Source organism: Artemia franciscana, unplaced genomic scaffold (genome assembly GCF_032884065.1).
Source record: "Artemia franciscana unplaced genomic scaffold, ASM3288406v1 Scaffold_1459, whole genome shotgun sequence".
In the NCBI taxonomy this organism is placed as follows: Eukaryota; Metazoa; Arthropoda; class Branchiopoda; order Anostraca; family Artemiidae; genus Artemia; species Artemia franciscana.
Window position 1 is genome coordinate 6,797 of NW_027062838.1, and position 72,089 is coordinate 78,885.

The 72,089-nt window shown below is 30.4% G+C and overlaps 1 long non-coding RNA gene across 1 annotated transcript; it reads right to left on the minus strand.

Moving 5' to 3' along the window:
* Positions 1-4,223: 4,223 nt before the first annotated feature.
* LOC136042550 (uncharacterized) lies at positions 4,224-42,592 on the minus strand. Its single transcript, XR_010621345.1, has 3 exons — positions 42,529-42,592; positions 20,537-20,737; positions 4,224-4,336 (listed from the first exon to the last, which is right to left on the minus strand). It is a non-coding gene; the product is annotated as an uncharacterized LOC136042550 (long non-coding RNA).
* Between the last annotated feature and the right edge of the window lie 29,497 nt (positions 42,593-72,089).

Consider the following 72,089-nt stretch of genomic DNA (forward strand, 5'->3'; position numbering starts at 1 on the left):
AGTCGTCCCCAAAGACATTTTCGTTCCCAAAGACAAAACCCCAAAGGTTTTTTCACTATGCTGAACAAAATGTCTATCTCAAAATTTTGATATGGTGACTTTAGGAAAAAATGAGAGTGGGAGAGGGCCTAGATGCCCTCCAATGTTTTTGGTCACTTAAAAAGGGAACTAGAGCTTTTAGTTTCCCTTAGAATGAGCCGTCTCGTGACATTTTAGGGCCACTGGGTCGATACGATCACCCCTAGGGAAAAAAGCAAAAAAAAAACAAATAACAAATAAACAAGCACCTGTGATCTGGCTTCTGGTACCAAATACAAAATTCATCATTTTTGTAGATAGGAGCTTGAAACTTCTACAATAGGGTTTTCTGACACACTGAATATGATTCTGTAATTTTCGTTAAGATTCTATGGCTTTTAGGAGGTATGTCCTCTTAGGAGTTATATATTTACTCTATAGCTTGATCACGCTAATATTAAGATTTCCAATTTATTTAAAAATGCTAATCTCTTTTCCTCTCTATTTTTCTTAGACACCTGCTTTTTCTCCCAATTTCTGTTTATCTCTACTCTGTTTACCATTTTGTCACTTCTGAGTATAATCGTCTTTGCAACTGTCAGTAATTTTCTGGTCCTCTGTTTAAAAAAAAACAGTATTTTACTGTAAAGGAATAAAAAAAAAGTATCTTGAGTTTTTACCTACTTTTTCTGCAGTTAAGAACCCTGTTTTTATAAAATGCTTATTTTTGAGTATGAAGCTTATGATTTATATCATTACCTATTTATTCTACAGTTTAAGAACAAGTTTTTATACAAATTATATTTTCTATTGTATTTCTTGCTCTATAAGATGTATAATGTTATTTTAAAAATATATCTTGAAAAATAAAGCGTTAAGCTTCCATTTTCTAATCTATTATTTAGACTATCTTTTTTAATTTTCTAAAATTACTTAGCAAAATCTGGGAAGAGTTAAAAAATGGTGAGCAAAACTGAACTTCTGTAGTATCAGGCATTCCTCCTTCCAGCTACACGATGAACCTCAAGCAAAAATACATGGCACACAAAGATTCATCCATGCATATTATATTATCAAAAATAACGGGAATCTACATATGCTGTTAAAATAACTTAAAAATTAATTTTGATTTTATTTGATCTCTTTTATTAACTGTAATTGTTGTAAACTGTATGATCTTTAAGTGCAAATACAAATTTGCACCTACTTTAAGACAAAAAAATAATTTAAACTTTTCTGAAAAGAAAGTATATCTGAAATGTTTTCACTTTGTAATAAATAAAGAAATTGTTAAAACTTTAAGGAACAAATATAGGCATATGTTTAGGACAATTCAGGGGTTATTAATGGGTTATTCTTAAGGAATCGGAACAAATTTCAAACTTTGGCGTAAAGAGCGAGGCATTGAAGAGGAGAAAAACGCCTCATATACATTATTATTCCTGTTCGTTTTAAGTTTTATTGTTACTCCTTACTTTTGTTAAAAGAAAAACGGTTTGGTTTGAAAATTAACATTTTTTATTTAACTTTTAATGTATTTCCTTTCACTCAATATTGATACTTTAGATATAATATGATACTCATAATACTTTAGAAACAGTGTTTTTAATCTATAGCATGACAAATTCAATATTAAGATTTCCACTTTATTTAAAAAATGCAAATTTCTTTTTCTCTCTATTTTTTTTTTTGACCCGAGCTCTCTTTCCCTATTTATCTTTATTTCTATTATCTGTACCTTTTTTTGCTTCTGACTATCATTTTCTTTGCAAATTTCTATAATTTTCTGGTCTTTTGTTAAAAAAAAATAATATTTTGTTGCACGAGGATATGAAAATGATACCTTCTGTTTTTACCTTTTTGACAGTTTTCTACAGTTTTGAGACCTGTTTTAATACAATGTATAATTTTGAAAATAAAAGTGATATCTTGAGATCGACCCAGTGGTCCGAAAATAATGCGAGAGGTCTTCATGAAACAGAAATTAAAGGTTTTAGTCCCATTTTAATGTGATAAAATTCTACATTTTAGGAACCTATATAATATGTTTTCTATAATATTTTTTTACTCTTTACGTTCTAAAATGCTATTTTTAATAATGTAACTTCCAAAACAAAATGTTAACCTTCCATTTTGGCATCTATTATTTGGGCACCTTTTTAATCTTCTAAAATAACGTCGTAAAATCTAGCAGAAGTTCAAAAATGGTGGGTAAAAATAAACTTCTTTAGTATTAGCCATTCCCTACCCCATCTAAACGATGAAAATCAAGACATAGTACTTGACAAAGGAAGATTCATTCCTGTATATTAAATTATCAAAAATCAAGGGGGTCTACTTAATTTTGATGATATTCGAGTTGTATTGTTAACTGTACTTCTTGTAAACTATGTGACTCTTTAAGTGCAAATCCAAATTTGCACCCTCTTTGAAAAAAATAACATAATTTGTTCTTTTCTAAAAAGAAAGCATAGTTGATATATTTTCACTTTTATGAGCTCATTCGATTTCAAATCATAAGCCCTAGTTTTATTGTGGAACAGCTAGAACCACCCCCCCCCCCAACCACGTCTCTATTTCTCCACCACCAAAAATCATCTTATAAAAATATTGGAATAGCCATTTTATTCAACGTAGTTGAAAGATCAATACAGCATGTTTTTGAAGATTACTTGACCCCCAATAGTTCACTGGGAGAAAGCATCGCCAGTTGGGACCCTCATGGCTTCTGAACAATAGACATAATTTGCACTTACCCCAATTCCTTCTAAAGACAGGTATTTAATTTGCACTTTTACGCTTTTACTCCAGAACCTTCCCAAAAAAAAACAGTCCACCAATGAATGGGACAAATAACATGGGAGATAACTTTGCAAGCCCCCTCCCTCATTTTCCCACAGATTGCCCAACAAATTCAGCCATCTTTAAGCACGAAGACTTGAAACAAGTCTCTCATTCCTTAGAAATACATATTTATAAAATTGAATAGTGGCCTGATACAGGGATGATTAGCTTTAATGCTTCAAAACATGTGATCTTTTTTTAACCCAATGAAAGGTGCCAAGTGAATACCAAAGTTTAATTTTCAAAAACGAAATTTGAACCTGAAAGGAGAGTCAACGAGATTTGTCTATTGGAGATTAATCATTCCATCGATCTTTCTTGGAACTACCCTTCTTTTTAGTTGTATTTTTTCTTAATAATGCACAAGAAGTTGTTTTACTCTATTGCCAGAAAACAGTAATATTGAGATTTGAACACTTACTTATTCTCTTTTTTAGAGCCCCCCCCCCCCCTTGTCTGCCATTCTACCTCTTTTTTGTCTGACTATTTTTGTTTCAATGCCATCTCTATATATTTCTTTACTTTTGAATAAACATGTCTTTGCAGCTTTCAATACTTTTTTGTCGTTCGTTGAAAAGCAGTATTTTGTCGTACATGGTTATAAAAGTGATATCTAGAGTATTTGACTAGTTGTTCTATAGCTTAGAAACCAGTTTTGTAATGTATATATTTTTGGATATGAATGTGATATCTTGAGTTCTGCTTCTTTGTTGTATTATATAAAAACCAGTTTTAATGTATATTATGCTTTATATATTAGTTTTTACTCTATAGGTTCTAAAAAATGATTTATAAGAATGTAAATTCCTATAAAAGTATCAATTTTTTTCTTGTGATCTATTGTTAATATACCTTTATACTTATTCAAAATGATGTTGCAGTATCAAAGGAAATTAAAAAAATTTGTGTAAAGATGATCTCTTTGAGGATCACTCGTCCCTTTCCAAACCTATAAAATGAACGACAAACCATAATAGTTGACGCTCAAACATTTTTTCTTATATATTTTATTAAAACAGAATCAAAAGAGTTTAATAACATACTAAGTAAATTACTAAATTAGTTACTGTAATTGTTTTTAATTTTGTTGATCTTTTTTACAAGCTAAATTTTGAAATAAACTTTGTGACTCTTTAAATTCAAATGCAAATTCAAACTCCCTTTGAAGACCTGAACATAATTTTTACTTTTATGAAGAAAACAAATATTTTTTTCCTATATTCAAGGCTTCAGGCACTTAATGGAATATGATACACCAGTATTCTATTCCCCGGTTTCAACATTTTGAGGTTTTAAATACCTGTTCTACATTCTTCTGAAGTAGTCAAAAAAAGAAAATTCTGGAAAAATACGTCCCCATAAACATCGTTCCAGATAGAAGTGCAACGCCGGATGCAGCTCTTCCCCAAGGTTCCTGGCATTCCTAGTTTATATAATTGAATCGATGTCTTTACCTTAGGGTCTGCCATGATGGCTGAATGAAAGAGAGAAAATGTGAGAGAGCACGTTTAAGGGAGGAAAATTCATTTAGTATTAGAAAAAAGTCATCGACACTACTAAAAACCTTTCACTTAGAGGGTAGAGTTAGTCTTGTGTAGAGGTGCTCTATCATTGGTGCTCAAAAAGGAATTTTTATTTCGATATTACAGTGAATAGCATATTGAAACATGTAAATTTCGGTTTTTACAGAATCTAACACGTAGTATTTTACGATATTATTTTAGCCAAGAAACAAAAGCATCTTAATAATTGATCAGAAAATTGAAGGTTAATACCTTTTTTTATAGGAATATTACATTATTGAAAACAAATTTGCAAGGAGTGACTATTGAGTAAAACCTGCTATAGAACATACATTATGTCTAAAAACAGGCTTATAAACTATAGAAAAAAAAGGTAAGGACTTCTGATATCTTGTTAATATTCAAAAATTTATATTGCATAAAAAAAGGTTTCAAACAGTATAGAACAAGTAGTAAAAATCCAATATGCCTCTTTTATTTCTGTGTTCGACGAAATGTACGAAAACAAAAAACGAGGAAATGTTGAAAAAACAATGAAGTAAAGTCATAAGTAATAGAGATGATAAAGACAGCAGGGCGAAAAAGAATTTTTACCTTTTTAAAGAGTTCTCAAAAACAATTTTTGGTGGGAATGATTCTTCTTTTCATGAAAATGCAAATTTTACATTTTTTACATTGGAGTTTGATTCCACTACAGCAAGTTTGCTGTAGTTTAGAGCAAGTTTGGAGTTTGATATATATATATATATATATATATAATATATATATATATATATATATATATATATATATATATATATATATATATATATATATATATATATATATATATATATATGTATATATATATATATATTATATATATATATATATATATATATATATATATATATATATATATATATATATATATATATATATATATATATGTATATATATATATATATATATATATATATATATATATATATATATATATATATATATATATATATATATATATATATATATATATATATATATATATATATATATATATATATATATATATATTTATCAGTAAAGTACAAATTATTTTCTGGTCTTAAGATGGAATCGTGGTAAGTACAAATTACAAATTATGTCTACAGTTTAGATGGCTTGAAGGTTGCCGGGCCTAATCATACTAATTTCTGCTTGTTTTTAGTTTAACTCGGTTTTTTATTCTAATAGCCTTTTGTTTTTGGTTTTATTTATTTATTGTGGGAATTTTTGGTAGTTTTACGCCTGGAAGATTGTATGACTTTTTTCCTGCTCGTCTTTGATTCAGTAGAGCTCTTTGCATTTCTTTCATGCAGCCAGAGTTTCTTTTTGTTAATTTGTTTTTTTTTTTCTTATTAACATAATCTTTATGACGAAGGTAAAATAAAAAAGTAAATAATATTTTATTCATTTTGGTTTATCAAACAATAAGTTGCATCAAACTGTATGCAAGTAGTGATACAGCTAAAAAGTAACCTTAAGTCCGAGTAAGATATTAACTGGAATCTCTGGGTCTTGATAATATTAGATACATCAAAAGAATTGAATGTTGATTCTTATTCAAAGTAGGTGAAATTCAAAAACTTTTATATTTTCTTTCAAAATGTGGGTATGAAAATTAATTACCATCAGAAGTTGGATGTGTTAATGTTACCTATAAAAAATCTACCCAATTTTTGAAAAAGGAAGATAACACCCCTAATAAATCAATTGATCCTAATAAAGAATTATCCATCTTATTCAGGATATACGAAAACTTTGTTGTAGTGGAATCAAACTCCTATGTAAAAAATGTAAAATTTGCATTTTCATCAAAAGAAGAATTATTCCCACCAAAAATTGTTTTCGGGAACTCTTTAAAAAGAAAAAAAATTTTTTATCCCTGCTGTCTGTATCATCTTTATTACTTATGACTTTACTCCATTATTTTTTCAACATTTCCTCGTTTTTGTTTTTGCACATTTCGTCGAACATAGAAATAAAAGAGACATAATGCATTTTTACAACTAGTTCTATACTGTTTGAAACCTGATTTTATGCAATATATATTTTTGAATATGAATAAGATATCAGGAGTCCTTATCTTTTTGTTCTATAGTTTATAAACCTGTTTTTAGACATAATGTATATTCTATAGCAGGTTTTACTCAAAGGTCACTCCCTGCAATGTTGTTTTCAATAATGTAATATTCCTATAAAAAAGAAGGTATTAAACTTCTATTTTCTGATCAATTATTCGGGTGCCTTTGTTACTTTGCTAAAATAATATCGTAAAATAATACGTGTTAGATTCTTTAAAATCCGAAACTTATATGTTTCAAAATACTATTCACTGTAATATCACGAAATAAATATTCATTTTCTATAAAAGCCGAAAATTAGTTAGCTTATAATCATAATAGCCATTGTCTTCAGAGTTATCATGTAACAACGTGACACTCTAATTATTCCAACGATAGAAACGTAGACAATTTTAAACCATGACTATTCTATTTTCTTAGAAATAATTTAAAAGTTTGTATGGTGTATTTCTATACCATACCCAGGTAGGTAAATTCAACCGTTCACACTTATCATTTTGACAGTTGTACCATAGAAATTCTCTAATTTGCTAGTCCTAAAATTTTTCAATATCAAAATTAAAATTCTCAATTTGAACTGCTTGTTATCTTTATAGCTTAAAGGGATGGAACGATCCACAAGTTTGATTATAATCATCTAAAATTGTGCAGTTCTTACATCCCATCAAACTCTAGACATTTTTGGCCCATTTTTTCACTATTGGCTCTTGTACTGATTGTTTCAAAGTAACATATATCTATAGATACATTCTTTTACTCTAGGTAACTCTTAAGAATATAGTCTATTGGCTCCCTTAGGAACACTGGAGTAATTGAAGCTCAAGAATTTCATCAAACCGAGCCTTTCTGCTTTCTTACTAGGGTTTATCAGGGATGTATCGTGGCTACTGAACTATTTAATTATGTCTAATAAATTATATGTTTTACTACGTTATGATGAAGACCGCGATTCAACAGAACATTTTTTTATGTTTTGTGACAGAATTTTAAGTGATGTTGAATTCGCTGAAGATTTAGCGCTCATGACCAACAACCTCGAAGAACTTCGAGCAGTGCTTGCAGTTATGAGAGAACAAGCTTGAAAGGTTGGATTCAATATCAACCTGAGCCAAACAAAAAGTAGTCATGAAGAATGTCAATTACATCCTTCCTGTAACTCGTCCTACGAAGATGGGCATATTTAAGGGATTGTTCGGATCAGTCTTACTCTATGGCAGAGAACCTTGACGAGTTATAACCAACTTTTTGAGCATGCTGGATTTAGTTCAAATCAAAGGACCAAAAAACAGCAGTAATACCTAAAGCAATAACAAACTATTTCATACAGGAGAGGTACTGCCACTTTCTAAATGACGCTAAAGTTTTTTAGCACTTTCAAAAGAGCTATTTACTCTAATTAAACAGCCTTTGTGACTCAGGGGTCATTCTTAAAGGACTTAAACAAATTTCGAAATTTAGCGTAGAGATCTAGGTATTAATGAAGGGGCAAACCACTCATTAACGTAATAATTTTGTTTACTTTAAGTTTTAATGTTGCTTATTAATTTCATATGAAAAAATAATTTTTACGTATTTAATTCATATTAAATGTTAGAGTAACTCATTTCACTCAATATTGTGTATTTTCAGTTGATACTTATTTATTTTTATATAATATTTTACAAGATGTATTTTTACTCTATTGCTTGACCACACCAATATTAAGACTTCCAAATTATTTAAAAATACTAATCTTCCTCTTCCTCTTTATTTTTTCTTAGACACCTATTCTTTCTCCCAATTTCTGTTTATCTCTACTCTCTTTACCATTATTGTCACTTCTGAGTATAATCGTCTTTGCAACTTTTATTAATTTTCTGGTCCTCTGTTTAAAAAAAAAAACAGTATTTTACCGTAAGTAGATAAAAAAATAGTATCTTGAGTTTTTACCTACTTTTTCTGCAGTTAAGAAACTTGTATTTACAAAATGGTTATTTTGAGCATGAAAAATATGTTTTATGTTTTTACCTATTTATTCTACAGTTTAAAAATGGGTTTCTATACAGATTATATTTTCTATTGTATTTCTTGCTCTATAAGATGAAAAATATTATTTAAAAAATATAACTTTAAAAAACAAAGTGTCAAGCTTCCATTTTCTGATCTATTATTTAGACTATCTTTTTTACTTTTCTAAAATTACGTTGTAAAATCTAAGAAGAGTTGAATAACGGTGAACAAAACTGAACTTCTTTAGGATCAGTCATTCCTTCTTCCAGCTACACGATGAACCTCAAGCCAAAATACATGGCACATAAAGATTCATCCATGTAAATTATATTATCAAAAATAAAGAGAATCTACTTATGTTGTTAAAATAACTTAAAAATCAATTTTGATTTTATTTGATCTCTTTTATTAACTGTAATTCTTGTAAACTGTGTGACTCTTTAAATGCAAATGCAAATTTACACTCCCTTTAAGACAAAAGCATAATTTGCACTTTTCTGAAAAAAAATATATCTGACATGTTTTCAATTTTGTTACTGTAATAAATAAACAAATTGTTAAATCTTTAAGGACCAAATATTACAATTTGTATAGGACAATTCAGGGGTTATTCAAGGGTTATTCTTAAGGAATTGGAACAAAACTCGAACTTTGGCGTAAAGTGTGAGGTATTGAAGAGGAGACAAACGCCTCATATACATTATAATTCCAGTTCATTTTAAGTTTTATTGTTGATCCTTACGTTTGTTGAAACAAAAACAGTTTGTTTTGAAAATTAACATTTTCTGTTTAATTGTTAATGTAACTCCTTTTACTCAATATTCATTTTTTAGATATAATATGATGCTCATAATACTTTAGAAGAAGTTTTTTTAATCTATAGCATAACAAAGTCTATATTAATATTTCTACTTTATTTAAAATACAAATTTCTTTCTTTCTCTATTGTTTCTTAAGACCCGAGCCCTCTTTCCCTATTTATTTTTATTTCTATTATCTGCACCTTTTTGTTACTTCTGACTCACATTGTCTTTGCAAGTTTCAAAGATTTTCGGTCATATGTTAAAAAAAAATATTTTGTTGCACGTGGCTATGAAAATAAAACTTTTTGTTTTTACCTACCTTTTCTATAGTTTAGAAACCTTTTTTAATACAATGTATAATTTTATATATGAAAGTGATATCTTGAGATCGACCCAGTGGTCCGAAAATAATGCCAGAGGTTCTCTTCGAACGGAAATTAAAAGTTTTAGTGTCCTTTTAATGTGATAAAATTCTACATTATAGGAACCTATATAAAATCTTTTCTATAACATGTTTTACTCTTTACGTTCTAAAATATTATTTTTAAGAATATAGCTTCCAAAACAAAATATAAAACTTCCATTATTGGATCTATTATTTGGGTATTATTATTGGGTATATTATTTTTCAAAAATAACGTTGTAAAATCTAAGATGAGTTCAAAAATGGTGGGTAAAAATGAACTTCTTTACTATTAGGCATCCCCTACCCCCACTAAACGATGAAAATAAAGACTATTATATATTATGTATATTATATATATTATGATATATATATATATATATATATATATATATATATATATATATATATATATATATATATATATATATATATATATATATATATATAAAATATATATATATATATATATATAAAATATATATATATATATATATATATATATATATATATATATATATATATATATATATATATATATATATATATATACATATATATATATATATACATATATATATATATATATATATATATATATATATATATATATATATATATATATATATATATATATATATATATATATATATATATATATATATATAAATATATAACTATTATATATATTATAATATCAAAAATCAAGGGGGTCTATACTTATAGTGTCAATATAACTTAAAAACCAATTTTGATGTTATTCTAGTTGTATTGTTAACTGTATTTCTTGTAAAGTATCAGACTCTTTAAATGCAAATGCAAATTTGCATCCTCTTTGAAGAAAATAACATAATTGTACTTTTCTAAAAACAAAGTATATTTGAAATATTTTCATTTCTATGAGTTCATTTGATTGTAAATCATAAGTCCTACTTTCCTTTTTAACTGATCAAATACACTGCGAAATAGCTAGATCCCCCCCCTCGACCACTTCTCTATTTTCCCACCACCAATAAACATCTTATAAAAATATTGGAATAGCCATTTTATTCAACATAGTTGAAAGGTCAATACACAATGTTTTTGAGGATTACTTGACCCCCAATAGTTCAATGGGAGAAGGTATCACCATTTGGGACTTTAAAGGTCTAGTGCAATCAAAATTACTTAAATTACTTTATAGACATATTTTTGTGGGGGGAGTGAGATTTTTCTTGGGGGAGGATAGGAAGAATGATTTTTACATTGAGGAATTTTCTTATAGGGGAAGAGAATTTTGTGTGGTTGGGAAGCCGGATAAAAAGTACTATTTTTCACTTTTCTATATATAGTATTTATTATTTGTTAATATATGACTGATGTTCAAGGGGGAGTTTCTATGGGCGGGTGGGGGAGATAATAACTCGGAAAAATGTCTTCAAGAAGGAAAAGGAGAATCTTGAGAGCATCTAAACAATGATCAGATATAAAATAAAAAGTATATGAAAGCAAAGAAAATTTTCTAGAGGTAATTGTCAAGAAGAGATTATTGCGTGGAGAGAATGGCCTGGAGAAAATTTCTAGAGGAGAAGAAAAATTAAGCTTGTGTGAACTTCTCGTGAGGAAATTGTTCACACAGAAGAAATTTTCAATGGGGGGGAATGTTCATGGAGATTAAAAGTGGTTATCCTGGCAGGATTGGCGATTGACAATTTTATATCAAATTACAATCTTAGCATTGATGTTTGCAAGCTGTAAAATAAAAAGAAAAATTAATTTTTACTAAAAGTGAAAAGCAGCATTGAAAATAAAAACGAACAGAAACTATTTTATACAGGGGGAAGGGGGGCTATTTTGCTGCCTCCCCTTTTTTAGCTGTAAATACCAGTGTCTGCCATTTAAGTCCAAATCTATACAAAAAAAAACAATCCTAAAACACATGAGCCAAGTATTTGTAATGAGAAGCTTATTCGAAGCACTTAAAAACAATAGTTTACAGAGAGAAAGTTAGGAAGGGGAAGTCTAAATCAGAGAGAAAATTCTCTTTTCATTTTAAATATTTTTCCTTACACTCAGTACTGCGTGTTTTTCGTTGATTTGAATTCTTTTTTATTACTTTGCCTCTTTTGTATTTGCCTCTGTATTGTCTCTTTGCTATCTTTTTTTTTTGTTAGTTCTAAATAACTTTGTCTTGGTGTTTTTCAATACCTTTTTGTCCTTTGTTAAAAAAACATTATTAGGTCATGCATTGATATAAAAGTGATATATACAGTTTTTAACTAATCATTCTATATGTTAGGATCCAGTATTTTACAATCTATATTTTTGAATTTGAAAGTAATATCTTGTGTTTTTACCAATTAGTTGTTTTATTCAGAAAACAGTTTAAATAAATAATATATATTCCATATTATGTTCTACAATAACGTTTCTAAGACAAGATTTAAAAGAATGTAACTTCCTATAAAAAGGATAAACCTTCCATCTTTTGATCTTTTATTCGGGTGTTTTGTTTAGTTTTTTCAAAATAATTTCGTAAAATCCACAAAGATTCAAAAAAAATAAATTAGTAGAAATTACTCCTGCCAAAGAAGGACTTTTTCAGAGTGACTTTTTGCTGCAAAAATCATTTTCCATTCATCCCAATTATTCCACTTTCAGAGTCCTGTATCAGAGAAGATAAAAATATCTTCTATATGTGTAATTCCCTAAGACACTCATAGTACAACTCTAAAAGATCCAGAATAGGGAAAACAAGGTGAGCTGCACCTCTAAAAATGACTAGCTCTACCCTCTGAATTAAAGGTTTGCAGTAGTGTCGATGACTTTTTTCTAATTCTAAATGAATTCTCCTCCCTCAAATGTGCTCACTCACATTTTCTTCCCTTTATTCAACCATCATGGCAGACACTAAGGTAAGGATATAAATCCAACTATCTAAGCGAGGAATGCCAAGAACCGAGTTATTGAGGAAGAGTTGTATCCAGCGTTGCACTTCTATCTGGAAAGATGTTTATGGGGACGTTTTTCCATAGTATTCTTTTTGAGACTACATCAAAAAAATGTAGAAAAGACATTTGAAACCTCAAATTGTCAAAACCGGGGAATAGAATACTGGTATATCAGATACTTTCAAGAGCCTGAAGCCTTCAATATAGAAATAAAATATTTACTTACTTCATAAAATTTAAAATTATGTTTGGGTCTTCAAAGGGAGTTTAAATTTGCATTTGCACTTGAAGAGTCACAAGGTTTATTAAAAATATAGCTAGTAAAACAGATCAATAAAATTGAAAAGAATGGCAGTATTTAAATTAGCAATTTACTTAGTATGTTATTAGATTCTATTGATTCTGTTTTAATATAATATATAAGAATAAATCTTTGAGCATCAAGTATTATGGCGTATGGTTCATTTCATTGGTTTGGTAAGGGACGAGTGATCCTTAAGGACATCATCTTTGCTCAAAATTTTTTAAATCTTCCTGGATGGTACAACATTCTTTTGAATAAGTAAAAAAGGTAAATGAACAATAGATCACAAGAATGAAAGTGGATACTTTTATAGGAATTTTCATTCTTTTAAATCAATTTTTAAGACCTATAGAGTAAAAACTAATATAGAAAACGTAATAAGCATTAAAACTGGTTCCTAAATAATACAACAAAGAGGCAGAGCTCAAGATATCACATTCATATCCAAATATATATATATATATATATATATATATATATATATATATATATATATATATATATATATATATATATATATATATATATATATATATATATATATATATATATATATATATATATATATATACATATATATATATATATATATATATATATATATATATATATATATATATATATATATTACAAAACTGGTTTATAAACTGTAGAACAACTATTCAAAAACTTTAGATATCACTTTTATATCCATATACGACAAAATACTACTTTTCAAGAAACGAAAAAAAGTATTGAAAGTCGCAAAGACAAGTTTATGCAAAAGTAAAGAAATACATAGAGATGGAATTGAAACCAAAAAAAGTCAGATGAAAAAAGAGGTAGGAAGATAGACAAGAGGGGGGGGGGCTAAAAAGAGAAAAAGTAAAAGTTCAAATCTTAATGTTACTGTTTTCAGGCAATAGTGTAAAACAACTTCTTGTACATTATTAAGAAAAAAAAACTAAATTAATTGGTAATTCCAAGAAAGATCGATTAACAAATTGATCCCTAATAGACAAATCTCGTTGACTCTTTTTTCAGGTTCATATTTCATTTTTGAAAATTAGACTTGGGTGTTCATTTGGCACCTTTCATCGGGTTAAAAAAAGATTACTTGTTTTGAATCATTAAAGCTAATCATCCTTGTATCAGACCACTATTCAATTTTATAAAGAGGTATCTCTAGGGAATGAGAGCCTTCTCTTGAGTCTTCGTGCTTAAAGATGGCTGAATTTGGTGTGCTATCTTCGGGAAAATGATGCGGGGGGATTGCAAAGTTATCTCCCATGTTGTTTTCCATTTTATTAGCGGACTGTTTTTTTTTTTTTGAAGGTTCTGGAGTAAAAGCGTAGAATTGCAAATAATATACCTATCTTTAGAAGTAATTAAGGTAAGTGCAAATTATGTCTATTGTTAAGAAGGCATGAGGGTTGACACCCCTAACCTTGTTAGTTTCTGCTAGGTTTGAGTTTAAGTCGATTATTTATTGTATTATCTGTTTGTATTAGATATTATTTATTCATTTTGATGACTTGTGGTAGTTTTACGCCAGGAAGATTATTTGATTTTATTGGGACCGCCAATAGGACAGCCTTGGTAGTAGAGCCTGATAAAGTGTACTATTTATCACTTTTTTAAATATAGTATATGTTATTTCGAAATTTATTTTTTTCATAGAATCTCTATGAAATTAAAGATAATTTCTTAGAGGGAATTGTCAAGGGAAATTTTTTTGTGAAGATGAAATGGTTCAGACAAAACTTTAAGAGGAGAAGAGGAATTTGAGTTAGGGTGAACTTTTTGTAGGGAATACATTCAAGCAAAAGGAATTATCAGGGAAAAGGGGGAAGAATTTTTACAAAGAAGGAAGGTTGGTATCCCAGAGTAATTTGAGAATAACGATTTTATATCCAGTTACAAATTGAGCTTTGATGTTTACAAGCAATAGAACATAAACAGCTGTATCAACTTATTAAAAAGAAAAAAAAATTCTACTGAAAGCAAAAAGAAACATAAGAATTAAAACGAACAAAAACTATTTTTATATAGGAGGGGTAATGCCTCTTCCTCAATCATAGCTGTATGAAGGTGAATCCTATATCAGACATAAAATTATTTTAATTCCTTTTAAATCATAATGATGCTCCTAAGACTCAATATTGCGTATTTTTCAGTTCATTTTTTTTACTAAATAGTTTAGTAAAAGTGTTTTTACTCTATTGAGCAAAAACGAAAATATTGAGATTTCAGCTTTATTTAAAAGTGCTAGTTTCGTTTTATCTCTTTTAGATTCCCCCAGTTTTATCTGCCTCTTTGTTTGTCTCTCTGGTATCTGCACCTTTTTCATTACTTTTGACTAACCTAGTCTTTGCTAAAGAATATAAATTTTTGGGTATAAAAGTGATATGTTGAGTTTTTATATTTTTGTCCAATTGTTGAAAAACCTGTTTTTATGCATAATATGTTTTCTATAACAGATTTTAACTATAGATTCAAAATTTTTTCCTAATGAATTTTACTTACTATACATAGTATTAACTTACAATATCCTGATTAATTATTTGGGTGCTTTTTTTGAGTTTTCTTAAACAATGTCGTTAAATTCATGAAAAGTTGAAAAGTGTCCGATGAACGGTAAGCCACAAGACTTGACTAACAAAGATTTATTCCTATATATTATAAAACAAAAATCTAGGGTATATATTTTAAAAGCTATTAAGACTTTTATTATAGCTCTTTTATTAACATTATTTCTGACAAACTTTATCGTTCTTTAAGAGCCAGTGCAAATTTGTTTCCTGTTTGGAGACCAGAACATAATTCATACTCTATGGAAAGTAAGCGCATTTTTTTTTCTTTAGTCACGGCTGAAAGTACTTAAAGGTTTTTTATATCCTGCTATTCAATTACCTTGTTTTTAAACCTCAAGGTCTTAAATTTCTGCTCAACCGTCTCTAAAATGTGTAAACTGAGGGGCTTGCTGCATTAAAGTAAGCAGAAAGATTGTTCCAGATAGAAGGGCAACGCTGCATGAAGTTTTTGCTCAAGTACTCAGTTAAGAGTGTGTCCTCCTTTAGATAATTTGATAAAACTTTGATCCTTCCTCATGTTGATCCAAAAATTGTCCCTTTGGCTATATAAAGGGGGATGAGTACAAGAGACCTTGTTTGAGGGTGATGAATTCATTCAGTTTTTAAAAACAGTCATCGACGGTGCATCAAGCCTTCCAATTAAATGATGGACCGACTCGTGTATAGATGAATAGCTATTCCCGTTTAACCTTCTATGTATTTTTAGGTGGTGTTATCAGTTTTATAGGATCAGCAGGATTTAGTGGGTATCCTGATTTAGCTGAGGATCTGATACACAACATTAAACCGAGGATAATTGAGCTGAATGGAAAAAAGATTCCTGCGGCAAAAGCTGTTCTGAGCTCACCCTGGTTCAAAGTGGTTATTCCAAGAAAAATTGGTGAAGAAATGAATACCTAGTAGATGAAACTCGTCCGCTCTCCTTGCAGTTTCATTGTTGAAAAAGAATTGGGGTGTGCAAATGGCACAGTTTTTTGGATTTTAAGCAACTTCTTTGTTTTTGATGCATTAAAGTTAATCTTTCATGTATCAGACTATTTTTCAATTTTGTAAGAATATTTGAAGCACGTTTTGTTTCATTCGGTTTCTGGATGGCTGAGTATGTCATGCTATTGTCAGAAAAGTGTTTCGAAGATTATGCAAGGTGGTCTCCCATGTAATTTTTATGGATAAAGTGACGTGTAGGTCCCAAAACACAGCCCTTGGGAGCCCCTGCTTTCCCTTAATTTTCATGGAAAATTAACCAGCTGAGGACATCCAACAGTGAACGATCGGAAAGAAAGCTATTCTTGAAATCAAGAAAGGAAATAATTAATAAAAAGAGAAAAATTATATAGGTGAGAAATGAGGATTTTGTCATCCAGTAGCAAAATAAGAAGACGAGATTCAAGTAAATATTTCGACAAGGACCTCCACCAAGTCATGTACGTGTTAAGGAATGGAATCTTTTTTCTCTTCGCTCTTGATGAAAGCCAACACTTAAATGCCTTTTGCTGTTCTAGCCTTCTTAAACTGGGGAATCACATAGGTCATTAAATAGGTAAGAAATGAGTATTTTGTCAGCCAGTAGCAAAATAAGAAGACGAGATTCAAGTAAATATTTCGACAAGGACCTCCACCAAGTCATGTACGTGTTAAAGAATGGAATCTTTTTTCTCTTCGCTCTTGATGAAAGCCAACACTTGCATGCGTTTTGCTTTTCTAGCCTTCTTAAACTGGGGAATCACATAGGTCATTAAATAGGTAAGAAATGAGTATTTTGTCAGCCAGTAGCAAAATAAGAAGACGAGATCCAAGCAAATATTTCGACAAGGACCTGCACCAAGTCGATCACAGTGCTCAAAAAGAGAAAGAGGAAAAATACAAAAAGCAAAACAAAATCTAGCCTTGTGAAGTGAACTCTGCAAGAGGAGAAAAGTCAAAGCTCTCTATCACTCTTACTGGTACTGACACATAGTAACCGGTTTTACAACAAGTATAACATCAATAGATTTGTGGAGAAATAAGTGGAATATTTTTGGAAAGATTCCGCAATGAAAGTATACCAGAAAACTAATGACAATTGTTCAGCTAAATCGGTGCTACATGATTTTAAGACAACATTTGGTGTGTTGTCAGGATCTATGGCTTTGGTCAAAGCAAGATGCCGTAATATAAGAAGGATATTGAGAGCAGAAAGTTTATCAAAATACAAGCCATTAACTGTTTGGTTCGAGAAATTTTGTACTTCCATACTGTCTTCATCCAGACTCTAGAATTTGGGAAATGCTTTAGAAAGAGCTTGCCCCCAACCACGCATTGCACCCCGGCCGAGGGCTGAGAATCAGGAGATCGGAACCTGCGCCACGCGAACCCTAATTGGTCTGCATGCGAAAGTTTGCTTTTGCTTTTGCATGGATCTTGTTCCACAATCGTGTTAATCAATAGAGGAGGAAACGAAGGCCCTGGATGACGGCGAAACCTCCTCTAAAAATCTCCACCAACTACTTCCCAAGTATATTGAGCCTTGGGGCAAATTTCTCCTCTTTCCAAGTCTGGGACATCTAATTCAAATTAACAGCATTCATGTACGTGTTAAAGAGTGGAATCTTTTTTCTCTTCGCTCTTGATAAATCCAACACTTGCATTCCTTTTGCTTTTCTAGCCTTCTTAAACTGGGGGAAGATTCATCGTTTTTCCTTTCTGAGTAGCTGGATCAAGTTCAAGGGATATATTTTTCAAAATAGTCAAATATGGCCTTCTGGTACTTGTTATCCACTTTCTCTGGGCCTTGAATGAGAAAGGCTCCCAACGGCTGAGAACAAAGAGTGTTACCCGAACCACCCCAATTAACCTCTTTTTGTATAGGCACATTGTCTACTGATCCTTTTTTAGAGGTGGAATACAAATGTTTCCACATACGATTATGGTAACATGATTGCCTGTGAAAACATTAGTAATTATGTTAAAGGAGTCAACACAATCTGTAATGAAGATGTTAAAAAAAGACGACCCCTTTTGGCTATAATACTTGTCAAGATTGACAAGTTTCTATACCGTATGAGAGTTGGAACATTCAATTATGACCCCTCCTTGTCAGTATTTTCGTGGCAAAGCCAAACGTTACAATGGAGGTTGAAGTTGCCCTAGAGGATAATAGAAGACAGCGTACATGCCCCAAATGTCGTCAAGGCAGCCGGTAATATTGCTGGTATGAGGATTAAACACTTTACTCAAAATCACAGACTTATTTGGGAGGATCACACTAACCCAAACAGCTTCTTTACCTACTGAATCTGGTATATTTTGGTATGATTGTGGTATATGGCTCAAAACAACCGTACCTCCTCCTCAGTAACCAAAGCTGTCAAGATTCACCCGTGGAGCTTGACCCCACTGCTCTGTATGTCAAAGCTAAGATTGGTGCCAGTTATGCAAATAATAGACGTTTTGCCTGAGTTTACTAACTATAGGAACTGATCAAACTTCGATTTGAAACCAGGTACAATGCAGAGAGCCGACGTAAACAGGTCTGGTTGGATGGTCGGTAGACGTGGTAAAGGTCTTATAGGTCTGTAGACATGGTCGGTAGACAAAGGTAACGGGGTTATAATATTCCTAATTACCACATCTTCAACATGGAGGTGGTTACTCATAATTGGTTGAGATTCGACAAAAGTGAATCCCATCCGGAAATCATCTGAATAAAAATCATTATTAAGACTTTTGAAGAACAAATATTATAATATATATATATATATATATATATATATATATATATATATATATATATATATATATATATATATATATATATATATATATATATATACTATATATGTATATACAAATATATATATATATATATATATATATATATATATATAGAAAGAGAAATCACCAATGCAACAGCACAAACACATTAAAAAAAAAGAAAAAAAAAGAAAGAGACAGAAGGAGAAAAAGAAGACTCTTTTCCTAAATTAGTGATTAATATAGACTCGCACTTGAATGAGGCTTTAACCTACTCATCCATAAAATCACATAGGTCAAACAGCATAGCCATACACAATCAACCATAAAGAATAATCCATGGACAGGAAGTCATGTCATCAATAAGTATAAGTCGTCATTTACCTAACATATGCATATATATATATATATATATATATATATATATATATATATATATATATATATATATATATATATATATATATATATATATATATATATATATATATATATATATATATATATATATATATATATATATATATATATATATATATATATATATATATATATATATATATACTGTGCTGGGTAGAGAATTTAGAGTGGCGAAACCCTATATAGGCCAGTGATTATCCTGATGAGCCCTTATGTTGGGTGTTGCCTCTGAATTATTTGTCTATATTATTTTTTCTATTGTTTGGTCATCACTCTGTCTTCAGAGTGATGATGTCAAAACCTGATTCTCTAATTATTCCAACGATTGAAGCGTAAACAATTTTAAACCATGACTATTCTAGTTTCTTAGAAATAAACTAAAAGTTCTTATAGTGTATTTCTATACCATACTCAGGTAGGTATATTCAACCGTTCACACTTATCATAGTAAATTTTAGGTGTTCTACCATAGAGTTGCTGAACCATTTCATCTTCATAGAAAATTTTCCCATGACGATTCCCTCTAAAAATTTTCTTTACTTTCAAATAGATTTTATTATATTTCTTATAGTTTCTGATATATTCCAAGGAGTCTCTTCATCCTTCTTGAAAATCAGTCATATATTTCAAAATAATAAATACTATATTTTAAAAAGTAATAAATAGTGCACCTTATCAGGTTGTACTACGAAGGCTGTCCTAACTGCAAACCCATTAAATTCAAATAATCTTCCAGGTGTAAAACTTTCAAAAGTCATCATAATAAATAGATAATATTTAAATCAAACAGATAATACAATAAATAATCGAGTTAAACTCAAAACTAGCAGAAACTAACAAGGTTAGGGCCGTCAATCCTCATGGCTTCTGAACAATAGATATAATTTGCACTTACCCCAATTCCTTCTAAAGACAGGTATATAATTTGCACTTTTACGCTTTTTCTCCAGAACCTTCCCAAAAAAACGGTCCATCAATGAATGGGACGAATAACGTGTTATATAACTTTGCAAGCCCCCTCCATCACTTTTCCACAGATTGCACAACAAATTCAGCCATATTTAAGCACGAAGACTCGAAACAAGTCTCTCATTCCCTAGAAATACATATTTATAAAATTAAATAGTGCCCTGATACAGGGATGATCAGCTTTAATGCTTCAAAACTTGTGATCTTTTTTTAACCCGATGAAAGGTGCCAAGTGAATACCCAAGTTTAATTTTCAAAACGAAATTTGAACCTGAAAGAAGAGTCAACGAGATTTGTCTATTGGGGATTAATTCTTCTATCGATCTTTGTTGGAACTACCTTTCTACCTCTATCTTTCTACCTCCTTTTTTTGTCTCACTATTTTTGTTTCAATGCCATCTCTATATATTTCTTTACTTTTGAATAAACATGCCTTTGCAACTTTCAATACTTTTTTGTCCTTCGTTGAAAGCAGTATTTTTGTCGTACATGGATATAAAAGTGATATCTAGAGTGTTTGACTAGAGTGTCCTATAGTTTAGAAACCAGTTTTGTATGTATATATTTTTGGATATGAATGTGATATCTTGAGTTCTGCTTCTTTGTTGTATTATTTAAAAACCAGTTTTAATGTATATTATGCTTTCTATATTAGTTTTTACTCTATAGGTTCTAAAAATGATTATAAGAATGTAAATTCCTATATAAGTATCAACTTTTTTCTTGTGATCTATTGTTAATATGCCCTTTATGCTTATTCAAAATGATTTTGCACTATCCAAGGAAATAAAAAAAATTTGAGGTAAAGATGATCTCCTTGAGGATCACTCGTCCCTTTCCGAACCTATAAAATGAACCACAAACCATAATACTTGACGCTCAAATATTTTTTCATATATATTATATTAAACAGAATCAAAAGAGTCTAATAACATACTAAGTGAATTACTAAATTAGTTACTGTAATTGTTTTTAATTTTGTTGATCTTTTTTACTTGCTATATTTTTAATAAACTTTTTGTGACTCTTTAAATTCAAATGCAAATTTAAACTCCCTTTGAAGACCTGAAAATAATTTTTACTTTTATGAAGAAAGTGAATATTTTTTTCCTATATTCAAGGCTTCAGGCACTTAATGGGAATCTGATATACCAGTATTCTATTCCCCGGTTTTTGACAACCTTGAGGTTTTAAAATGCCTGTTCTACATTCTTCTGAAGTAGTCACAACAAGGAAATTCTGGAAAAAAAAACGCCCCCATGAACATCGTTCCTGATAGAAGTGCAGCGCCGGGATGCAGCTCTTCCTCAATAACTCGGTTCTTGGCATTCCTCGTTTAGATAATTGAATCGATGTCTTTACCTTACGGTCCTGCATGATGGTTGAATGAAGGGGGAGAAAATTTGAGATAGCACATTTAGGGAGGAAAATCATCTAGTATTAGATAAAAGTCATCGACACTACTACAAACCTTTCATTTAGAGGGTGGAGTTAGTCTTGTGTAGAGGTGCTCTACCATTGGTGCTCTAAAATGAATATTTATTTCAATATTACAGTGAATAGCATATTGAAACATATAAATTTTGGATTTTACAGAATGTAACACGTAATATTATATGATATTATCAAACAGTTCGTGGTAACGAACTGTAGTAAGGAGCGACCCGGCTCAATAGTAACCAAAACTCTAAAAAATGGAATTTTGATACCAATAGCTACATCAAAAGAATTGCATTTTAATGCTGGTTTTTAAATATATAAGTTTTTATCAAGTTTAATCTTACCCATCAAAAGTTTACGAGCCTGAGAAAATATGCGTTATTTTAGAAAATAGGGGGAAACGCCCCCTAAAAGTCATAGAATCTTAACGAAAATCACACCATCAGATTCAGCGTATCAGTGAACCCTACTGTAGAAGTTTCGAGCTCCTATCTACAAAAATGTGGAATTTTGCATTTTTTGCCAGAAGGGCAGATCACGGGATGCGTGTTTATTAGTTTTTTTTTTTTTTTTTTTTTTTTTTTTTTCCAGGGGTGATCGTATCGACCCCAGTTGTCCTAGAATGCTGCAAGAGGGTTCATTCTAACGGAAATGAAAAGTTCTAGTGCCCTTTTTAAGTGACCAAAAAAATTGGAGGGCACCTAGGCCCCCCTCCCCACGCTAATTATTTTCCCAAAGTCAAAGGATCAAAATTCTGAGATAGCCATTTTATTCAGCGTAGTCAAAAAACCATATAACTATGTCTTTGGGGACGACTTACTCCCCCACAGTCCCCGTGGGTGAGGGCAACAAGTTACAAACTTTGACCTGTGCTTAAATATAGTAATGGTTATTGGGAAGTATACAGGCGTTTTCAGGAGGATTTTTTTTGGTTTTGGGGAGGGGTTGAGAAGAGGGGGATATGCTGGGGGAACTTTCCTCGAGAATTTATAATGGGAGAGAAGAAAATTTCCATGAAGGGCGAGCAGGATTTACTAGCATTATTAAAAAAAAAAAACAATTAAAAAATAAAAGTGAAAAAGTTTTTTCAGCTGGGAAGTAAGGAACAGCAATAAAACTTAAAACAAACAGAAATTATTGCTCCTAAGAGGGGCTCACCTCCTTCTAATACCTCGCTCTTTACGGTAAAGTATTTTCGGTAATTTCAACTACTTATTCTACGGCTTTTGTGATTCAGGGGGGTCATTCTTAATGATTGGGATAAAATTTAAGCTTAGTGTACAGAGCGAGGTACTGACGATGGGGCGAATCCCCTCATATATGTAATAAAAACATGAGAATACAAAAGTTCTTTACGTAAGGCTAATTTATAAGTTACGTAAATCTTTTACAATAAAAATATTCGTAAAAAATTAAAAGTTCTAGTTGCCCTTTATAATTAACCAAAAAATTGGGGGGCAACTAGGCTTCGTCCCCCCACTCTTTTTTTCTCAAATCATTCGATCAAAGTTATAAGAAAAGCCATTGAGACAAAAAAAAAAAAATGCAAATTTCGTTTTGATTATTCCTCTGCGGAGAGCCAAAATCAAAACATGCATTTATTCAAAAACGTTCAGAAATTAAATAAAAAAAAAACAAGTTTTTTCAACTGAAAGTAAGGAGTGACATCAAAACTTAAAACGCACAGAAATTACTTCGTATATGAAAGAGGCTGCTTCCTCATCAACGCCCCGCTCTTTACACTAAGTTTTTTACTGTTTTTAGAAAGAAGAATTGAGAGAAAGAGTCAAACTTAGCGTAAAGAGTGGGGGCGTTGATGAGGAAGCAGCCCTCTTTCATATACGAAGTAATTTCTGTGCGTTTAAGTTTTGATGTCACTCCTTACTTTCAGTTGAAAAAACTTGTTTTTTTATTTATTTTTAAGCAAAGAAACAAAAGCATCTTAATAATTGATCAGAAAATTGAAGGTTAATACCTTTTTTTTTATAGGAATTTTACATTATTGAAAACAACATTGCAAGGAGTGACTATTGAGTAACACCTGCTTTAGAATATACATTATGTCCAAATACAGGTTTATAAACTATAGAACAAAAAGGTAAGGACTCTGATGTCTTGTTAATATTCAAAAATATATATTGCATAAAAACAGGTTTCAAACAGTATAGAACAAGTAGTGAAAATCCAATATGCCTCTGTTATTTCTGTGTTCGACGAAATGTACGAAAACAAAAACGAGGAAATATTGAAAAAAAGAATGAAGTAAACTCATAAGTAATAAAGATGATAAAGACAGCAGGGCGAAAAAGAAGTTTTTGCTTTTTAAAAGAGTTCTAAAAAACATTTTTTGGTGGGAATGATTCTTCTTTTCATGAAAATGCAAATTTTACATTTTTTACATAGGATTTTGATTCCACTACAGCAAAGTTTTCTTATATCCTGAATAATATGGATTATTTTTTATTAGGATCAATTGATTTACTAGGGGGTGCTATATTCCTTTTTCAAAATTGGGTAGATTTTCTATAGGTAACATAACCCCTTCCAACTTTGATGGTAATTATTTTCATACCCAACTTTTGAAAGAAAATATGAAAGTTTTTGAATTTCACCTACTTTGAATAAGGATCAACATTCAATTCTGTTGATGTATCTAATGTTATCAAGACCAGAGATTTCAGTTTATATCGTACTCAGATACTATTTAGGTTAGGTTTTAGGTTACTATTTAGCTGAATCACTACTTGCATAGAGTTTTATGCAACTTATTGTTTGATAAATCAAAATGAATAGAATATTATTTACTTTTTTTATTTTACTTTCGTCATCAAGATTATGTTAATAAGAAGAAAAAAATTAACAAAAAGAAACTCTGGCTGCTTGAAAGAAATACAAAGAGCTCTACTGAATCAAAGACGAGCAGGAAAAAGGTCACATAATCTTCCAGACGTAAAACTACCAAAAATCCCCTCAATAAATAAATCAAACCAAAAACAAAAAGGCATTACAATAAAGAACCGAGTTAAACTAAAAACAAGCAGAAATTAATATGATTAGGCCCGGCAACCTTCAAGCCATCTCAACAGTAAACTTAATTTGTAATTTGAACTTACCCCGATTCCATCTTAAGACCAGAAAAATAATATGTACTTTACTGATAAAAATATAATAAAACAAATGAAGGTGAATTTTTAAGTTTTATATATATATATATATATATATATATATATATAAATATACTTATATGATAATACTTCATGTATATATATGTATATATATATACATACACATATATATATATATATATATATATATATATATATATATATATATATATATATATATATATATATATATATATATATATATATATATATATATATATATATATGATAATATTCAAGCATCATTAGACCGGTAATGGTGTTATGATATTTCTAATTACCACATCTTCAACATGGAAGTGGTAGCTCATAATTGGTTGGGATTCAGCAAAAAGTGAATCACATCCGGAAAACATATGAAAAAAAAATCATCATTAAGACTTTAAAGAAAAAATATTATCTTTTATATATATATATATATATGTATATATATATATATATATATATATATATATATATATATATATATATATAGAGGGACCAGAAAATAATTAATACTCTATGAAAAGTAAGTAAATTTTTTTTTCTTCAGTCCCCGGCATAAGGTACTGAAATGTTCTTGATATTCTGCTATTCAATTACCTCGTTTTTTAAACTTCAAGGTTTTAACTTTCTGCTCAACCATTTCTAAAAAGTGTAAATAGAGGGGGCTTGCTGGAATAAAGTAAGCAGAAAGATTGTTCCAGATAGAAGGGCAACACTGCATGAAGTTTTTGCTCAAGTACTCAGTTACGAGTGTGTCCTCCTTTAGATAATTTGATCGAACTTTGATCCTTCCTCATGTTGATTCAAATACTGTACCTACGGCTAAATAAAGGGGGATAAATGCGATAGAGCTTGTTTGAGGGTGATGAATTCATTCATTTAAAAAAAAAACAGTCATCGACGGTGCATCAAGCCTTCCATTTAACTGGTCGACCGACTCGTGTATAGAGGCACAGCTATTCCCGTTTTCTCTTCAATGGATTTTTTTTGGGGTGCTGTCAGTGTTATAGGAGCACCAGGATATAGTGGGTATCCTGATTCAGCTGAGGATCTGATACACAACTTTTAAACTAGGATAATTAAGCTGAATGGAAAAAGAGTGTTGCAGCAAAAGTTGTTTTGAGCTTACCCTGGTTCAAAGTGGTTTTTCCAAGAAAGATTGGTGAAGAAATAAATCCCTAGTAGATTAAACTCGTCAGCTCTCCTTGCAGTTTCATTGTTAAAACTGAATTGTGGTGTGCAAATGGCACATTTTTTTTTTATAATAAGCAGCTTCTTTGTTTTTGATACATTAAAGTTCATCATTCATGTATCAGAATACTTTCCAATAATATAAGTATATTGGAAGCATATTTAGGCGCTTTTTCTGTGCCTTTAATGAGAAAGGCTCCCCAAGGCTGAGAACAAGGAGTGTTACCCAAACCTTCCCAATTAACCTCTTTTTCCATAGACACATTGTCTGCTGATCCTTTCTTAGAGGTGGAATACAAATGTTTCCAAATGCGATTATGGCATTATGATCACCCATGAAAGTATGAGTTTCTACGTTAAGTTTCTATGTCTCCTCAGTAACCAAAGGTGTCAGGATTCACCCGTGGAGCTTGATCCCACTGCTCTTTACTTCAGAGCTGAGAATGGTGTCAGTTATGCAAATAATAGATGTTTTGCCTGAGTTTACTTACTATAGGAACTGGTCAAACTTTTACTTGAAACCAGGTACAATGTAGTGAGCCGATGGAAACAGGTCTGTTTGGATGGTCGGTAGACGTGGTAAAGGTCCTGTAAAAAAGTCTATTTTGTCCAAGGCTTTCAATTATTGTTTATCATTACCACATAAAAGAAGCTTTGGTGGGTGATTATCCCCAAAAGACAAATGTATCCTATGTCAAGCATCATTAGACAGGTAACGGTGTTATAATATTCCTAATTACCAAATCTTCAACATGGAAGTGGTAGGTCATAATTGGTTGGATTCAGCGAAAGTGAATCCCATCCAGAAAACATCTGAATAAAAATCATTATTAAGACTTTAAAGAACAAATATCATCATATATATATATATATATATATATATATATATATATATATATATATATATATATATATATATATATATATATATATATATATATATATATATATATATATATATATATATGTATATATATATATATATATATATATATATATATATATATATTAAATATAATTTAAAATTCACCTTCATTTGATTATTATATTTTTATCAGTAAAGTACAAATTATTTTCCGGTTTTAAGATGGAATCGTGGTAAGTACAAATTACAAATTATGTCTACTGTTTAGATGACTTGAAGGTTGACGGTCTAATCATATTAATTTCTGCTTGTTTTTAGTTTAACTTGGTTTTTCATTCTAATATCTTTTTGCTTTTGGTTTTATTTATTTATTGAGGGGGATTTTTGGTAGTTTTACACCTGGAAGATTATATGACCTTTTTTCCTGCTCGTCTTTGATTCAGTAGAGCTATTTTGCAATTCTTTCAAGCAGACAGAGTTTCTTTTTGTTAATTGTTTTTTTTTTCTTATTAACATAATCTTTATGACGAAGGTAAAATAAAAAAGCAAATAATATTTTATTCATTTTGGTTTATCAAACAATAATTTGCATCAAACTGTATGCAAGTAATGATACAGCTAAATAGTAACCTAAAGTCTGAGTAAGATATGAACTGGAATCCCTGTGTCTTGATAATATTAGATACATCAAAAGCATTGAATGTTGATCCTTATTCAAAGTAGGTGGAATTCAAAAACTTTCAAATTTTCTTTAAAAAGTTGGGTATGAAAATTAATTACCATGAAAAGTTGGATGGGTTAATGTTACCTATAAAAAATCTACCCAATTTTTGAAAAAGGAAGATAACAACCTTAATAAATCAATTGACCCTAATAAAAAATTATCCATCTTATTCAGGATAAAAGAAAACTTTGCTCTAGTGGAATCAAACTCCTATGTAAAAAATGTAAACTTTGAATTTGCATCAAAAGAAGAATCATTCCAACCAAAAATTGTTTTTGTGAACTCTTTAAAAAGCGAAAAATTCTTTTTCTCTCTGCTGTCTTTATCATCTTTATTACTTATGACTTTACTTCATTGTTTTTTCAACATTTCCTCGTTTTCGTTTTTGCACATTTCGTCAAACACAGAAATAAAAGAGACATATTGGATTTTTACTACTTGTTCTATACTGTTTGAAACCTGTTTTTATGCAATATATATTTTTGAATATGAATAAGATATCAGGAGTTCTTACCTTTTTGTTCTATAGTTTATAAGCCTGTGTTTAGACATAATGTATATTCTATAGCAGGTTTTACTCAATAGTCACTCCCTGCAGTGTTGTTTTCAATAATATAATATTCCTATAAAAAAGAAGGTATTAACCTTCTATTTTAGTTATTTAAGTGCCTTTGTTACTTTGCTAAAATAATATCGTAATATACTACGTGTTAGATTCTGTAAAATCCGAAACTTACATTTTTCAATATAATATTCACTGTAATATCACGAAATAAATATTCATTTACTATAAAAGCCAAAAATTTCTAGCTTATAATAATAATAGCCATTGTCTTCAGAGTGATCATGTAACAACGTGACACTCTAATTATCCCAACGATTTAAGCGTAGACAATGTTAAACCATGACTATTCTAATTTCTTAGAAATAAACTAAAAGTTCTTATGGCGTATTTCTATACCATACCCAGGTAGGTATATTCAACTGTTCACACTTATAATCATAATAGCCATTGTCTTCAGAGTGATCATGTAACAACGTGACACTCTAATTATTCCAAAGATTGAAGCGTTGACAATTTTAAACCATGACTATTCTAATTTCTTAGAAATAAACTAAAAGTTCTTATGGTGTATTTCTATACCATACCCAGGTAGGTATAGTCAACTGTTCACACTTATCAGAGTGACAGTTGTACCATAGAAATCCTTTACTTTGCTAGTCCTAACATTGTTCAATATCAAAATTAAAATTCTCAATTTGAACTGCTTGTTCTCTTTATAGCTTAAATGGATGGAACGATCCACAAGTTTTATTATAATTATCTAAATAGTACAGTTCTTACATCCCATCAAAGTCTAGAGATTTTTGGCCCATTTCTTCACTATTGGCTCTTGTACTGATTGTTACAAAGTAACATATATCTATAGATACATTCTTTTACTTTAGGCAACTCTTAAGAAAATAGTCTATCGGCTCCCTTAGGAACGTTGGAGTAATTGATGCTCAAGAATTTCATCAAACCGAGATTTTCTGCTTTCCCACTAGGGTTTATCAGGGATGTATCCAGGGTACTGAGCTATTTAATTATGTCAAATAAATTATATGTTTTACTACGTTATGATGAAGACCGCTATTCAACAGAATATTTGCTTTATGTTTTGTGACAGAATTTTAAGCGATGTTGAATTCGCTGAAGATTTAGCAATCATGACAAACACCCTCAAAGAACTTCGAGCATCACTGGCAGTTATAAGAGAACAAGCTTGAAAGGTTGGATTCAATATCAACATGAGCCAAACAAAAAGTAGTCATGAAGAATGTCAATTAAATCCTTCCTGTAACTCGTCCTATGAAGATGTGCAGATTTAAGGGATCGTTCTGCTCCGTCTAACTCTATGGCAGAGAACCTTGGCGAGTTAAAACCAACTTTTTGAGCATGCTGGATTTAGTTCAAATCAAAGGTACAAAATACAGCACTAATACCTAAAGCAATAAGAAACTATTTCATACAGGAGAGGTACTGCCGCTTTTAAATGACGCTAGGGTTTTTTAGTACTTTCAGAAGAGCTATTTACTCTAATTAAACAGCCTTTGTAATTCAGGGGTCATTCTTAAAAGATTTAAACAAATTTCTAAATTTAGCGTAGAGATCTAGGCATTAATGAAGGGGCAAACCCACTCATTAACGTAATAATTTTGTTTACTTTATGTTTTAATGTTGCTTATTACTTTCAGTTGAAAAACTAATTTTTACGTATTTAATTCATATTAAATGTTAGAGTGACTCATTTCACTCAATATTGTGTGTTTTCAGTTGATACTTATTTATTTCTACATAATATTTTACAAGATATATTTTTACTCTATAGCTTGACCACGCCAATATTAAGACTTCCAATTTATTTAAAAATACTAATCTTCCTCATTCTCTTTATTTTTTCTTAGACACCTTCTCTTTCTCCCAATTTCTGTCTACTCTCTTTACCATTATTGTCACTTCTGAGTATAATCGTCTTTGTAACTTTTATTAATTTTCTGGTCCTCTGTTTAAAACAAAAACAGTATTTTACTGTACGTGGATAAAAAAATAGTATCTTGAGTTTTTACCTACTTTTTCTGCAGTTAAGAAACCTGTTTTTACATAATGGTTATTTTTGAGCATGAAAGTTATGTTTTATGTTTTTACCTATTTATTCTAAAGTTTAAAAATGGGTTTATATACAGATGATATTTTCTATTGTATTTCTTGCTCTATAAGATGAATGATATTATTTTAAAATATAACTTTGAAAAATAAAGCGTTAAGCTTCCATTTTCTGATCTATTATTTAAAACTATCTTTTTCACTTTTCTAAAATTACGTAGTAAAATCTAGGAAGAGTTAAATAACGGTGAACAAAACTGAACTTCTTTAGGATCAGGCATTCCTTCTTTCCAGCTACACGATGAACCTCAAGCCAAAATACATTGCACACAAAGATTCATCCATGTATATTATATTATCAAAAATAAAGAGAATCTACTTATGTTGTTATAATAACTTAAAAATCAATTTTGATTTTATTTTATCTTTTTTATTAACTGTAATTCTTGTAAACTGTGGTACTCATTAAGTGCAAATGCAAATTTACCCCCCCCCCCCCTTTAAGACAAAAGCATAATTTGCACTTTTCTGAAACGAAAATATGTCTGAAATGTTTTCAATTTTGTTACTATAATAAATAAACAAATTGTTAAAACTTTAAGGAATCAATATTAGCATGTGTATAGGACAATTCAGGGGTTCTTCTGGGGTTGTTCTTAAAGAATTGGAACAAAGTTCAAACTTTGGCGTAAAGAACGAGGTATTGAAGAGGAGACAAACGCCTCATATACATTATAATTCCAGTTCATTTTAAGTTTTATTGTTGCTCCTTATGTTTGTTGAAACAAAAACAGTTTGTTTTGAAAATTAACATTTTCTGTTTAATTGTTAATGTAACTCCTTTCACTCAATATTCATACTTTAGATATAATATGATGCTCATAATACTTTAGAAGAAGTTTTTTTAATCTATAGCATAACAAACTCTATATTAATATTTCCACTTTATTTAAAAATGCAAATTTCGTTCTTTTTCTATTTTTTCTTAAGACCCGAGCCCTCTTTCCCTATTTATTTTTATTTCTATTATCTGTACCTTTTTTGTTACTTCTGACTAACATTTTCTTTGCGATTTTCAATGATTTTTGGTCATTTGTTAAAAAAAATATTTTGTTGCACGTGGATATGAAAATGAAACCTTTTGTTTTTACCTACTTTTTCTATAGTTTAGAAACCTTTTTTAATACAATGTATAATTTTGAATATGAAAGTGATACCTTGAAATTGACCCAGTGGTCCGAAAATAATGCCAGAGGTTTTCTTCGAAGGGAAATTAAAAGATTTAGCGTCCTTTTAATGTGATAAAATTCTACATTTTAGCAACCTATATAAAATGTTTTCTATAACATGTTTTACTCTTTACGTTCTGAAATGTAATTTTAAAGAATATACCTTCCAAAACAAAATGTTAATCTTCCATTTTGGGATTTATTATTTGGGCACCTTTTTAATTTTCTAAAATAACGTCGTAAAATCTAGGAAAAGTTCAAAAATGGTGGGTAAAAATAAACTTCTTTAGTATTAGCCATCCCCTACCCATCTAAACGATGAAAATCAAGACACAGTACTTGACACAGGAAGATTCATTCCTGTATATTAAATTATCAAAAATCAAGGGGGTCTACTTATTTTTGATGTTATTCGAGTTGTATTGTTAACTGTACTTCTTGTAAACTATGTGACTTTTTAAGTGCAAATCCAAATTTGCACCCTCTTTGAACATAATAACATAATTTGTTATGTTATTTATAATAAGCCCTATATAAATCATAATCCCTAGTTACATTGTAGAACAGCTAGAACCCCCCCCCCCCCCCCAGCCAAGTATATATTTCCCCACCACCAAAAATAATCTTATAAAAATATTGGAATAGCCATTTTATTCAACACAGTTGAAAGATCAGTACACCATGTTTTTGAGGATTACTTGACCCCCAATAGTTCACTGGGAGAAGGCATCACCATTTGGGACTTTAAAGGTCTAGTGCAATTAAATTTACTTAAATTACTTTACAGACATATTTTTGTGGGGGGGGGATATTTTTCTTGGGGGAAGATAGAAAGGACGATTTTTAAATTGAGGAATTTTCTTATAGGGGAAGGGAATTTTGTGTGGTTGGGAAGCCGGATAAATTACTATTTTTCACTTTTCTATATATAGTGTTTATCATTTGTTAATATATGACTGATGTTCAAGGGGGAGTTTCTACGGGCAGGTGGGGGAGATGATAACTTGGAAAAATGTCTTCAAGAAGGAAAAGGAGAATCCTGAGAGTATCTAAAAAATAATCAGATATAAAATAAAAAGTATATGAAAGCAAAGAAAATTTTCTAGAGGTAATTGTCAAGAAGAGATTATTGCGTGGACAGAATGGCCAGGGGAAAACTTCTAGAGGAGAAGAAAAATTAAGCTTGGGTGAACTTCTCGTGGGGAAATTCACACGGAAGGAATTTTCATTGGGGGGGGGGGGGGATTTTCATGGAGATTAAAAGTGGGTATCCTGGCACGATTTGAGATCAACAATTTTATATCAAATTACAATCTTAGCATCGATGTTTGGAAGCTATAAAATAAAAAGAAAAATTAATTTCTACTAAAAGTGAAAAGCAGCATTGAAAATTAAAACGAACAGAAACTATTTTATACTGGGGGAAGGGGGCTCTATCGCTGCTTCCCCTTTTTTAGCTGTAAATACCAGAGTTTGCCATTTTGGTCCAAATCTATACAAAAAAAAAAAAAACAATCTTAAAACACATGAGCCAAGCATTTGTAATGAGAAGCTTATTCGAAGCACTAAAAAATAATAGTTTACAGATAGAAGGTGTGGGAAGGGGAAGTCTAAATCAGAGAGAAAATTCTCTTGTCATTTTAAATATTTTTCCTTACACTCAGTGCTCCGTGTTTTTTGTTGATTTGAATTCTTTTTTCTTACTTTGCCTCATTTGTCTTTGCCTCTGTATTGTCTTTTTGTTATCTCTTTCTTTTAGTTACTTTTAAATAACTTTATCTTTGTGTTTTTCAATACCTTTTTGTCATTTGTTAAAAAAACATTATTTGGTCATACGTGAATGTAAGAGTGATATATACAGTTTTTAACGAATTGTTCTATAGGTTAGGATCCAGTTTTATACAATCTATATTTTGGAATTTGAAATTAATATCTTGTGATTTTACCAATTAGTTGTTTTATTCAGAAAACAGTTTATATAAATAATATATTTTCTATAATATTTTTACTATAACGGTTCTAAGACATGATTTAAAAGAATGTAACTTCCTATAAAAAGGATTAACCTTCCATCTTTTGATCTTTTATTCGGGTGTTTTGTTTACTTTTTTCAAAATAATTTCGAAAAATCCACAAAGATTAAAAAAATAAATTAGTAGAAATTACTCCTACCAAAGAAGGACTTTTTCAGAGTAACTTTTTGCTGCAAAAATAATCTTCCATCCATCCAAATTATTCCACTTTGAGAGACCTGTATCAGAGAAGATAAGAATATCTTCCATATGCCGAATTCCCTAAGACACTCATAGTACAACTCTAAAAGATCCAGAATAGGGAAAACAAGGTGAGCAGCACCTCTACAAATGACTAGCTCTACCCTCTGAATGAAAGGTTTGTAGTAGTGTCGATGACATTTTTCTAATGCTACATGAATTCTCCTCCCTCAAACGTGCTCACTCACATTTTCTCCCCTTTATTCAACCATCATGGCAGACACTAAGGTAAGGATATAGATCCAATTATCTAAGGGAGGAATGCCAAGAACCGATTTATTGAGGAAGAGCTGTATCTAGCGTTGCACTTCTTTCTGGAACGATGTTCATGTGGATGTTTTCCATAATATTCTTTTTGTGAGTACTTCAGAAGAATGTAGAAAAGGCATTTGAAACCTCAAATTGTCAAAACCAGGGAATAGAACACTGGTATATCAGATACCTTCAAGTGCCTGAAGCCTTCAATATAGGAATAATTATTTACTTTGTTTATAAAAGTTAAAATTATGTTCGGGTCTTCAAGGGAGTTTAAATTTGCATTTGCACTTAAAGAGTCACAAGGTTTATTAAAAATATAGCTAGTAAAAAAGATCAATAAAATTGAAAACAGTTACAGTATTTAAATTAGTAATTTACTTAGTATGTTATTAGATTCTGTTGATTCTGTTTTAATATAATATATAAGAATAAATCTTTGAGCGTCAAGTATTATGGCGTATGGTTCATTTCATAGGTTCGGTAAGGGACGAGTGATCCTCAAGGAGATCATCTTTACTCAAAATTTTTCACAAATCTTCTCGGATGGTACAACATTATTTTGAATAAGTAAAAAAGGTACATGAACAATAGATCACAAGAAGGAAAGTGGATACTTTTATAGGAATTTACATTTTTTTAAATCAATTTTTAAGACATATAGAGCAAAAACTAATATAGAAAACATAATATGCATTTAAACTGGTTTCTAAATAATACAACAAAGAGGCAGAAATCAAAATATCACATTCATATCAAAAATATATATATTACAAAACTGGTTTCTAAACTATAGAACAACTAGTCAAAAACTTTAGATATCACTTTTATTTCCATGTACGACAGAATACTACTTTTCAATAAAGGAAAAAAAGTATTGAAAGTCGCAAAGACAAGTTTATGCAAAAGTAAAGAAATACATAGACATGGCATTGAAACCAAAAATAGTCAGATGAAAAACAGAGGTAGAAAGGTAGACAAGAGGGGGGGGGCTAAAAAAGAGAAAAAGTAAAAGTTGAAATCTTAATATTACTGTTTCAGGCAATAGAGTAAAACAACTTCTTGTACATTGTAAAAAAAAAAACTAAATTAATTGGTAATTCCAAGAAAGATCGATGAACAAATTAATCCCTAATAGACAAATATCGTTGACTCTCCTTTCAGGTTCATATTTCATTGTTGAAAATTAAACTTGGTGTTCACTTGGCACCTTTCATCGGGTTAAAAAAAGATTACTTGTTTTGAATCATTAAAGCTAATCATCCTTGTATCAGACGACTTGTCTTGAGTCTTCGTGCTTAAAGATGGCTGAATTTGGTGTGCTATCTTCGGGAAAATGATGCAGGGGGATTGCATATCTCCCATGTTGTTTTTCCACTTCATTGGTGGACTGTTTTTTTTAGGAAGGTTCTGGAGTAAAAGCGTAAAATTACAAATTATATACCTATCTTTAGAAGTAATTGAGGTAAGTGCAAATTATGTCTATTGTTGAGAAGGCATGAGGGTTGACGGCCCTAACCTTGTTACTTTTCTGCTAGGTTTGAGTTTAAGTCGATTATTTATTGAATTATCTCTTTGTATTAGGTATTATTTATTCATTTTGATGACTTGTGGTAGTTTTACGCCAGGATTATTATTTGATTTTATTGGGACCGCCAATAGGACAGCCTTGGTAGTAGAGCCTGATAAAGTGTACTATTTATCACTTTTTTAAATATAGTATATGTTATTTCGAAATTTATGACTGATTTTCAAATGGGGAGTCTTATTGGGAGATTTTTACTCAGATAATTTTTTTTCAAGAAGGATGAAGAGATTATGGGATTATATCATAAACTATAAGAAATAAAATAGAATCTCTATGAAATTAAAGATAATATTTTAGAGGGAATTGTCAGGAGAAATTTTTTTGTGAGGATGAAATGGTTCAGACAAAACTTTAAGAGGAGAAGAGGAATTTCAGTTAGGGCGAACTTTTTGTGGGGAATACATTCAAGCAAAAAGAATTCTCAGGGAAAAGAGGGAAGAATTTTTACAAAGAAGGAAGGTTGATATCCCAGAGTAATTTGAGAATAACAATTTTATATCTAGTTACAAACTGAGCTTTAATGTTTACAAGCTATAGAATTTAAACAGCTGTATCAGCTTATTAAAAAGAAAAAAAAAATTCCACTGAAAGCAAAAAGAAACATAAAATTAAAACGAACGAAAACTATTTTTATATAGGAGGGGTAATGCCTTTTCCTCAATCATAGCTGTATGAAGGGGAATCCTATATCAGACATAAAATTATTTTAATTCCTTTTAAATCTTAATGATGCTCCTAAGACTCATTATTGCGTATTTTTCAGATCATTTTTTACTAAATAGTTTAGTAGAAGTCAATAGAAGACTCTATTGACCAAAAACGAAGATATTGAAATTCCAGCTTTATTTAAAAGTGCTGGTTTCGTTTTATCTCTTTTAGATTCCTCCAGTTCTATATGCCTCTTTCTTTGTCTCTCTGCTATCTGCACATTTTTCATTACTTCTGACTAGCCTAGTCTTTGTTAAAGAATATACATTTTTGGGTATGAAAGTGATATATTGAGTTTTTATATTTTTGTTCTATTGTATAAAAACCTGTTTTTATGCATAATATGTTTTTTATAACAGTTTTTAACTATACATTCAAAATTTTGTCCTAATGAATTTAACTTACTATAAATAGTATTAACTTACTACATCCTGATTAATTATTTGGGTGCATTTTTTACTTTTCTAAAACAATGTCGTTAAATCCATGAAAAGTTGAAAAAGTGTCCGATGAACGATAAGCCACAAGACTATATTATTCCTATATATTATAAAACAAAAATCAAGGGCATATATTTTAAAAGCTATTAAGACTTTTATTATAGCTCCTTTATGAACATTATTTCTGATAAACTTTATCATACTTTAAGAGCCAGTGCAAATTTGTTCCCTCTTTGGAGATCAAAACATAATTTATACTCTATGGAAAGTAAGAATATTTTTATTTTATTTCTTTAGTTAAGGCTGAAGGTACTTAAAGGTTTTTGATATCCTGCTACTCAATTACCTCGTTTTTGAACCTCAAGGTCTTAAATTTCTGCTAAACCGTCTCTAAAAGGTGTTAACTGAGGGGCTTGCTGCATTAAAGTAAGCAAAAATATTGTTCCAGATAGAAGGGCAACGCTGCATGAAGTTTTTGCTCAAGTGCTCAGTTACGGGTGTGTCCTCCTTTAGATAATTTGATAGAACTTTGATCCTTCCTCATGTTGATTCAAACACTGTATCTATGGCTAGATTAAGGGGGATGAGTACGATAGACCTTGTTTGAGGGTGATGAATTCAGTCATCGACAGTGCATCTAGCCTTCCATATATATATATATATATATATATATATATATATATATATATATATATATATATATATATATATATATATATATATATATATATATATATATATATATATATATATATATATATATATATATAATATATATATATATATATATATATATATATATATATATATGAAATATATATATGAATATATATATATATATATATATATATATATATATATATATATATATATATATATATATATATATAATATAATAATATATATAATATATATATATATATATATATATATATATATATATATATATATATATATATATATATATATATATATATATATATATATATATATATATATATATATATAATATATATATATATATATATATATATATATATATATATATATATATATATATATATATATATATATATATATATATAAACCTCAAAATTCACCTTCATATGTTTTGTTCTATTTTTATCAGTAAAGTACAAATTACAAATAGTGTTGTTTTGTTCTATTTTTATAAGTAAAGTACAAATTACAAATTGTGTCTACTGTTGAGATGGCTTGATGGTTGCTGGGCCTAATCCTATTAATTTCTGCTTGTTTTTAGTTTAACTCGGTTCTTTATTGTAATATCTTTTGGTTTTGGTTTTATTTATTTATTGAGGGGATTTTTGGTGGTGTTACGCCTGGAAGATTGTATGACTCTTTTCCTACTCGTCTTTGATTCAGTAGAGCTCTTTGCATTTCTTTCAAGCAGTTTCTTTTTATTAATTTCTGTTTTTCCTTAATTAACATAATCTTTGTGACGAAAGTAAATTAAAAAAGTAAATAATATGTGATTCATTTTGGTTTATCAAACAATAAGTTAAATCAAACGTTATGCAAGTATTGATGCAGCTAAATAGTCACCAGAAGTCCGAGTAAGATATTAACTGGAATCTCTGGGTCTTGATAATATTAGAGACATCAAAAGAATTGAATGTTTATTCTTACCCAAAGTAGGTGAAATTCAAAAACTTTCACATTTGCATTCAAAAGTTAGGTATAAAAATTAGTTACCATCAAAAGTTGGGTGGGTTAATGTTACCTATAAAAAATCTACCCAATTTTTGAAAAAGGAAGATAACAACCTTAATAAATCAATTGACCCTAATAAAAAATTATCCATTTTATTCAGGATAAAAGAAAACTTTGCTCTAGTGGAATCAAACTCCTATGTAAAAAATGTAAAATTTGCATTTGCATATGCAATATATATTTTTGAATATGAACAAGAAATCAGGAGTTCTTACCTTTTTGTTCTATTGTTTATAAACCTGTTTTTAGACATAATGTATATTCTATAGCAGGTTTTACTCAATAGTCACTCCCTGCAATGTTGTTTTCAATAATGTAATATTCCTATAAAAAAAAGTATTAACCTTCTATTTTCTGATCAATTATTCGGGTGCCTTTGTTACTTTACTAAAATGATATCATAAAATATTACGTGTTAGATTCTGTAAAATCCGAAGCTTACATGTTCCAATATGCTATTCACTGTAATATCACGAAATAAATATTTATTTTCATTAAAATCTATTATTTTCTATATATATATATAATATTTATTTTCTATAAAATTTTTCTATAAAATTTAGTTAGCTTATAATCATAATAGCCATTGTCTTCAGAGTGATGATGTAAGTACTTGATTCTCTAATTATTCCAACGATTGAAGCGTAAACAATTTTAAACCATGACTATTCTTGTTTCTTAGAAATAAACTAAAAGTTCTTATAGCGCATTTCTATACCATACCGAGGTAGGTATAAACAACCGTTCACACTTATCATAGTGAATTTTAGGTCCTCTACCATAAAGTTTCTGAACCAATTCATCTTCATAGAAAATTTTTCCTCGACCATTCCCTCTAAAAATTTTCTTCAGTTTCAAATAGATATTATTATATTTCTTATAGTTTCTGATATATTCCAAGGAGTATCTTCATCCTTCTTGAAATTTCAGTCATATATTTCAAAATAATAAATACTATATTTAAAAAAGTAAAAAATAGTGCACCTTATAAGGTTGTACTACGAAGGCTGTCCTAATTGCAGTCTCAATAAAGTCAAATGTATGAATTACATTACATACATATATATATATATATATATATATATATATATATATATATATATATATATATATATATATATATATATATATATATATATATATATATATATATATATATATATATATATATATATATATATATATATATATAGGTACTCAAATGTTTTGATATTCTGCTATTCAATTACCTTGTTTTTAAACCTCAAGGTCTTAACTTTCTGCAAAACCATTTCTAAGAGGTATAAATAGAGGTGCTTGCTGGAATAAAGTAAGCAGAAAGATTGTTCCAGATAGAAGGGCAACACTGCATGAAGTTTTTGCTCAAGTACTCAGTTACGGGTGTGTCCTCCTTTAGATAATTTGATCGAACTTTGATCCTTCCTCATATGGATTCAAATACTGTACCTACGGCTAAATAAAGGGAGATAAATGCCATAGAGGTTGTTTGAGGGTGATGAATTCATTCATTAAAAAAAAAAAAAAAAACAGTCATCGACGGTGCATCAAGCCTTCCATTTAAATGGTTGACCGACTCGTGTATAGAGGGACAGCTATTCCCGTTTTCTCTTCTATGGATTTTTTTGGTGGTGCTGTCAGTGTTATAGGAGCACCAGGATATAGTGGGTATCCTGATTCAGCTGAGGATCTGATACACAACTTTTAAACTAGGATAATTGAGCTGAATGGAAAAAGAGTGTTGCAGCAAAAGTTGTTCTGAGCACACCCTGGTTCAAAGTGGTTTTTCCAAGAAAGATTGGTGAAGAAATAATTCCTTAGTAGATTAAACTCGTTAGCTCTCCTTGCAGTTTCATTGTTGAAACTGAATTGTGTTGTGCAAATGGCACATTTTTTTTATAATAAGCTGCTTCTTTGTTTTTGATACATTAAAGTTCATCATTCATGTATCAGAATACTTTCCAATTTTCTAAGGATTTGAGAACAAAGAGTGTTACTCGAACCGTCCCAATTAACCTCTTTTTGCATAGACACATTGTCTCCTGATCCTTTCTTAGAGGTGGAATACAAATGTTTCCAAATGCGATTATGGCATTATGATCACCCATGAAAGAATGAGTTTCTATGTTAAGTTTCTATGTCTCCTCAGTAACCAAAGCTGTCAGGATTCACCCGTGGAGCTTGATCCCACTGCTCTTTACTTCAGAGCTGAGATTGGTGTCAGTTATACAAATAATAATTGTTTTGCCTGAGTTTACTTACTATAGGAACTGGTCAAACTTTTATTTGAAACCAGGTAAAATGTAGTGAGCCGACGGAAACAGGTCTGTTTGGATGGTCGGTAGACGTGGTAAAGGTCCTGTAAAAAGTCTGTTTTGTCCAAGGCTTTCAATTATTGTTTATCATTACCACATAAAAGAAGCTTTGGTGGGTGGTTATCCCCAAAAGACAAATGTATCCAATGTCAAGCATCATTAGACAGGTAACGGTGTTATAATATTCCTAATTACCACATCTTCAACATGGAAGTGGTAGGTCATCATTGGTTGGATTCAGCGAAAGTAAATCCCATCAGGAAAACATCTGAATAAAAATCATTATTAAGACTTTAAAGAACAAATATCAATATATTATTATATTTATATCAATAAAATACAAATTATTTTCTGGTTTTAAGATGGAATCGTGGTAAGTACAAATTACAAATTATTTCTACTGTTTAGATGGCTTGAAGGTTGCCGGGTCTAATCATATTAGTTCCTGATTGTTTTTAGTTTAACTCGGTTTTTCATTCTAATATCTTTTTGTTTTTGGTTTTATTTATTTATTGAGGGGATTTTTGGTAGTTTTACACCTGGAAGATTATATGACTTTTTTCCTGCTCGTCTTTGATTCAGTAGAGCTCTTTGCAATTCTTTCAAGCAGCCAGAGTTTCTTTTTGTTAATTGTTTTTTTTCTTATTAACATAATCTTTATGACGAAGGTAAAATAAAAAAGTAAATAATATTCTATTCATTTTGGTTTATCAAACAATAAGTTGCATCAAACTGTATGCAAGTAGTGATACAGCTAAATAGTAACCTAAAGTCTGAGTAAGATATTAACTGAAACCTCTGGATGTTGATAATATTAGATACATAGAAAGAATTGAATGTTGATCCTTATTCAAAGAAGGTGAAATTCAAAAACTTTCAAATTTTCTTTAAAAAGTTGGGTATGAAGATTAATTACCATGAAAAGTTGGATGGGTTAATGTTACCTATAAAAAATCTACCCAATTTTTAAAAAAGGAAGATAAAACCCTTAAAAAATCAATTGATCCTAATAAAAAATTATCCATCTTATTCAGGATATAAGAAAACTTTGCTGTAGTGGAATCAAACTCCTATGTAAAAAATGTAAAATTTGCATTTGCATCAAAAGAAGAATCATTCCCACCAAAAATTGTTTTTGTTAACGGTTTAAAAAGCGAAAAATTCTTTTTCTCCCGGCTGTCTTTATCATCTTTATTACTTATGACTTTACTTTATTGTTTTTTCAACATTTCCTCGTTTTTGTTTTTGCACATTTCGTCATACACAGAAATAAAAGAGTATTTTTACTACTTGTTCTATAATGTTTGAAACATGTTTTTATGCAATATATATTTTTGAATATGAGTAAGATATCAGGAGTTCTTACCTTTTTGTTCTATAGTTTATAAACCTGTTTTTAGACATAATGTATATTCTATAGCAGGTTTTACTCAATAGTCACTCCCTGCAATGTTATTTTCAATAATTTAATATTCTTATAAAAAAGAAGGTATTAACCTTCTATTTTCTGATCAATTATTCGGGTGCCTTTGTTACTTTGCAAAAATAATATCGTAATATACTACGTGTTAGATTATGTAAAATCTGAAACTTACATGTTTCAATATGCTATTCACTGTAATATCACTAAATTAATATTCATTTACTATAAAAGCCAAAAATTAGTTATATTATAATCAAAATAGCCATTGTCTTCAGAGTAATCACGTAACAACGTGACACTGTAATTATTCCAACGATTGAAGCGTAGACAATTTTAAACCATGACTATTCTAATTTCATAGAAATGAACTAAAAGTTCGTATGGCGTATTTCTATACTATACCCAGGTAGGTATATTAAACCGTTCACACTTATCATAGTGACAGTTGTACCATAGAAATCCTCTAATTTGCTATTCCTAACATTTGTCAATATCAAAATTAAAATTCTCAATTTGAACTGCCTGTTCTCTTTATAGCTTAAATGGATGGAACGATCCACAAGTTTGATTATGATTATCTAAAATAGTGCAGTTCTTACATCCCATCAAAGTTTAGACATTTTTGGCCCATTTCTTCACTATTGGCTCCTGTACTGATTGTTACAAAGTAACATATATCTATAAATATATTCTTTTACTCTAGGAAACTCTTAAGAAAATAGTCTATTGGCTCCCTTAGGAACGTTTGAGTAATTGAAGCTCAAGAATTTCATCAAACCAATGTATTCTGCTTTCCTACTAGGGTTTATCAGGGATGCATCGAGGCTACTGAACTATTTAATTATGTCTAATAAATTATATGTTTTACTACGTTATGATGAAGACCGCTATTCAACAAAATATTTGCTTTATGTTTTGTGACAGAATTTTAAGCGATGTTGAATTTGCTGAAGATTTAGCACTCATGACAAACACCCTTGAAGAACTTCGAGCATCGCTGGCAGTTATGAGAGAACAAACTTGAAAGGTTGGATTCAATATCAACATGAGCCAATTAAAAAGTAGTCATGAAGAATGTCAATTAAATCGTTCCGGTAACTCGTCCTACGAAGATGTGCATATTTAAGGGATCGTTCTGCTCAGTCTCACTCTATGGCAGAGAACCTTTGCGAGTTACAACAAACTTTTTGAGCAGGCTGGATTTAGTTCAAATCAAAGGAACAAAATACAGCACTAATACCTAAATCAATATGAAACTATTTGATACAGGAGAGGTACTGCCGCTTTCTAAATGCCGCTAGGGTTTTTTAGTACTTTCAGAAGAGCTATTTACTCTAATTAAACAGCCTTTGTAATTCAGGGGTCACTCTCAAGAGATTTAAACAAATTTCGAAATTTAGCGTAAAGATCTAGATATTAATGAAGGGGCAAACCCATTCATTAACGTAATAATTTTTTTTACTTTAAGTTTTAATGTATTTTTTCTTAGACACCTACTCTTTCTCCCAATTTCTGTTTATCTCTACTCTCTTTACCATTATTGTCACTTCTGAGTATAATCGTCTTTGCAACTTTTATTAATTTTCTGGTCCTCTGTTTAAAACAAAAACAGTATTTTACTGTACGTGGATAAAAAAATAGTATCTTGAGTTTTTACCTACTTTTTCTGCAGTTAAGAAACCTGATTTTACAAAATGGTTATTTTTGAGCATGAAAGTTATGTTTTATGTTTTTACCTGTTTATTCTAGAGTTTAAAAATGGGTTTCTATACAGATTATATTTTCTATTGTATTTCTTGCTCTATAAGATGAATAATATTATTTTAAAAATATAACTTTGAAAAATAAAGTGTTAAGCTTCCATTTTCTGATCTATTATTTATACTATCTTTTTTACTTTTCTATTTTTACGTAGTAAAATCTAGGAAGAGTTAAATAATGGTGAAAAAAACTGAACTTCTTTCGGATCAGGCATTCCTTCTTTCCAGCTGCACGATGAACCTCAAGCCAAAATACATGGCACACAAATATTCATCCATGTATATTATATTATCAAAAATAAAGAGAATCTACTTATGTTGTTATAATAACTTAAAAATCAATTTTGATTTTATTTTATCTTTTTTATTAAATGTAATTCTTGTAAACTGTTTGACTCTTTAAGTGCAAATGCAAATTTACACCCCCTTTAAGACAAAAGCATAATTTGCACTTTTCTGAAATGAAAATATATCTGAAATGTTTTCAATTTTGTTACTGTAATAAATAAACAAATGGTTAAAACTCTAAGGAACAAATATTAGCATGTGTATAGGACAATTCAGGGGTTCTTCAGGGGTTATTCTTAAAGAATTGGAACAAAGTTCAATCTTTGGCGTAAAGAGCGAGGTATTGAAGAGGAGTCAAATGTTTTATATACATTATAATTCCAGTTCATTTTAAGTTTTATTGTTGCTCCTTACGTTTGTTTAAACAAAAACAGTTTGTTTTGAAAATTAACATTTTCTGTTTAATCGTTAATGTAATTCCTTTCACTCAATATTCATTCTTTAGATATAATATGATGCTCATAATACTTTAGAAGAAGTTTTTTTAATCTATAACATAACAAACTCTATATTAATATTTCCACTTTATTTAAAAATGCAAATTTCTTTCTTTTTCTATTTTTTCTTAAGACCCGAGCCCTCTTTCCCTATTTATTTTTATTTCTATTATCTGTACATTTTTTGTTACTTTTGACTAACATTGTCTTTGCGACTTCAATGATTTTTGGTCATTTGTTAAAAAAAAATATTTTGTTGCACGTGGATATGAAAATGAAACCTTCTGTTTTTACCTACTTTTTCTATACTTTAGAAACCTTTTTTAATACATTGTATAATTTTGAATATGAAAGTGATATCTTGAGATCGACCCAGTGGTCCGAAAATAATGCCAGAGGTTTTCTTCGAAGGGAAATTAAAAGTTTTAGCGTCCTTTTCATGTGATAAAATTCTACATGTTAGGAACCTATATAAAATGTTTTCTATAACTTGTTTTACTCTTTACGTTCTAAAATGTAATTTTTAAGCATGTAACTTCCAAAACGAAACGTTAACCTTCCATTTTGGGATTTATTATTTGGGCACCTTTTTAATTTTCTAAAATAACGTCGTAAAATCTAGGAAAAGTTCAAAAATGATGGGTAAAGATAAACTTCTTTAGTATTAGCCATCCCCTACCCCATCTAAACGATGAAAATCAAGACACAGTACTTGACACAGGAAGATTCATTCCTGTATATTAAATTATTAAATATCAAGGGGGCTACTTAATTTTGATGTTATTCGAGTTGTATTGTTAACTGTACTTTTTGTAAACTATGTGACTCTTTAAGTGCAAATCCAAATTTGCACCCTCTTTGAAGAAAATAACGTAATTTGTTATGTTATTTATCATAAGCCCTATATAAATCATAAACCCTAGTTATATTGTGGAACAGCTAGATCCCCCCCCAACCAAGTCTCTATTTCCCCACCACCAAAAATCATCTTATAAAAATATTTGAATAGCCATTTTATTCAACATAGTTGAAAGATCAATACACCATGTTTTTGAAGATTACTTGACCCCCAATATTTCACTGGGAGAAAGCATCGCCAGTTGGGACCCTCATGGCTTCTGAACAATAGACATAATTTGCGCTTACCCCAATTCCTTCTAAAGACAGGTATTTAATTTGCACTTTTACGATTTTACTCCAAAACCTTCCCAAAAAAAAAAAAACAGTCCATCAATGAATGGGACAAATAACATGGGATAATACTTTGCAAGCCCCCTCCATCACTTTCCTACAGATTGCATAACAAATTCAGCCATCTTTAAGCACGAAGACTCGAAACAATTCTCTCATTCCCTAGAAATACATATTTATAAAATCGAATAGTGGCCTGATACAGGGATGATCAGCTTTAATGCTTCAAAACATGAAAGGTACCCAGTGAATACCCAAATTTAATTTACAAAAACGAAATTTGAACCTGAAAAAAGAGTCAACGAGATTTGTCTATTGGGGATTAATTCTTCCATCGATCTTTCTTGGAACTACCCTTCTTTTTAGTTGTATTTTTTCTTAATAATGCACAAGAAGTTGTTTTACTCTATTGCCTGAAAACAGTAATATTGAGATTTGAACATTTACTTTTTCTCTTTTTTAGACCCCCCCCCTTTTCTGCCTTTCTACCTCTTTTTTGTCTGACTAGATTTATTTCAATGCCATCTCTATATATTTCTTTACTTTTCAATAAAAATGTCTTTGCAGCTTTCAATACTTTTTTGTCGTTCGTTGAAAAGCAGTATTTTGTCGTACATGGATATAAAAGTGATATCTAGAGTATTTGACTAGTTGTTCTATAGTTTAGAAACCAGTTTTGTAATGTATATATTTTTGGATATGAATGTGATATCTTGAGTTCTGCTTCTTTGTTGTATTATATAACAACCAGTTTTAATGTATATTATGCTTTATATATTAGTTTTTACTCTATACTACTACTACTACTACTACTAATAACTCACTGCAGCACCAAGCCGCCTGAGGCCAACACAGCTACGCACGCTCCTCCTCCAACCTAATCTATTTAAAGCCTCCCTCTTTACACCCTCCCAGGAAGTTCCCATTTCCTTTAAATCCTTATTTATGACATCCTCCCAACCCAGACAAGGACGACCTGCTTTCCGTGTAGCCCCAGACGGTTGGCCAAAAAGGACAACCTTCGGTAATCTGTCATCCTTCATCCGTAGAACGTGGCCTAGCCATCTCAACCTTTCTTTCATTATAGCCCCAGAAAGCAGGATTGAACTACACTTTTCATACAGCCTACTCTTTGAAATACGGTCAGTCAGTCGGGTACCCAGAACAATCCGTGGGCAATTTCTCTGGAAAACATCTAGTAAATTTTCATCTGCTTTTCGGAGTGTCCATGCTTCAGAGCCATATTTGACCACTGTCATCACTCTAGCTTCCAATATTCTAATCTTGGTTTGTAGGCTTATCTTTCTATTCTTCCAAACTTTTTTTAACTGTGAAAAAACACCCTGAGCTTTAGCTATTCTACTTTTAACATCTTCACTGCTCCCACCATCTTTACTAATAATACTACCAAGGTAACTGAAGCTCCCAACCTGATCAATCTTTTCGTTACCTAAGGTCACCTGTTCATCTTCACTTATTCCTAACCTTAGTGACTTGGTCTTCTTAACATTAATTTTCAAGCCTATTTTAGCACCCTGAACTCGTAAAACCTCTAAAAATTAATTCATTCTTCTCACACTTTCATCTAATATGCTTAAATCATCAGCATAATCTAAGTCCAGGAGCGTTCTTCCTCCCCATTTGATTCCATGGTCTCCAATTGCCTTTCCTGTGCTCCTTAAGACGAAGTCCACCAAAATGATCCATATAAAGGGGGATAGAACACAACCCTGCTTAACTCCTGATTTAATACAAAACCAGTTGCTAACCTCATTTCCTACCTTAACCGCAGCAGTATTATTCTCGTACATAGCGCAAATCACTTTAATGTATTTTTCTGGTATACCATATAACGATAAGACCTTTGTTAACGCTGTTCTATCAACAGAATCGAAAGCTTGCTCATTATCGATAAAACTAAGGACCAAAGGTGTTTGACAACGAAGGGACTTCTCAATTATTAACCTAAGAGTGAAAACATGGTCGACACATCCTCTACCTTTTCTAAAACCGCATTGTTCTTCCCTTAAAACTTTGTCTACAGCATGTCTCAGTCTAAAAAGTATCATATTACTCAGTAATTTGCTACCTACAGAGACCAGACTAATGCCTCGATAATTCCGACATTCACTCTTGTCACCTTTCTTATACAGTGGTTTAATTAAGGTTTTCCTAAAATCATTGGGTACTTCCCCTTTTTCAAAAATCATGTTCATAATCTTCAGTAGCTTATTCCTAACCTCGGAGCCACCATATTTAAGGAACTCACTAATCATACTATCAGCACCTGGGGCCTTATTATTTTTTAATCCTTCTAGTACTGTCGCTAATTCTTCCTCACTAAACAAATCTTCCTTCACATCCAAGGTATCACAAACTTTTTCATTTTCATCTATATCTTTTCCTGCAACTGTATCTCGGTTTAGTACATTCTCAAAATGTTCCACCCATCTTTCTTTAACTTTTTCCTTATCACTAATTGTGGCCCCATTTCTATCTTTAACTGGGACTAGTCCGGATCGGCTACTCCCTTTCAATTTATTAACATGCCAGTATAATATTTTACTATTATGCCGTCTAGCCGCATCTTCCATTTCCTCAGCAATTTTATCCATCGCCTCCATTTCACATCTCCTTAGTTCATATTTTAATGCTTTCTCCACTTTCTTTACATTCCTTTTGTTTTCATACGACCTATCGCTCAGATAATTCTTATACAAACCCCTTCTACTCTCTATTAAACCTAAAGCTTTTTCACTAATATTCCTAGTTGCTGTCTTAGCACTTTTCCCTAGGACACCATCAGCAACTTCACAAATTGTTTTTCTGAAATTATTCCATCCATCTTCCACATTGTCAAATTTTAAACCCTCAAGTTTAGTACTCAACTGTTCCTGGAATTTTTTTCTCAAATTCTCATCCTGAAGTCTACCAACATCATAACTTTCCGGGAGGGAGTTACTCTTCCGAAATTTCAGCTTTAAATTAACCCTAGACACTACTAGATGGTGATCTTTACTTTTAACATCAATAACGGCACTCCTATACACCCTAGTATCTTGTATTGATCCTGCTAGTCTTCTGTTTACAATAACATAATCAATAAGGTTTGCTGTCTTACCATCACGTGAATACCATGTCAACTTATGGGCCATTTTGTGACCAAACACCGTGTTGGTTATAACTAGGTTGTTATACCTACAAAATTGCAAAAGCCTATAGCCATTACTGTTTTCTTTTCCTACACCAAAATTACCTAGGCTAGGATACCATCTATCCCTATTTCTACCAACCTGGGCATTAAAATCTCCTAGCAAAAACACCATATTTCTACCTGGTACCCTGTCTATTTGCTCCTGTAACTGTAAGTAAAATTCATCTGAGTCACTAGTATCTCCATCAGTTGGTTCAATGGGGGCATATACTACTATAACTGATACCCTAAATTTTTTAGTCATAAAATGAGCAATTAGTATTCTATTATTAATACCTTCCCAGCCTAAACAAGACTTAGCAGCTTCCTTATTCATCATGAGCCCTACTCCCTGTCTATGTACCCCATCCTTCCTTCCTGAGTAAACAAATTCTATGTCACCTAATTTCATGCCTCCTACCCCTGGGATATGAGTTTCTGAAACTCCTAATAAATCCAGTTCAAACCGTCTGAATTCGTCAGTCAAAATGTCGATGCGATAGTCATTTTTTAACGTCGTAACATTCCAAGTTCCAATTTTCATGTTCTTTAAATCTTTGAAATTATTTTGGCCTCAAGAAAAGCAGTGATCCCGGATACCATTGCAGGATGGGGACCAACATATCTTCTCAAGTCTACACCAAAGCGCTTAAGCCGGCTTAGAACCGGACAGCAAGAAGTCCCTGGGACCTCCAGTAAGATGGAGGCTTTGTGCAATCCTGGGCCCATCTTGGTCACAACATGGTTTTTCGAGAATTTCATCAAACCGAGCCTTTCTGCTTTCTTACTAGGGTTTATCAGGGATGTATCGTGGCTAATGAACTATTTAATTATGTCTAATAAATTATATGTTTTACTATGTTATGATGAAGACCGCTATTCAACAGAACATTTGCTTTATGTTTTGTGACAGAATTTTAAGTAATGTTGAATTCGCTGAAAATTTAGACTCATGACAAACAACCTCGAAGAACTTCGAGCAGTTCGAGAACTTTGAGCAGTGATGGCATTTATGAGAGAACAAGCTTGAAAGGTTGGATTCAATATCAACGTGAGCCAAACAAAAAATAGTCATGAGGAATGTCAATTACATCCTTCCTGTAACTCGTCCTCCAAAGATGTGCATATTTAAGGGATTGTTCGGCTCAGTCTTACTCTATGGCAGAGAACCTTGACGAGTTACAGCCAACTTTTTGAGCATGCTGGATTTAGTTCAAATCAAAGGACCAAAAAACGGCAGTAATACCTAAGGCAAAAAAAAACTATTTCATACAGGAAAGGTACTGCCGCTTTCTAAGTGACGCTAAAGTTTTTTAGTATTTTCAAAAGAGCTATTTACTCTAATTAAACAGTCTTTGTGATTCAAGGGTAATTCTTAAAGGATTTAAACAAATTTCAAAATTTAGCATAGAGATCTAGGTATTAATGAAGGGGCAAACCCACTCATTAACGTAATAATTTTGTTTACTTTAAGTTGTAATGTTGCTTATTACTTTCAGATGAAAAACGAATTTTTACGTATTTAATTCATATTAAATGTTATAGGGACTCATTTCACTCAATATTGTATATTTTCAGTTGATACTTATTTATTTCTAATTAATATTTTACAAGATATTTTTTTACTCTATAGCTTGAGAACAACAATATTAAGACTTCCGATTTATTTAAAAATACTAATCTTCCTCTTCCTCTTTATTTTTTCTTAGAAACCTACTCTTTCTCCCAATTTCTGTTTATATCTACTCTCTTTACCATTATTATCACTTCTGAGTATAATCGTCTTTGCAACTTTTATTAATTTTCTGGTCCTATGTTTAAAACAAAAACAGTATTTTACTGTACGTGGATAAAAAAAAAACAGTATTTTGAGTTTTTACCTTTTATTCTTCAGTTAACAAACCTGTATTTCCAAAATGGTTATTTTTGAGCATGAAAGTTATGTCTTATGTTTTTGCCTATTTATTCTACAGTTTAAAAATTGGTTTCTATACAGATTATATTTTCTATTGTATTTCTTGCTCTATAAGATGAATATTATTATTTTAAAAATATAACTTTGAAAAATAAAGTGTTAAGCTTCCATTTTCTGATCTATTATTTAGACTATCTTATTTAATTTTCTAAAATTACGTAGTAAAATCTAGGAAGAGTTAAATAACGGTGAACAAAACTGAACTTCTTTAGGATCAGGCATTCTTTCTTCCAGCTACACGATGAACCTCAAGCCAAAATACATGGCACACAAAGATTCATCCATGTATATTATATTATCAAACATAAAGAGAATCTACTTATGTTGTTAAACTAACTTAAAAATCAATTTTGATTTTATTTGATCTCTTTTATTAACTGTAATTCTTGTAAACTGTGTGACTCTTTAAATGCAAATTCAAATTTACACCCCCTTTAAGACAAAAGCATAATTTGCACTTTTCTAAAAACAAAATATTTCTGACATGTTTTCAATTTTGTTACTGTAATAAATAAACAAATTGTTAGAACTTTAAGGACCAAATATTAGCATGTGTATAGGACAATTCAGGGGTTATTCAGGGGTTATTCTTAAGTAATTGGAACAAAATTCGAACTTTGGCGTAAAGAGCGAGGTATTGAAGAGGAGACAAACGCCTCATATACATTATAATTCCAGTTCATTTTAAGTTTTATTATTGCTCCTTACGTTAGTTGAAACAAAAACAGTTTGTTTTGAAAATTAACATTTTCTGTTTAATTGTTAAGGTAAGTCCTTTTACTCAATATTCATTCTTTAGATGTAATATGATGTTCATAATACTTTAGAAGAGGTTTTTTTAATCTATAGCGTAACAAACTGTATATTAATATTTCCACTTTATTTAAAAATACAAATTTATTTCTTTTTCCATTTTTTCTTAAGACCCGAGCCCTCTTTCCCTATTTATTTTTATTTCTATTATCTGTACCTTTTTGTTACTTCTGAAAAACATTGTCTTTGAGACTTTCAATGATTTTTGGTCATTTGTTAAAAAAAAATATTTTGTTGCACGTGGATATGAAAATGAAACCTTCTGTTTTTACCTACTTTTTCTATAGTTTAGAAACCTTTTTTAATACAATGTATAATTTTGAATATGAAAGTGATATCTTGAGATCGACCCAGTGGTCCAAAAATAATGCCAGAAGTTTTCTTCGAACGGAAATTAAAAGTTTTAGTGTTCTTTTAATGTGATAAAATTCTAAATTTTAGGAACCTATATAAAATGTTTTCTATAACATGTTTTACTCTTTACGTTCTAAAATATTATTTATAAGAATATAGCTTCCAAAACAAAATATTAAACTTCCATTATTGGATCTACCATTTGGGTATTGTTATTGGGTATGTTATTTTTCTAAAATAACGTTGTAAAATCTAAGAAGAGTTCAAAAATGGTGGGTAAAAATGAACTTTTTTACTATTAGGCATCCCCTACCCCTGCTAAACGATGAAAATAAATACACAGTACTTGACACAGAAAGATTCAATCCTGTATATTATAATATCAAAAATCAAGGGAGTCTATACTTATAGTGTCAATATAACTTAAAAACCAATTTTGATGTTATTCGAGTTGTATTGTTAACTGTATATCTTGTTAACTATCAGAATCTTTAAATGCAAATGCAAATTTGTATCCTCTTTGAAGAAAATAACATAATTAGTACTTTTCTAAAAAGAAAGTAATCATTTGATTGTAAATCATAAGTCCTAGTTTCCTTTTTAACTGATCAAATAAACTGCGAAACAGCTAGATCCCCCCCAACCACTTTTCTTTCCCACCATTTTCCCACCACCAATAAACATATTATAAAAATATTGGAATAGCCATTTTATTCAACATAGTCAAAAGGTCAATGCACAATGTTTTTGAGGATTACTTGTCCCCCAATAGTTCAATGGGAGAAGGTATTACCATTTGGGACTTTAAAGGTCTAGTGCAATCAAAATTACTTAAATTACTTTATAGACATATTTTTGTTGGAGGGGGGGGGCGAGATTTTTCTTGGGAGAGGATAGGAAGAATGATTTTTACATTGAGTAATTTTCTTATAGGGGAAGGGAATTTTGTGTGGTTGGGAAGCCGGATAAAAAGTACTATTTTTCACTTTTCTATATATAGTATTTATTACTTGTTAATATATGACTTATGTTCAAGGGGGGTTTCTATTGGCGGGTGGGGGAGATGATAACTCGGAAAAATGTCTTCAAGAAGGAAAAGGAGAATCCTGAGAGCATCTAAAAAATTATCAGATATAAAATAAAAAGTATATAAAAGCAAAGAAAATTTTCTAGAGGTAATTTTCAAGAAGAAATTATTGCTTGGACAGAATGGTCTGGGGAAAACTTCTAGAGGAGAAGAAAAATTTAGCTTGGGTGAACTTCTCGTGGGGAAATTATTCACACAGAAGGAATTTTTATTGGGGGGGGGGGATTTTCATGGAGATTAAAAGTGGTTATCCTTGCACGATTGGAGATTAAGAATTTTATATCAAATTACAATCTTAGCATTGATGTTTGCAAGCTATAAAATATTTTTGTATTAAAAAGAAAAATTAATTTCTACTAAAAGTGAAAAGCAGCATTGAAAATTAAAACGAACAGAAACTATTTTATACAGGTGGAAGGGGGGCTATATCGCTGCCTCCCCTTTTTTAGCTGTAAATACCAGTGTCTGCCATTTAGGTCCAAATCTATACAAAAAAAAAAAAAAAAAACAATCCTAAAACACAAAAGCCAAGCATTTGTAATGAGAAGCTTATTCGAAGCACTTAAAAACAATAGTTTACAGATAGAAGGTGTAGGAAAGGGAAATCAGAGAGAAAATTCTCTTTTCATTTTAAATATTTTTCCTTACACTCAGTACTGCGTGTTTTTCGTTGATTTGAATTCCTTTTTATTACTTTGCCTCTTTTGTATTTGCCTCTGTATTGTCTCTTTGCTATCTCTTTCTTTTTTGTTAGTTCTAAATAACTTTGTCTTTGTGTTTTTCAATACCTTTTTGTCCTTTGTTAAAAAAAACATTATTTGGTCATGCGTGGATATAAAAGTGATATATACAGTTTTTGACTAATTATTCTATAGGTTAGGATCCAGTTTTATACAACCTATATTTTTGAATTTGAAAGTAAGATCTTGTGTTTTTACCAATTAGTTGTTTTATTCTGAAAACAGTTTATATAAATAGTATATTTTCTATATTATGTTTTACTATAACGTTTCTAAGACATGATTTAAAAGAAGGTAACTTCCTATAAAAAGGATTAACCTTCCATCTTTTGATCTTTTATTCGGGTGTTTTGTTTAGTTTTTTCAAAATTTTTTCGTAAAATCCACAAAGACTAAAAAAAAAAATTAGTAGAAATTGCTCCTGCCAAAGAAGAACTTTTTAAGAGTGACTTTTTGCTGCAAAATTCATCTTCCATCCATCCCAATTATTCCACTTTCAGAGTCCTGTATCAGAGAAGATAAAAATATCTTCTATATGTGTAATTCCCTAAGACACTCATAGTACAACTCTAAAAGATCAAGAATAGGGAAAACAAGGTGAGCTGCACCTCTAAAAATGACTAGCTCTACCCTCTGAATGAAAGGTTTGCAGTAGTGTCGATGACATTTTTCTAATGCTACATGAATTCTCCTCCCTGAAACGTGCTCTCTCACATTTTCTCCCCTTTATTCAACCATCATGGCAGACACTAAGGTAAGGATATAAATCCAACTATCTAAACGAGGAATGCCTAGAACCGAGTTATTGAGGAAGAGTCGTATCCAGCGTTGCACTTCTATCTGGAACGATGTGTATGGGTACGTTTTTCCATAATATTCTTTTTGTGACTACATCAGAAGAATGTAGAAAAGGTATTTGAAACCTTGAATTGTCAAAACCGGGGAATAGAACACTGGTATATCAGATACCTTCAAGTGCCTGAAGCCTTCAATATAGGAATAAAATATTTACTTTCTTCATAAAAGTTAAAATTATGTTTGGGTCTTCAAAGGGAGTTTAAATTTGCATTTGCGCTTTAAAAGTCACAAGGTTTATTAAAAATATAGCTAGTAAAAAAGATCAATAAAATCGAAAACCAGTATTTAAATTAGTAATTTACTTAGTATGTTATTAGATTCTATTGATTCTGTTTTAATATAATATATAAGAATAAATCTTTGAGCGTCAAGCATTATGGCGTATGGTTCATTTCATAGGCTTGGTAAAGGACGAGTGATCCTCGAGAAGATCATCTTTACTCAAATTTATTTTTAATCTTCTTGGATGGTACAACATTATTTTGAATAAGTAAAAATGGTTCATGAACAATAGATCACAAGAGGAAGGTGGATACTTTTATAGGAATTTTCATTCTTTTAAATCAATTTTTAACACTTATAGAGTAAAAACTAATATAGAAAACATAATATTCATTAAAACTGGTTTCTAAATAATACAACAAAGAGGCAGAGCTCAAGATATCACATTCACATCAAAAAATATATATATATTACAAGACTGGTTTCTAAACTATAGAACAACTATTCAAAAACTTTAGATATCACTTTTATATCCATGTACGACAAAATACTACTTTTCAACAAAGGAAAAAAAGTATTGAAAGTCGCAAAGACAAGTTTATGCAAAAGTAAAGAAATACATAGAGATGGATGGAAACCAAAAAAAGTCAGAAAAAAAGAGGTAGAAAGATAGACAAGGGGGGGGGCTAAAAAGAGAAAAAGTAAAAGTTCAAATTAAATATTACTACTTAATAAACTACTTAACATTACTGTTTTCAGGCAATAGAGTAAAACAACTTCTTGTACATTATTAAGAAAAAAAAACTAAATTAATTGGTAATTTCAATAAAGATCGATGAACAAATTAATCCCTAATAGACAAATCTCGTTGACTCTCCTTTCAGGTTCATATTTCATTTTTAAAAATTAAACTTGGGTGATCACTTGGCACCTTTCATCGGGTTAAAAAAAAGATTACTTGTTTTGAATCATTAAAGCTAATCATCCTTGTATCAGACCACTATTCAATTTTATAAGGATGTATCTCTAGGGAATAAGAGATTTGTCTTGAGTCTTCGTGCTTAAAGATGGCTGAATTTGGTGTGCTCTCTTCGGGAAAATGATGCAGGGGGATTGCAAAGTTATCTTCCATGTTGTTTTTCCATTTCATTGGCGGACTGTTTTTTTGGGAGGGTTCCGGAGTAAAAGCCTAGAATTGCAAATTATATATTTATATTTAGAAGTAATTGGGGTAAGTGCAAATTATGTCTATTGTTAAGAAGGCATGAGGGTTGACAGACCTAACCTTGTTAGTTTCTGCTAGGTTTGAGTTTAAGTCAATTATTGATTGTATTATCTGTTTGTATTAGGTATTATTTATTCATTTTGATTACTTGTGGTAGTTTTACGCCAGGAAAATTATTTGATTTTAATGGGACCGCCAATAGGACAGCCTTGGTAATAGAGCCTGATAAAGTGTACTATTTATCACTTTTTTTTAAATATAGTATATGTTATTTCGAACTTTATGACTGATTTTCTAATGGGGAGTTCTAATGGGGGATTTTTACTCAGATAATTTTTTTCAAGAAGGATGAAGAGATTCTAGGATTATATCATAAACTATAAGAAATAAATTTTTGGGTATGAAAGTGATATGTTGAGTTTTTAAATTTTTGTTCTATTGTTTAAAAACCTGTTTTATGCATAATATGTTTTCTATAACAGTTTTTAACAATAGATTCAAAATTTTGTCCTAATGAATTTCACTTATTATAAATAGTTTTGACTTAGAATATCCTGATTAATTATTTGGGTGCTTTTTTTACTTTTCTAAAATAATGTCGTTAAATTCATGAAAAGTCGAAAAAGTGTCCGATGAACGATAAGCCACAAGACTTGACTAACAAATATTTATTCATATATATTATAAAACAAAAATCTAGGGTATATATTTTAAAAGCTATTAAGACTTTTATTATAGCTCTTTTATCAACATTATTTCTGACAAACTTTATCATTCTTTAAGAGCCAGTGCAAATTTGTTTCCTGTTTGGAGACCAGAACATAATTTATACTCTATTGAAAGTAAGCACATTTTTTTTTTCTTTAGTCACGGCTGAAGGTTCTTAAAGGTTTTTTGTTATCCTGCTATTCAATTACCTCGTTTTTAAACCTCAAGGTCTTAAATTTTTGCTCAACCGTCTCTAAAAGGTGTAAACTGAGGGGCTTGCTGCATTAAAGTAAGCAGAAAGATTGTTCCAGATAGAAGGGCAACGCTGCATGAAGTTTTTGCTCAAGTACTCAGTTACAAGTGTGTCCTCCTTTAGATAATTTGATCGAACTCTGATCCTTCCTCATGTTGATTCAAACACTGTACCTATGGCTATATAAAGGGGGATGAGTGCGAGAGACCTTGTTTGAGGGTGATGAATTCATATATTTTTTAAAAACAGTCATCGACGGTGCATCAAGCCTTCCATTTAAATGGTGGACAGACTCGTGCATAGAGAAACAGCTATTCCCGTTTAACCTTCTATGTAGTTTTTAGGTGGTGTTATCAGTTTTATAGGAGCAGCAGGATATAGTTGGTATCCTGATTTAGCTGAGAATCTGATACACAACATTAAAACTAGGATAATTGAGCTGAATGGAAAAAAGATTCCTGCGGAATAAGCTGTTCTGAGCTCACCCTGGTTCAAAGTGGTTATTCCAAGAAAGATTGGTGAAGAAATGAATACCTAGTAGATGAAACTCGTCCACTCTTCTTGCAGTTTCATTGTTGAAAAAGAATTGGGGTGTGCAAATGGCACAGTTTTTCGGATTTTAAGCAACTTCTTTGTTTTTGATGCATTAAAGTTAATCTTTCATTTATCAGACTATTTTTCAATTTTGTGAGGATATTTGAAGCACGTTTTGTTTCATTCGGTTTCTGGATGGCTGAGTATGTCATGCTATGATCGGAAAAGTGTTTCGAAGATTATGCAAGGTGATCTCCCATGTAATTTATATGGATAAAGTGAAGTGTATGTCCCAAAACACTGCCCTTGGGAGCCCCTGCTTTCCCTTAATTTTCATGGAAAATTAACCAACTAAGGACATCCAACAGTGAACGATCGGAAAGAAAGCTCTTTATGAAATCAAGAAAGGAAATAATAAATAAAAAGAGAAAAATTAGATAGGTGAGAAATGAGGATTTTGTCAGCCAGTAGCAAAATAAAAAGACGAGATTCAAGTAAATATTTCGACAAGGACCTCCACCAAGTCATGTACGTGTTACAGAATGGAATCTTTTCTCCTTCGCTCTTGATGAAAGCCAACACTTGCATGCCTTTTGCTTTTCTAGCCTTCTTAATTTGGGGAATCACATAGTTCATTAAATTGGTGAGAAATGAGGATTTTGTCAGCCAGTAGCAAAATAAGAAGACAAGATTCAAGCAAATATTTCGACAAGGACCTCCACCAAGTCGTCCACAGTGCACAAAAAGAAAAAGAGGAAAAATACAAAAAGCAAAACAAATCTAACCTTGTGAAGTGAACTCTGCAAGAGGAGAAAAGACAAAGCTCTTTATCGCTCTTACCGGTACTGACACATAGTATCCGGTTTTAGAACAAGTATAACATCAACAGATTTGTGGAGAAATAAGTGGAATATTTTTGGGAAGATTCCGCAGCGAAAGTATATCCAGAAAACGAATGACAATTGTCCAGCTAAATCGGTGCTACATGTATTTAAGACAACATTTGATGTGTTGTCAGGATCTATGGCTTTGGTCAAAGCAAGATGCCGTAATATACAAAGGATATTTAGAGCAGAAAGTTTCACAAAATACAAGCCATTAACAGTTTGGTTGGAGAAATTTGGTACTTCCATATTGTCTTCATCCAAACTCTAGAATTTGGGAAATGCTTTAGAAAGAGCTTTTGTCTTTTCCCATGGATCTTGTTCCACAGTCCTGTTAATCAATAGAGGAGGAAACGAAGGCCCTGGATGACGGCGAAACCTCCTCTAAAAATCACCACCAACTATTTGCCAAGTATATTGAGCCTTGGGGGCAAATTTTTCCTCTTTCCCAAGCCCGGGACATCAAATTCAAATTAACAGCATTCATGTACGTGTTAAAGAATGGAATATTTTTTTTTCTTCGCTCTTGATAAAAGTCGACACTTGCATGCCTTTTGCTTTTCTAGCCTTCTTAAACTGGGGGATGATTCATGTTTTGTCCTTTCTGAATGGCTTGATCAAGTTCAAGGGATATATTTTTCAACATAGTCAAATATGGCCTTCTTGTACTTGTTAGCCAATTTCTCTGGGCCTTTAATGAGAAAGGCTCCCCACGGCTGAGAACAAAGAGTGTTACCCGAACCACCCCAATTTACCTCTTTTTGTATAGGCACATTGTCTACTGATCCTTTTTTAGAGGTGGAATACAAATGTTTCCACATGCGATTATGGTAACATGATTGCCTGTGAAAACATGAGTAATTATGTTAAAGGAGTCAGCACAATCTGTAATGAAGATATCAAAAAAAGACGACCCTTTTTGGCTATAATACTTGTCAAGATTGAGAAGTTTCTATACCGTATGAGAGAGATGGAACATTCAATTATGACCCCTCCTTGTCAGTATTTTCGTGGCAAAGCCAAACGTTACAATGGACGTTGAAGTTCCCATAGAGGATAATAGAAGAAATAGCGTACAAGCCCAAAATGTCGTCAAGGCAGCCAGTAATATTGCTGGTATGAGAATCAAACACTGTACTTAAAATCACAGACTTATTTGGGAGGATCACACTAACCCAAACAGCCTCTTTACCTACTGAATCTGGTATATTTTGGTATGATTGTGTTATATGGCTCAAAAGATAAACAGCAGTACCTCCTCCTCAGTAACCAAAGCTGTCAGGATTCACCCGTGGAGCTCTACCCCACTGCTCTGTATGTCAAAGCTAAGATTGGTGTCAGTTATGCAAATAATAGACGTTTTGCCTGAGTTTACTAACTATAGGAACTGGTCAAGCTTTGACTTGAAACCAGGTACAATGCAGTGAGCCGACGTAAACAGGTCTGGTTGGATGGTTGTTAGACGTGGTAAAGGTCTTGTAGGTCCTGTAGACATGGTCGGTAGAAAAAGGTAACGGTGTTATAATATTCCTAATTACCACATCTTCAACGAGGAGGTGGTAGCTCATAATTGGTTGAGATTCGACAAAAGTGAATCCCATCCGAAAAACATCTGAATAAAAATCATTATTAAGACTTTGAAGAACAAATATTATAATATATATATATATATATATATATATATATATATATATATATATATATATATATATATATATATACATATATATATATATATATATATATATATATATATATATATATATATATATATATATATATATATATATATCCAATATGTCTCTTTTATTTCTGTGTTCGACGAAATGTGCAAAAACAAAAAAACGAGGAAATGTTGAAAAAACAATGAAGTAAAATCATAAGTAATAAAGATGATAAAGACAGCAGGGAGAAAAAGATTTTTTTTTCTTTTTAAAGAGCTCCTGAAAACAATTTTTGGTGGGAATGATTCTTCTATTTTTGGTGGGAATGATTTTTTACATAGGAGTTTGATTCCACTACAGCAAAGTTTTCTTATATCCTGAATAAGATGGATAATTTTTTATTAGGATCAATTGATTTATTAAGGGTGTTATCTTCCTTTTTCAAAAATTGGGTAGATTTTTTATAGGTAACATTAACCCATCCAACTTTTGATGGTAATTAATTTTCATACCCAAATTTTGAAAGAAAATATGAAAGTTTTTGAATTTCACCTACTTTGAATAAGGATCAACATTCAATTCTTTTGATGTATTTAATATTATCAAGACCCAGAGATTGCAGTTAATATCTTACTCAGACTTTAGGTTACTATTTAGCTGTATCACTACTTGCATACAGTTTGATTCAACTTATTGTTTGATAAACCAAAATGAATAGAATATTATTTACTTTTTTATTTTACTTTCGTCATAAAGATTATGTTAATAAGAAAACAAATTAACAAAAAGAAACTCTGGCTGCTTGAAAGAAATGGAAAGAGCTCTACTAAATCAAAGATGAGTAGGAAAAGAGTCATATAATCTTCCAGGCGTAAAACTACCAAAAATCCCCTCAATAAATAAATAAAACCAAAAACAAAAAGATATTAGAATAAAAAACCGAGTTAAACTAAAAACAAGCAGAAATTAATATGATTAGGCCCGCCAACTTTCAAACCATCTAAACTGTAGACATAATTTGTAATTTGTACTTACCAAGATTCCATCTTAAGACCAGAAAAAAATTTGTACTTTACTGATGAAAATATAATAAAAAATGAAGGTGAATTTTAAGTTATATATATATATATATATATATATATATATATATATATATATATATATATATATATATATATATATATATATATATATATATATATATATATATATATATATATATATATATATATATATATATATATATATATATATATATATATATATGGCTTGATATATGTATGGCCGGGCCTAATCTTATTAATTTCTATTTGTTTTTAGTTTAACTCGGTTCTTTATTGTAATATCTTTTGTTTTTGGTTTTATTTATTTATTGAGGGAATTTTCGGTAGTTTTACGCCTGAAAGATTATATGACTCTTTTCCTACTCGTCTTTCAATCAGTAGAACTCTTTGCATTTCTTTCAAGCAGCCAGAGTTTCTTTTTATTAATTCCTGTTTTTTCTTATTAACATAATCTTTATGACGAAAGTAAAAAAAGGAAATAATATTCTATTCATTTTGGTTTATCAAACAATAAGTTGAATCAAACTTTATGCAAGTATTGATGTGGCTAAATAGTAATCAGAAGTCTGAGTAACATATTAACTGGAATCTTTGGGTCTTGATAGCATTAGATACATCAAAAGAATTGAATGTTGATCCTTATTCAAAGTAGATGAAATTCAAAAACTTTCACATTTTCTTTCAAAAGTTAGGTATAAAAATTAGTTACCATCAAAAGTTTGGTGGGTTATTGTTACCTATAGAAAATATACCCAATTTTTGAAAAGGGACGATAACACCCCTAATAAATTAATTGATCCTAATAAAAAATAATCCATCTTATTCAGGATATAAGAAAACTTTGCTGTAGTGGAATAATCTCCTAAGTAAAAAATGTAAAATTTGCATTTTCATGAAAAGAAGAATCATTCCCACCAAAAATTGTTTTTGTGAACTCTTTAAAAAGCGAAAAATTCTTTTTCTCCCTGCTGTCCTTATCATCTTTATTACTTTGACTTTACTTGATTGTTTTTTCAACATTTCCTCGTTTTTTATTTTTGCAAATTTCGTCGAACCCAGAAATAAGAGAGACATATTGGATTTTTACTACTTGTTCTGTACTGTTTGAAACCTGCTTTTATGCAAAATATATTTTTGAATATGAACAAGATATCAGGAGTTCTCACCTTTTTGTTCTATAGTTTAAAAACCTGTTTTTAGACATAATGTATATTCTATAGCAGGTTTTACTCAATAGTCACTCGCTGCAATGTTGTTTTCAATAATGTAATATTCCTATAAAAAAAAGGTATTAACCTTCTATTTTCTGATCAATTATTCGGTCGCCTTTGTTACTTTACTAAAATGATATCATAAAATATTACGTGTTAGATTCTGTAAAATCCGAAACTTACATGTTCCAATATGCTATTCACTGTAATATCACGAAATAAATATTTATTTTCTATAGAAGCCGAAAATCAGTTAGCTTATAATCATAATAGCCATTGTCTTCAGAGTGATGATGTCAAAACCTTATTCTCTAATTATTCCAATGATTGAAGCATAAACAATTTTAAACCATGACTATTCTAGTTTCTTAGAAATAAACTAAAAGTTCTTATAGTGTATTTCTATACCATACTCAGGTAGGTATATTCAACCGTTCACACTTATCATAGTAAATTTTAGGTGTTCTACCATAGAGTTGCTGAACCATTTCATCTTCATAGAAAATTTTGCCATGACGATTCCCTCTAAAAATTGTCTTTACTTTCAAATAGGTTTTATTATATTTCTTATAGTTTCTGATATATTCCAAGGAATATCTTCATCCTTCTTGAAAATCAGTCATATATTTCAAAATAATAAATACTATATTTAAAAAAGTAAAAAATAGTACACCTTATCAGGTTTTACTACGAAGGCTGTCCTAACGGCAGTCCCAATAAATTCAAATAATCTTCCAAGCGTAAAACTTTCAAAAGTCATCATAATAAATAGATAATTTCTAAATCAAACAAATAATACAATAAATAATCGAGTTAAACTCAAAACTAGCAGAAACTAACAAGTTTAGGGCCGTCAACCCTCATGCCTTCTGAACAATAGACATAATTTGCACTTACCCCAATTCCTTCTAAAGACAGGTATTTAATTTGCACTTTTACGCTTTTACTACAGAACCTTCCCCCCCCCCCCAAAAAAAAAAACAGTCAACCAATGAGTGGGACAAATAACATGGGAGATAACATTGCAAGCCCTTTCTATTAGTTTCCCATAGATTGCACAACAAATTCAGCAATCTTTAAGCACGAAAACTTGAAACAAGTCTCTCATTCCCTAGAAATACATATTTATAAAGTTGAATAGTGGCCTGATACAGGGATGATCAGCTTTAATGCTTCAAAACATGTGATCTTTTTTTTAACCCAATGAAATGTGCCAAGTGACTACCCAAAATTAATTTTCAAAAACGAAATTTGAACCTGAAAGGAGAGTCAACGAGATATGTCTATTTGGGATTAATTCATCCATCGCTTTCTTTGAAATACCCTTCTTTTTAGTTGTATTTTTTCTTAATAATGCACAAGAAGTTGTTTTACTCTATTGCCTGAAAAAAATAATATTAAGATTTGATCTTTTACTTTTTCTCTTTTTTAGCCCCCCCCCTCCCTTGTCTGCCTTTCTATCTCTTTTTTTGTCTGACTATTTTTTTTAATGCCCTCTCTATGTATTTCCTTACTTTTGAGTAAACATGTCTTTGCAGCTTTCAATACTTTTTTTGTCGTTCGTTGAAAAGCAGTATTTTGTCGTATATGGATATAAAAGGGATATCTAGAGTATTTGACTAGTTGTTCTATAGTTTAGAAACCTGTTTTGTAATATATATATTTTTGGATATGAATGTGATATTTTGAGTTCTGCTTCCTTGTTGTATTATATAAAACCAGTTTTAATGTATATTATGCTTTCTATATTAGTTTTTACTCTATAGGTTCTAAAAATGATTTATAAGAACATAAATTCCTATAAAAGTATCACTTTTTTTTTCTTGTGATCTATCGTTAATATACCTTTATACTTATTCAAAATGATGTTGCACTATCCAAGGAAATTTTAAACATTTTGAATAAAGATGATCTCCTTGAGGATCACTCGTCCCTTTCTGAATCTATAAAATGAACCACAAACCATAATACTTGACGCTCAAACATTTTTTTCTTATATATTATTTTAAAACAGAATCCAAAGAATCTAATAACATACTAAATAAATTACCAAATTAGTTACTGTAATTGTTTTTAATTTTGTTGATCTTTTTTACTAGCTATATTTTTAATAAACTTTGTGACTCTTTAAATTCAAATGCAAATTCAAACTCCCTTTGAAGACCTGAACATAATTTTTACTTTTTGAAGAAAATAATTTTTTTTTTCCTATATTCAAGGCTTCAGGCACTTAATGGAATCTGATATACCAGTATTCTATTCCCCGGTTTTGACAACTTAAAATTTTAAATACTTGTTCTATATTCTTCTGAAGTAGTCACAAAAAGAAAATTATGGAAAAAAACGTCCCCATGAACATCGTTCCAGATAGAAGTGCAGCGTTGGATGCAGCTCTTCCTCAATAACTCGGTTCTTGGCATTCCTGGTTTAGATAGTTGAATCGATGTCTTTACCTTAGGGTCTGCCAGGATGGTTGAATGAAGGGGAAAAAAATGTGAGAGAGCACGTTTAAGGGAGGAAAGTTCATTTAGTATTAGAAAAAAGTTATCGACACTACTACAAACCTATCGTTTAGAGGGTAGAGATAGTCTTGTGTAGAGGTGCTCTACCATTGGTGCTCTAAAATGAATATTTATTTCGATATTACAGAGAATAGCATATTGAAATCTGTAAATTTTGGATTTTACAGAATCTAACATGCAGTATTTTATAATATTATTTTAGCAAAGAAACAAAATCATCTTAATAATTGATCAGAAAATTGAAGGTTAATACTTTTTTTATAGGAATATTACATTATTGAAAACAAATTTGCAAGGAGTGACTATTGAGTAGAACCTGCTATAGAATATACAGTATGTCTAAAAACAGGTTTATAAACTATAGAACAAAAAGGTAAGGACTTCTGATATCTTGTTAATAATCAAAAATATGTATTGCATGAAAACAGGTTTCAAACAGTATAGAACAAGTAGTAAAAATCCAATATGCCTCTTTTATCTCTGCGCTCGACGAAATGTACGAAAACAAAAAACGAGGAAATTTTGAAAAAACAATCCCATCCTATTCGGAATCCCATCTGGAAAACATCTGAATAAAAATCATTATTATGACTTTAAAGAACAAATATCATCATATATATATATATATATATATATATATATATATATATATATATATATATATATATATATATCGTTGTAAGTACAAATTACAAATTATGTCTACAGTTTAGATGGCTTGAAGGTTGCCGGGCCTAATCATATTAATTTCTGATTGTTTTTAGTTTAACTCGGTTTTTTATTATAATATCTTTTTGTTTTTGGTTTTATTTATTTATTGAGGGGATTTTTGATAGTTTTACGCCTGGAAGATTGTATCACTTTTTTCCTGCTTGTCTTTGATTCAGTAGAGCTCTTTGCATTTTTTTCAAGAAGCCAGAGTTTCTTTTTTTAATTTGTTTTTTTTTTCTTATCAACATAATCTTTATGACAAAAGTAAAATATAAAAGTAAATAATATTCTATTTATTTTGGTTTATCAAACAATAAGTTGCATCAAACTGTATGCAAGTAGTGATACAGTTTAATAGTAACCTAAAGTCTGAGTAAGATATTAACTGAAATCTCTGGGTCTTTAAAATATTAGATACATCAAAAGAATTGAATGTTGATCCTTATTCAAAGTGGGTGAAATTCTAAGACTTTCATATTTTCTTTCAAAAGTTGGGTATGAAAATTAATTACCATCAAAAGATGGATGGGTTAATGTTACCTATAAAATATCTACCAAATTTTTGAAAAAGGAAGATAACACCCTTAATAAATCAATTGATCCTAATAAAAAATGATCCATCTTATTCAGGATATAAGAAAACTTTGCTGTAGTGGAATCAAACTCCTATGTAAAAAAATGTAAAATTTGCATTTTCATCAAAAGAAGAATCACTCCCACCAAAAATTGTTTTCTTTACTTCATTGTTTTCTTGACTTTACTTCATTGTTTTCTAACATTTCCTTGTTTTTGTTATTGCACATTTCGTCGAACACAGAAATAAAAGAGACATATTGGATTTTTACTACTTGTTCTATACTGTTTGAAACCTGTTTTTATGCAACATATATTTTTGAATGTGAATCAGATATCAGGAGTCCTTACCTTTTTGTTCTATAGTTTATAAACCTGTTTTTAGACATAATGTATATTCTATAGCAGGTTTTACTCAATAGTCACTCCCTACAACGTTGTTTTCAATAATGTAATATTCCTATAAAAAAGAAGGTATTAACCTTCTATTTTCTGATCAATTATTCGGCTGCCTATGTTACTTTGCTAAAATAATATCGTAAAATAATACGTTTTAGATTCTATAAAATCCGAAACTTTTCGGATTCCAACTATTGAAGCGTAGACAATTTTAAACCATGACTATTCTAGTTTCTTAGAAATAAACTAAAAGTTCGTATGGCGTATTTCTATACCATACCCAGGTAGGTATATTCAACTGTTCCCACTTATCATAGTGAGAGTTGTACCATAGAAATTCCTAATTTCGTAGTCCTAAAATCTTTCATTATCAAAATTAAAATTCTCAATTTGAACTGCTTGTTCTCTTTATAGCTTAAATGGATGGAAGGATCCACAAGTTTGATTATAATTATCTAAAACAGTGCAATTCTTACATCCCATCAAAGTCTAGAAATTTTTGGCCCATTTCTTCATTATTGGCTCTTGTACTGATTGTTTCAAAGTAACATATATCTATAGATACATTCTTTTACTCGAGGTAACTCTTAAGAAAATAGTCTATTGGCTCCCTTAGGAACGTTGGAGTATTTGAAGCTCGAGAATTTCATCAAACCGAGCCTTTCTGCTTTCCTACTTGGGTTTATCAGGGATGTATCGTGGCTACTGAACTATTTAATTATGTCTAATAAATTATATGTTTTACTTCGTTATGATGAAGACCGCCATTCAACAGAACATTTGCTTTATGTTTTGTGACAGAATTTTAAGCGATGTTGAATTCGCTGAAGATTTAGCACTCATGACAAACAACCTCGAAGAACTTCGAGCAGTGCTGGCAGTTATGAGAGAACAAGCTTGAAAGGTTAGATTCAATATCAACTTGAGCCAAACAAAAAGCAGTCTTGAAGAATGTCAATTACATCCTTCCTGTAACTCGTCCTACGAAGATGTATATATTTAAGAGATTGTTCGGTTTAGTCTTACTCTATGGTCTATACGGCCCAGTCTCTAGTTCAAATCAAAGTTTCAAAAAACAGCATTAATACCTAAAGCAATAAGAAACTATTTCATACAGGAGAGGTACTGCCGCTTTCTCAATGACGCTAAAGTTTTTTAGTACTTTCAAAAGAGCTATTTACTCTAATTAAACAGCCTTTGTGATTCACGGGTCATTCTTAAAGGATTTAAACAAATTTCAAAATTTAGCGTAGAGATCTAGGTATTAATGAAGGGGCAAACCCATCCATTTACGTAATAATTTTGTTTACTTTGTTTTAATGTTGCTTATTACTTTCAGTTGAAAAACTAATTTTTACGTATTTAATTCATATTAAATGTTAGAGTGACTCATTTCACTCAATATTGTGTATTTTCAGTTGATAGTTATTTATTTCTACATAATATTTTACAAGATATATTTTTACTCTATAGCTTGACCTTGCCAATAATGAGGCTTCCAATTTATTTAAAAATACTAATCTTCCTCTTCCTCTTCCTCTTTATTTTTTCTTAGACACCAACTCTTTCCCCAAATTTCTGTTTATCTCTACTCTCTTTACCATTATTGTCACTTCTGAGTATAATCGTATTTGCAAATTTTATTAATTTTCTTGTCCTCTGTTTAAAACAAAAACAGTATTTTCCTGTACCTGGATAAAAAATAGTATCTTGAGTTTTTACCTATTTTTTCTGCAGTTTAGAAACCTGTTTTTACAAAATGATTATTTTTGAGCATGAAAGTTATGTTTTATGTTTTTACCTATTTATTCTACAGTTTAAAAATGGGCCTCTATACAGATTATATTTTCTATTGTATTTCTTGCTCTATAAGATGAATTATATTATTTTAAAAATATAACTTTGAAAAATAAAGTATTAAGGTTCCGTTTTCTGATATATTATTTAGACTATATTTTTTACATTTCTAAAATTACGTAGTAAAATCTAGGAAGAGTTAAATAACGGTGAACAAAACTGAAACTCTTTAGGATTAGGCATTCCTTCTTCCTGCTACACGATGAACCTCAAGCCAAAATATATGGCACACGAAGATTCATCCATGCATATTATATTATCAAAATTAAAGAGAATCTACTTATGTTGTTAAAATAACTTAAAAATCAATTTTGATTTTATTTGATCTCTTTTATTAACTCTAACTCTCGTAAACTTTGTGACTCTTTAAGTGCAAATGCAAATTTACACCCCCTTTAAGACAAAAGCATAATTTGCACTTTTCTGAAAAGAAAATATATCTGACATATTTTCAATTTTGTTACTGTAATAAATAAAAATATTGGTAAGACTTTAAGGACCAAATATTAGCATGTGTATAGGACAATTCAGGGGTTATTCTTAAAGAATTGGAACAAAATTCGAACTTTGGCGTAAAGAGCGAAGTATTGAAGAGGAGACAAACGCCTCCTATACATTATAATTCCAGTTCATTTTAAGTTTTATTGTTGCTCCTTCAACGTTTGTTGAAACAAAAACAGTTTGTTTTGAAAATTAATATTTTCTGTTTAATTGTTAATGTAACTCTTTTTACTCAATATTCATTCTTTAGATATAATATGATGCTCATAAAACTTTAGAAGAAGTTTTTTTAATCTATAGCATAAGAAAGTCTATATTAATATTTCCACTTTATTTAAATATGCAAATTTCTTTCTTTCTCCATTTTTTCTTAAGACCCAAGCCCTTTTTCTTTATTTATTTTTATTTCTACTATCTGTACCTTTTTTGTTACTTCTGACTAACATTGTCTTTGCGACTTTTAATGATTTTTAGTCATTTGTTAAAAAAAAAATATTTTGTTGCACGTGGATATGAAAATAAAACCTTTTGTTTTTACCTACTTTTTCTATAGTTTAGAAACCTTTTTTAATACAATGTATAATTTTGAATATGAAAGTGATATCTTGAGATCGACCCAGTGGTCTGAAAGTAATGCCAGAGGTTTTCTTCGAGCGGAAATTAAAAGTTTTAGTGTCCTTTAATGTGATAAAATTCTACATTTTAGGAACCTATTTAAAATGTTTTCTATAACATGTTTTATTCTTTACGTTCTAAAATCTTATTTTTAAGAATGTAGCTTCTAAAACAAAATATTAAACTTCAATTATTGGATCTATTATTTGGGTATTATTATTGGGTATGTTATTTTTCTAAAATAACGTTGTAAAATCTAAGAAGAGTTCAAAAATGGTGGGTAAAAATGAACTTCTTTACTATTAGGCATCCCCTACCCCAGCTAAACGATGAAAATAAATACACAGTACTTGACAAAGAAAGATTCATTCCTGTATAATATAATATCAAATTCAAGGGGGTCTATACTTATAGTGTCAATATAACTTAAAAACCAAGTTTGATGTTATTCGAGTTGTATTGTTAACTGTATTTCTTGTAAACTATCAGACTCTTTAAATGCAAATTTGCATCCTCTTTGAAGAAAATAACATAATTTTTACTTTTCTAAAAAGACAGTATATTTGAAATATTTTCATTTTTATGAGTTCATTTGATTGTAAATCATAAGTCCTAGTTTCCTTTTTAACTGATCAAATATACTGTGAAACAGCTAGATCCCCCCCCCCAGCCCCTTCTCTATTTTTTCACAACCAATAAACATCTTATAAAAATATTAGAATAGCCATTTTATTCAACATATTCGAAAGGTCAATACACAATATTTTTGAGGATTACTTGACCCCCAATAGTTCAATGGGAGAAGTCATCACCATTTGGGACTTTAAAGGTCTAGTGCAATCAAAATGACTTAAATTACTTTATAGACATATTTTTCTGGGGGGGGGGGCGGGATTTTTCATGGAGGAGAATAGGAAGGACGATTTTTACATTGAGGAATTTTCTTATAGAGGAAGGGAACTTTGTCTGGTTGGGAAGCCGGATAAAAAGTACTATTTTTTACTTTTCTATATATAGTATTTATTATTTGTTAATATATGACTGATGTTCAAAGGGGAGTTTCTATGGGCAGGTGGGGGAGATGACAACTCCGAAAAATTTCTTCAAGAAGGAAAAGAGAATCCTGAGAGGATCTAAAAATGATCAGATATAAAATAAAAAGTATATAAAAGCAAAGAAAATTTTCTAGAGGTAATTGTCAAGAAGAGATTATTGCGTGGACAGAATGGCCTGGGGAAAACTTCTAGAGGAGAATAAAAATTAAGCTTGGGTGAACTTCTCGTGGGGAAATTATTCAAACAGAAGGAATTTTCAATGGGGGGGATTTTCATGGATATTAAAAGTGGGTATCCTGGCACGATTGGAGATTGAAAATTTTATATCAAATTATAATCTTAGCATTGATGTTTGCAAGTTATAAAATAAAAATAAAAATTAATTTCTACTAAAAGTTAAAAGTAGCATTGAAAATTAAAACGAACAGAAACTATTTTATACAGGGGGAAGGGGGGCTATATCGCTGCCTCCCCTTTCTTAGCTGTATATACCAGTGTCTGCCGTTTAGGTCCAAAAAAGGTCCAAAAAGATCAAGAATAGGGAAAACAAGGTGAGCTGCACCTCTAAAAATGACTAGCTCTACCCTCTAAAAGGAAGGTTTGGAGTAGTGTCGATGACTTTTTCTAATGCAACATGAATTCTCCTCCCTCAAACGTGCTCTCTCACATTTTCTCCCCTTTATTCAACCATCATGGCAGACACTAAGGTAAGGATATTGATGCAACTATCTTAGCGAGGAATGCCAAGAA